We start from the raw sequence: 52,747 nt of genomic DNA on the forward strand, positions 1-52,747 counted from the left end.
ACAAAGCCTTTATGTGCTCTGGATCCCACTGAAAACTGGCAGCCTTCCAGTCACCCAGTATATGAGTCAGAGCAGTATTCTCAAGTTCTGGATTCCCACAAAGAAGGCTGGAGCTTGATGTGCATTCTTGGTGGCAGATTATTGATAAAATGAGTGAGATGCACAAATTTGTTCTTACTACGAAGGAGACATCTTGACATTCAAGCAGACCACTGGACCCTAAAAATTTCACTGATGTAAAAGGTTGCTTGTTCTTATTAGTGGTTATTTCCTATCCTTGGGAGCATAATATGCTAGCTACTTATTGTTTACCTGGCCCAAGGAGTAATGATGTCATGAATGTAATAGGTCAGTGTGACATTCTGTGGAAAGTTCAGATGGTCTAGATCTCTTCAGACTATATTATGATAGAGGGTGGGCAAGTACTGTTCTCTGTCCTACATGAATGCAAACTGCTTCCCATCCCACACCCTCAGCACCCAGTTCAACAGACTCTCATGGCTCCTGTTGGTACATGTAGGTTAGGTCCTGCATCTCCTTTGGCACATAGGCCCATGTGAAAGTGCTGAAAGTAGACACACAAAGTGAAGAGAAAGGAGCTGCAGGACAGCTGCTTCACCATGGGGCTGCAGAACTGCTTGGTTTTTTCCATAAAGTTTTGCTACTTTTCTTTGAATTTTGAAACTGTACGTTTAGCTTTGATCTTAAAATAAAATTCAATTACTAAAAGAAAAAAAGGAAAACTAGGACAGTCTATCCATCTGTATCTACCTACCTACCTAATATGTGTGTTATACCAAAATTCAGTTGTAGCCTCATATTCAATATTTTCTACTTACCTTGGATTCAACCTTGACCTTTAAAAACCCAAAGAGACAAATACCTATTTTCTCACTGTTTCTGGCCTCTCTGAAATTGTGTGTGATTGTTGGTCCGGAAATCTTGCCAGTTATTATCATATCTAATCAGAAAGATATCATTGCTAATATTTTAATAGTCATTTTATAATATAGGTAAGCATTCCAAACATAATTGTAGCAAGAAATTCTTATGTGCTTTACATGTTGAAACACTGTGTCAGCTGAAGTAGGTATATTATTGCTAGAGTGAATTTCATCAATAATGATTGTGAAAGCTAGTACATTTACGTCAAAACAATTATTATAAACTTCTAAATAGTTTTAAAAAATTGACAAAATTTATGAAACAATGGCCCTCAAGGCATCGGACATAGGCGATGAAGAGCAATGGTCCATGAGAGGTGGAAAACCAACCAGGTGAGCCATACAATTGCTCCAACTTACAGCCTGGAGAAGTTTTCCAGGCTGTCGCACGAGCATGGAGTGGAGGCCAGCAGTCTGACTCCCTGAGGTGAGGAGGTGAGTCCTGGGAGCCCAAGTAAGTAGAGTTCACAGGGTAGAATGCCAGAGAGGAGAAAGCCGCACACAAAGGGAACTCCAGAGATCTGCTGACCGTTGCCTTAAAAGTTTTCAGCTGAGTAATGATCGGCCCACATGATAGGAAACTACCAAAAGCCAACAAAAGACCCACCAGAAAGGATTATAGGAAAAAATACTCAGAGCTCACACCACACAGGGTGGTGGATAATTCCTGTTTCTACATACAGCAAGAGTGGAAAATCTCATAATTCACAAGGCGTCAGAGAACGAAGAAAGGTCTTGCTTCAATAATGGAAAAAAATTAATCCTAGACTATATGCTGCTCTAACAAATGCTTAAAAGCAAGACTCAAAAAGATCAAACTGTTTCCAAGTAACCTAACTGTATTCCAGAACAAAACTCAAAAATGCTTTTAAAAATATGAAAATAGTTTTAATCACTTAAAGTAATAGTTTAGTTTGAAAATGACTAGTTTTATGGCTTGCCCACGTGAAGTGGCTGCACCTTGAGGCTGTTCAGAGTGACATATACTGGGTTTCTTCTCACACGTGTGCCCAGGGTGGAAGAAACTGAATTAAAAATGCTTTTTCTATATATTTGTGTCTCATCGCTTTTAAATTTCTCCGTTTGTACATTTTAAATATATACATTATACTCGTGTATTAGTACATGCATGTAATTTATTAAGATTAAGGAGTGAATGAATAGAGCAGCTCATGGTTGAGGGAGTTTGATAAAATCATCATTATTGTTTTTTAATCACAACTTCTCCATCAAGTGGGTACATTAATCAGCAACTAATACTAATGCCCGCAAAGGAAGCCTTTAGAGCTTTTACAAATTCCTGGATTGAATTTGTAAGGACGCCATGAGCCTCCTGACCCCTTCAGTCTTGTTTCCTTGGTTCCACTAAATGTCTCTTCCAGGTCAGGCCATCCAGCAAGTGCTTGGAGAAAACTACTGTAAATGGATATACTCAGGTGGAGAAGAGGCTTAAAGGACCCGTATTCTCTCCCATCACACGTAACTGCGCACTCTCAGCTTAGGCATCCCTGCTCCCGCCTTCCAGAGCCCAGATCCTACGTGTGCCTGTAAAAACCCACTTGTTTCTATATGTGCACTTAGTACACAGTACTGACATTGCTTCATCTGTGTCCGTGTCACCAGATGGTGATTCCATTGTGGGCAGGACTCAGGTTTACTCACCTCTACGTCCCTGGCCCTCCGCACAGTGCCTGATGGGGAAATTCACAGAACATCCTAATAAACCACTGAATGGCTTTCAAAATAAAGTCATTCTGCTGTAAGTAAAGCAGATGCGCAGCAATCCCTCACAGCCAAATTGGGAAATGGTAGTTGCCCTCATACAAAGACTGAAATATTCACGATATACCAGTCACTGTGATGACAGTTAACGTATGTTAACTCATTTAAACCCAACAACTTCCCTTCAGGATATGTTCAGTTGTTAACTCCAGCATACAGACGAGCAAACGAAATCGTGAGAGATTCATGACTTGCCTCAGGTCACACAGAAGGCAGAGGAGCCAGGAGCTGAGTGAGTGGACCTAAAGGCCACGAAGGCAGAGCCCATGTCAATCTTCTTTCCCCACTGACACTCAGGGCCTGATACGTATAACAAGTTGAATGAATTCATTTGGGTGCACGTGACATCAGCTGCCTCTCCCACAGCTTATGGCAGGAAGCTAACTCCTCAGCCCCTGGACCTGCGGCTCCCTGACTCATCTTCCTCATTGCTTCTCCCCCTGGATTGGATCAAGCCCCGCCTGGCATCTTTAGCTTGAGGAGAGAATGCTGTAGGCACAGGTGTGAGAACAAACCCAGCGTGTGAAATGATGAAGGCAAACGCAGGAAGGCTGTTCTGTGGGATGGGAATGGAATCTAGCAGGCTCCCTCTGCGGGGTCACATGATAGCCAACATTTCCTGGGGGCCTACTCTGCACAAGACACTCTCCTTTTTAATCCTTACAGCGACCCCCATCTTCAGCACGTCTCTCACTGCTTCTTCTCTTCCCAACTGATCTAATGGCAACGCTCCAAACACCCTGAGTTTCCAAACTCTGGCACCTGTTAGTCTCTTCAACCAGCATCTGACTCCACTTAACAAAATCTCACCCAGTTTTTAAGAGCCAATTCAAACACTACCTCTCTGAAGACCTCCTCATTCAATTCTCAGAGCTTTTTTTTCCTTCCCCACCTTTACACTCCTACAACGAGCTGTCACTCATACGGCACTTTCTGCGTTCTGACTCTTGCAGCATTTGTGTTACGTCTGTTGCTGGCTTGGGAGCTCCTCAGAGACAGTATCTAATGCCGCTTCCTGTTTCCTGTGGCTCATGTTTATAGGAGGCATTTACTATTTTCAGAACACAAGCAGCACCTAATCCTGTCCTTACTGGCGCTGCTGCAAGAGAACAAGCAGCCCAGCCCAACCACAGCCAGACAAATGCCAGGTACAATCAAAATCCTGATAAAGCCACACTTCTCCTTCTTCTTTTTTTTGGCCTCGCCACACGGCTTGCGGGATCTCAGTTCCCCTACCGGGGACTGAACCCAGGCCACAGCAGTGAAAGCCTAGAATCCTAACCACTAGGCCACCAGGGAACTCCCAAACCACACTTTTCTGTATTTCCTTCATGAGGAAAACAAGCCCAGATGGCTTCAGAGTGCACCAAAACAACGCTCTGAAAATTGATTCTCGACAGTTAGTCATCCTAAAGGTAAACAGTGATTCCTTACATTTAGTCATTCCAACAGTAAACAATGGCACTGGCAGAGAGCCATAAGATAAGGGGAGGCTTGGAAAACTGCACAGTATCTCACATGCCTTAGAGCTCCTTATGTTGGCCCTGATGTTCTCAGCCAGGGAAGGAAGATGGAAAGGGAGTCTGAGCCCTGTAAAAATCTAAGATTTTAATTCAAACTTTAAAAATTAGCTAGCAGTTGGCAGCTACTGCACTAGCTAAGGCTGGAAGTCTAGTTTCCCTGCCCTGTCATTTAAAGCAGTCATTCTTAACACTTTCTCTACTATAATAAACCTAAGACACACCCTCCCCACACCCACTCATTTAGGAATGCTAAAGTAGACACGTGGAGGTCATACACTAGAGTAATTTTTGTTCTCTTCCCTCCGATTTAGTCAGTCATAATAACCAAGCAGCACCACTTGAATGCCTTGCTTTGGACTCCAATGCTCAGACCCATCGATTTTACTTCTCAAATCCATTCACCTCCCACTGCCACCACCCTAGTCCGAGCCACCATCATCTCATGCCTGAACCGCCACAGAAGCCTCCTCGCCCTTCTCCCTGCTTCCATCCTGGCCCCACTCAGGTGAGTTTCCATACTGTAGCTGCAGTGATTTTGGAAACAGCACTGCGTCCTTCACTCTAAAATAACCAATGCCCTGTGTGTGACTGTTTATTAGGTGACAGCCGTGTGAGACCTTGCCAAGAATCCCTCATTTTGCAAATGAGAAAATTCAAGGCCAAAGGAATACTGGAACCCTGTACCCCAGGTGAGATAGAACTAAGGTCGGAATTCAGAACTCATGATTGCACAGCCAGGCCTCATTTCAATGAGCCACACTACTTCTCCCAGATACGCAGCTCATTCTGTAGGGTGTTAATGGAAGACAAATGAAATAATATGTATTGATTAAGAGCCTGCTTTTAGGGCCACAAAATATTAAAATAGATTACCAGGAGACAAGAGAGGTGAGGCCCCAGCCTGAGTTGATGCTTTAAGGGTCACTCACACGTAGATCCTCCTGTCTCAGGATCCACCTTCTCTAGCCAACTAGAGGACAGGGGCGGCATTCCAGATCCAGGACTATGTGATCCACGTGGGGAGCATAGGATTTCACTGGTTGGATGTGCAGGATTTGTGTCTTCCACGGTTTCCCGTGCACCTGTTGAAGAAGAGTGGCAATTCGAGTTTCTGCAGCTTCCGCCCACCTTTGCCACTCTGGCTTGGTGGCGGCTGACAGCATTTTTTCCCTAGAATCACTGGCAGCTCCATTTTTCAACTGGTTGGTGATCATTTGCTGAGGAGAAGACCAATCCTCCTTTTCCATTTCACTGCTTCCAGGAGGCTGGAGAGTCTTCCCTGGGAAAGATTCCACATTTTGGTGAATATGCAAAATGCCTCCAGCATCCTGTCTTAGCGTTTGGCAGGCAATGGGCCAGCCTTCTTCAGAGCTGGGAATCAGCCCCAGGTTCACCCTGTCCGCAATGTTTGAGAGCTTCAGTTTTCTGTTATCCCCGAAGTGTATCTGGCATCGACCAGCTACTCCATTGAGCTCCAGGTTATTTCTCAGAGCAACTACAGCATGCGGGTTCCACTCGCAGGCATGGACGAAGGCAGCACCGGCATGAACTAGGAAAGGCAAGGTAAAATAACCAATCCCTGCGTAGAGGTCCACCAGCACCTCTCCAGCACAGGGCAGCGATGCCACACGAAGCTTCTCAGTGATGTTTCCGAAGGAGAACATGCACTGGGTGACGTCAAACTTATATCGGATCCCATTATCCACATGCTCTACCCAGCCATGGTCGCCCAGCAGCAGACTCACTGCTGGAGTTCGAGTGCCATCCGGTGACACCCGCCCTCGTTTGGCCAAACGCTGGACGCCAAGTGCCGAGGCAACCGTCTCCCAGAGTTCTGGTTCCAGATTTCTCCATTGCTTGGCTTGGAAACAGTCCTCACTCAGCAACAAGAGGTCACCATGTCGTTGCCAAGATCGGGGCAGCTCAGCCTCCAGCTGAGCTGACCACGTCACTCCGCGGCCCTCTACCCAGCGACTCACCTCAAGACACAGCCTTTGGGCAGGTGAACAAGCCTGGGCCTTCTTTGAAGGAACAGGACTCAGGAGCTGCGTTAGCACACAGGTGCTGCCTGGAGCCACACGATTCCTCAGCTCCCGCAGGTGCTGCTCAGTGAGGGCCTCTCCCAACACCGGTAGCGCCACGGAGCCATCCGGCATCTTTTCCGCACGGTGCTGTCTCTCCAGGAGTTTCTGCTTCTCGAGATATTCCCTGTATTGCTGGGTAAACCGCGGTTCAGTCACAACTGCGACAACAGCCGCGGACTTCCCGCCTGCCCTGTCCATGTTGCTGGCCCCGCATTCCCTGGGATTCCCTCGGCGAGACTCCGCGAGTCCACTCACCTCCGTCCGCACATCCAAACGCAAAGCCGGAAGACAGGCGCGCACCCGGCTGGCTGGGGCCGGAAGTGACGTCAAACCGGCAAGGCGGAACTATATGATATTATCGCGCTCGTTGATGAATGGCGTCGACGTTGCCGTTGCCGTGTGAGGCCGCTGCCGCCATCTTTGTTGTGGCCAACCGTTAGCTTGTTCCTGCCTAGGGGGAAATTAATAACAAGAAGGAATTCTGTGGTTGAGAGTCCGCCTGCCGATGCAGGGGACACAGGTTCGTGCCCCGGGCCGGGAAGATCCCAAATGCCGCGGAGCGGCTGGGCCCGTGAGCGATGGCCGCTGAGCCTGCGCGTCCGGAGCTTATGCTCCGCAACGGGAGAGGCCACAACAGTGAGAGGCCCGCGTACCGCAAAACAAACAAACAAACAAAAAAAAAACCAAAGGAATTCTGCCGGCTTAAAAACTTCAAATTAGTTGGTATCCTCCAGAACCTTCAGATACTCTCTGCAATGCTGCTCACAAATCGAAAGAAGTGAACCTGGAATGATGCAATGAATTTGGAGAAAGCCTTCCCTTAGTCCCGTGCTGCGCCTAAATCTGGCACCTAAATCTCAGCCTGAGATGGAACTGTTCCCTTGACTAAACACGTTCTAGGGACACCAGTCTCCTTTCGCTTCCTTTATAAAATTGGCCAAACCTTTTCTTGTGCTCTTGCCTTTGTACTTGCTGTCCTATTTGTCTGAAATGCCCTTCCCCTAGAAGATACAATGGCTGGTGATTTGTCTGAAGGTCATCTTCTTGTGAGGCCTTCATTAAACACTCTCTTCCCTCCACATTATGTCTATTTAACACTGCAATTTCTTCTTTAGCTCTTGTTTTGCTATTTATTTGTTTATACTTAAAAGCCTCTCTCCCCCGGTAGCAAATAATGTTCTCATGGATAAGGGATATTCTTTTTCTGTTTATTGCTATGGGCCCAGCATCTTGTATAGTTCCTGGCCATGAGTAATGGCTTGGCAAATACTATAGTTATTAAGAGAATGATTGCTTTGAGCACAAAGAGACTTGAACATGTTCATACTTATTTAACTGTTAACCCATTCCATAAATGTAGAAATGATCCCAAATTCAGACAAAGATTGTTACACTAAAATGGTCCTTGTTGTTTTAAACCTAAAGATGAAAGGTTAAAAGAATTATGGTACATCCTTTTGATGGAAATATTATACAATTATGATGATGATCATATGAAATTTTAATGACATGGGATGTTACTCTTATTGCAGTGCTAATTGCAAAATCTATAATTGTGCCTTAGATCATGGCATATTATTTATTTTTGCGCATAAATAAATTTATTAGGGCATGCTCTAATATGTGAACATCGACTCACTGAGATTCCCTGTATGTGATGTAATTACAGATGATTCCATTTTCTTTTATACATTTTCTCTAGTTATAAATTGTATATGATAAACAAATGTTATTTTTATTTACTAGAAAAATCTTCAGAAAATCTATGATGCAGTCAGGAAAAATTTTTTCTGGGTCTCAAACAAATCGAAACTCCCTTTAGTTTATTATTTATAGCAGGGGATGGGAGAAGTCATATCTTACAAAATGTTCTTTCTCTAGGTTTCTTTCTGTTCCAACATCAGTCTGACATCTTGCAACAATAATTAAAATAAGGTCATACAAACTTTGACCCACACTACACCTTACTTTTAACCTGAGATAAACAAAATATGGAGGGATATGATTGAAAGCCAGCAATGTCTGAGTGCTGGAAATGGTCCTTTTAAAATTGCAGATTTACAAATGAGCCACACTTGTAGATGGCCACTTTGATCCCCGTCACTCAAGCACATGACCTCACTTTCCCCACCAGTTCCATCACTTGAACTCATTAAAATCAGAACAAAGCAAAAGTAACCAGCAATGACCATAATAAACAAGCTTGTAGACAACCCATGAGTTCAAATACAGAAGAGGATAGTTACTTAGTAAAGGAGAAGTAGGCTAGGGAGATTAGCTGGAGAGGAGAGGGGAGGTTGGGCAAACTTTTTCACAAACTGACCCTCCCAGAGTGGCCAGAAAGATCTAATTCCACCTTAATCTCAGTCACAGAGACCCCACCTGGAGATGCGTTTGTATAACCATCTCTTCTTGATGAGACGCCAGCATACTGAAGACCAAGGGATCATATGCTTCACAAGAGGCTACATTCAATCCTTTAAGGGCTTTCCCCCCTGTAGGAATGAGGTTCTGAACTGTGTTGGGCTGGCTGTATATACAAGAGCTTTCGTTCTCAGCTTGAGATATCCTGGAGCCTGAAAATAAGGAGGAATAATTGCTTCCCTTTAATTATTTTTCTCTTCCTACCTTTCTTCACTCTGATGGATGCACCTGGAATGCCTTTCCCTTCCACTGGGTCCCTCTTCTTTTGTTCATTCATTTCAGCATCACTTTTGCATATTTTGAACACCAACTATTTGCTAATCTCCCCAAGTGCTAAGCTCGTTGAAGCACAGAGAATTGAATAAGATGCAGTTCTTGCCTTCACACAACTCAATTTTGTGTTATTGGTACATTCACAAATAAGTTTAAATGTTCCTGGAGTTTCAGTTTCTTCATGTTTTGTGAGTGTGGAGAAGAGATCAAGCCCTCCTTCTCTTACCTTTTGAAGAACACATCCTGTTGCTTTTCCTCCTCCCTCACTGAATGCTTCTTTTTATGGGTATAATGGTCTACCATTTCCTCCCTACGTGGTGTCTCCCAGGCACTTCAAACTCAACACTTCCAAAATGCACTCACTTCTCCCCACTTCTCTTTAGCTCGTGAAATGCCCCTGCCAGTCTCCTAGACACTCACGTCAGAAACCTGGGACTTTTACTTATGCCTTGTTCTTGCCCTCGGTGTTTAAAACAAAGCCATCTCCATTTTTGATGGACTTGACCCGCCTTGACATAGTTCCACAGGGAATCTCCATCTCTCTGTCCACGGTGACATTGCCATAGACCTTGTCTCACAGCTTCCTGAATGGACATCTGCCTGTATTTATTTCACCGATGACACACTATTACTTGACTCTATTTATGTTATGTCAATGTATTTTTTTCATAGACTTAAAAAATTTTTAATTGACTTATAATTAACATAAAATATTATATTATTTTCAGGTGTACAGCATAGTGATTTGATATTTTTATACATTATGAAATGATTACTGCAATAGGACCAGTGACCATCTGTCACCATACAAAGTTGTTACTATATTATTGACTATATTCTCTATGTGTACATTACATCCCTGTGACTTATTTTTCTTATAGATGGAACTTTGTACCTCTTAATCCCCTTCATCTATTTCATCCATCCTCCTTCCCCCTCTCCCCACTGGCAACCACCAGTTTGTCCTCTGTGTCTATGAGTCTGTTCTCTTTTGTTATGTTTCTTCATTTGTTTTGTTTTTTAGATTCCACTATAAGTAATATCATAGGATATTTGTTTTTCTCTCTGACTTATTTCACTTAGCATAATATTCTCCAGGTCCATCTATTTTGCTGTAAATGGCAAGATTTCATTCTCTTTTATGGCTGAGTAATATTCCATTGTATATATGTATAACATATCTTCTTTATCCATTCATCTATGAATGGACACTTAGGTTGCTTCCATAGCTATTGTAAATAGTGCTGCAATGAACATGTGGGTACATATATCTTTTCAAATTAGTGTTTTTGTTTTCTTCAGATAAATATCCAGAGGTGTAATTATTGGATCGTAGGGTAGTTCTATTTTTAATTTTTTGAGGAACCTCCACACTGTTTTCCATAGTGGCTGCACCAGTTTACACTCCCACCAAGTGTGCACAAGGGTTCTCTTTTCTTCACATCCTTGCCAATGCTTGTTTCTTGCCTTTTTGTTGATAGACATTCTGACAGGTGTGAGGTGATACCTCATGGTGGTTTTGATTTGCATTTCCCTGATGATTAGTGATGCTGATCATCTTTTCATGTGCTGTTGACCATATGTATATATTCTTTGGAAAAATGTCTATTAAGGCCCTCTGCCCATGTTTTAAATGGCCTGTTTGTCTTTTTGATATTGAGTTGTAGTTCTTTATATATTTTGGGTATCAATTCCTTGTTGAATATATCATTTGCAAATCTCTCTCCCCTTTCAGTAGGTTGCATTTTCATTTTGTTGATGGTTTACTTCGCTGTGCAAAGGCCTTTTTAGTTTAATGTGGTCCCATTTGTTTATTTTGTTGCCCTTTTTTTGCCCTGCCTGAGGAGACATATCCAAAAAAACATTGCTAAAGTCTGACGTCAAGGAGGTTATAGCTTGTTTTCTTCTAGGAGTTTTATGATTTCAGGTCTTACATTGTCTTTAATCCATTTTGAGTTTATTTTTGTACATGGTGTAAGAAAATAGTCCAGTTTCATTCTTCTGCAGGTAGCTGTCCAGTTTTCCCAATGCCATGTATTGAAGAGACTCTCTTTTCCCTAAGTATATGTCTTGCCTCCTTTGTTGTAGATTAATTGCTCATATTTTGGGACTCTCTATTCTGTTCCATTGATCTATTTATGTCTGTTTTTGTGCCAGTACCACACCATTTTGATTACAATAGCTTTGTAGTATACTTTCAAGTCTGGGCATGTGATATCTCGGGTTTTCTTCCTTTTTCTCAAGATGTCTTAGGCTGTTCGGGGTCTTTCATAAACTTTGTTTTATTATAAAAAGAGCTACATTGTCACATTATAAAGCATATTATGCCATAAATGAGTATTCCATTATTGTATGTTGGCTTTAAATAATTCATATTATGATACCTGGAGTTTGAGACTTTGTAATATTTAATTTATAAAAACTTAAAATAAAAATAACAAGTTTTAATAAAATATCTTATCTGAAAAGTTCTCACTTTAATTCATTAGTGGATAGGTTTAGTGAATTTTTAATGTTCTATAATAAAATCTCAATATGAATTATTTGTCTTTTAACTTATTGATTTGTAGTGGTTTAAATGTAAATGGTAAAATGAATATTCAAAATGCATGGGTCATAACCTGAAAGCACCTTTATTTTGCCTTACTACTCACTGGGGCAGTCCTTCCCCTGTTCATGCCTGAAGACACAGACCACCTGTAGCTTTCCTTCTTTGACCCATTGGTTATTTAGGAGTGCATTGTTTAATTTATAATGCTTGGAATTCCCCAAAATTCCTTGTCATTGATTTCTTTTTTTCTGATCAATCAATCAATTAATTAATTAATTTTTGGCTGCATTGGGTCTTTGTTGCTGCATGCAGGCTTTCTCTAGTTGCGTGAGCGGGTGCTACTCTTCGTTGTGGTGCACGGGTTTCTCATTGTGGTGGCTTCTCTTGTTGCAGAGCACGGGCTCTAGGCATGTGGGCTTCAGGATTTGTGGCTCGTGGGCTCTAGAGCACAGGCTCAGTTAGTTGTGGTGCACAGGCTTAGTTGCTCCGCCGCATGTGGGATCTTCCAGGACCAGGGCTCAAACCCAGGTCACCTGCATTGGCAGGCGGATTCTTAACCACTCTGCCACCAGGGAAGTCCCTCCCTTGTCACTGATTTCTAATTTCAGTCCACTGTGGTCAGAGAACATACTTTGGTATGATTTCAATCCTTTTAAATTTATCAAGGCTTGTTTTATGGCTTAGCATATGGTCTATCCTGGAGACTGTTCCATGTGCTCTTGAGAAGAAGAATATGTATTCTGCTGTTGTTGGGTGGAGTGGTCTATAGATCTGTTAGCTGATACCTTTACAGCTCATGCTCAGGTAAAATATTCTATTGTCACCACAATTCACAAACATAGTCTCAGTTCAGAAACCAGACTGTTCAGAGTATATCTAAATGCATGGCCTTTTATTCCCTTGTATTCAACATACTCTCTCTCTTCGTTGCAGCTCACTTTCATGACTGCTCTCACTGCAGTCTCACTTGGTTCCTCCTGAGATTTCAGGCCAATGGGCACATCCTCAGGAAAACCCTCTCTAACCTCCTACCCATCTGCCCTATAAGTCAAATCCTTATCAACGATTTTCATAGCACCATGCTCTTCTCTTATACCCTTCCCAACTTTTTCTTTTTTTTCTGTTTTAATATTACTTTTCCATTTTTAAGTTTGATTAGTGGCTATCTCCCCCCAAGTGTGTATGTTTGAAGTGGCAAGGAGCTGGATTTCCCCCTCATTATCATATTCCCTTACTGCATTTAGGAGGGTCCACCACACATAGTACATCCTCATAAAGTATCTGTAGAATGAACACATAAGTGAGTGAATGAATGAGGAAAGGAACGAAGAAAGATCTGCAGAGTTTATGGTCAGAAAGAATTTTAGTTCCAAAATACTGCCACTAGATGGCAGCAATAACCAGCAGCAAAGTAGTCGAAGCCTCTGAATTCTTGGGTTTCAGATGGTTTGGATTTTCCCGGCTTCTCAGGGGTCGTACCCTTTCCCATGGGCCTTTTTTCATCAGTCTCTATTAGACATCCCTTATTGACATGGTTAATCTGGATGTGTGAGTGTATTTGGCAACAAGTAACGGAAACCTCCAAAACAGCGGCTCCGCAGTGGGTGGAGAGGCAAATCTATTTTAATATAAACGTCCAGGGCTGCTGTAGCTGTTCAGGAAAATCCTCAGTAACCCAGGCTCCTTCTCAGCCTCAGTGTGACCCTTTTATCCTTGTGGTTTCAAGACAGGCACTGAACTTCTAGGCTCTGTGAGCTCACTGGGTCAGGAAGAATAGGGCAGAGCAAGAAGAAATAAGAAATGTCCACCACGTGGACTGCCGCCTACCCCTCTGGGACAGGAGGGTCTTATTGCCAACCCTCCCCCCACCACCGACTGCCGGGGAGGCTGGGAAGTGGGCTGGTTTTACTTTCCGATTATGGAAATAATCGAGATGCATAAGGGAGAGTGAGCGAAAGTCAGGCATTCCTGTAGGCAGTAGGTGAAAAAGCCCCTGGAAACAACAAACAGGTTCTGGAGAAGGATTCAGAATGAATGACAGGAAGGAGACATAAGGGCCAAGAACAGGATCTATGGAAAAAGTGTTAATAAAATGTATAGTTTACCTAAGAAAAGGCTGAACTGACTCTTGTTGCCTTCATCTTCACCCAGCAAACTCCTATGTGTTTCTCAAAATTCCAATTCAGATTGGGGGTCACCTTTTTCAGGAAGTCCTTCCAGGTTTCTCTCTCCTTTTCCTCCCACCTGGGTTTTTTTAAGGACAATGTAAAACCAAAGATTTTAAGCTATTTTTAATAGAGGCATTGAGGAAAATAATAATGTTTAACAAGTGCTTACCATGTGCCAAGCACGGATGTCAATGTTTTATACTAATTAGCCTTTCCAAGAACTCTATGAGGTGTGTACTATTATTGTTTGTGTTTCAAAGAAAGCAATATTGAGGTTGTCACACAGCTAGGAAGTGGTGGAGCCAGGATTCGCATAAAGGCCAGCTGACTCCTGAGTCTACATTTTTAACCACTGTCCCTATGCTGCTTTGAAGAACAATTTGACAACACTGATTTTCACAGGGCTCCAAAATGATGCAATGCACCCCATGAGTATACAAGATGGTCCTAGTGGGTGAGGAGGGGAAATACTAAATTTTTCTTATTTTGATTTATTTTTTATATCTCATATGTTTAATTTCTATATCTGCATATATTTAGTAAAGTACATAATACATTAGTACTATAACTCTTTCCAAAATTTATAAATAAAAATTTAGATACATAGTTTAGAGCTCTGGATTAGAGCTGCTGGCTTAAAAGCCTGGGACCAGTGAATAGAGTGGCGCCGCCTGAATGTACATGTATTACCAGGTGTCTCCACCAGGGGGTGCATTCATGGGAAAACAGACTGGTGCTTAGAGATTGCATCACTCTGTGTGGGTGTAGTGAGGGCTCTGAACATACTCCCCACCTTCCTTCTGCCCACTGGATGCTTCTTACCCACCTGGCCAGTCCATTCACCTTCAGGCTTTAGGAAATCACTAAAGAAGATGACCTATCACAGCCCAGGGAGAATGCTGAAGGGTATTCCTATCCCTCATCTCTCCCTACACCCTCCTCACCTACCTACACCCTCCTCACCTTGAAACTCAGCTCAGGCATCACCCCTCCTACTTTCTCAACCATGTTCCCTCCCTCCCTCCCTCTACCACACCCTCACGTCTGGAGGAACTCATGCCTCTGCTAGGGTGCCCTTAAAAGCTCTGTTCATTTCTCACATGTGGCACATGCCACTGAGTACAGAGATCTACCTGGCTGGACAGTGACCCCTTCAAGTTCAGGGGTCCATGTTTTCTCTCTGTCCTGACCCTCAGCACAGTGCCTGGGCGAGGAGGTGCACAGTAGATAACTATTCGTTGAGAAATGACTTTTCAGAGTCAGGTCATTCTCCTTTCAGGCGACTAGATGTGTAGCTGCCTCACCAGCTGAGTTAAGGTGTGAGTACACAAGGCTCACCCTCGGCATAGCAGCAGCTAGTGAGTTTCCTTTCCATCCTCAGAAGCAGATTTACTGCAACAGTAATGAATCTAAAGCTTCAGGTCCCCTCACTTGCACAGGCCCCTTCCAAAGGCCCTGCATGGGGCCCTTCACCATCGTTTCACAAGGTCATGTGTTTTTGTAAAATTTGCGAAAGTAAGATGTCTTCACCACAAATGGTTAAGATTGCTGTGTCACTCCATGCCACCTTCCCCTCTGGCCCACTTCCCTTCTTGTAGGGTGATCCTAGAGTGGCTGCAGGCGTTCTGGGAGCCAAGTAGGTTAAGTTGAAAATACATGTAGTTTGGGGTTAGTGGGATACATTTACGTGCTTGCAGTCACTTCTGTGTGTGGTTAGGTTCTAGCTAGCCATTCAAGTTTGGGAGTAGTTTCCAGGAATATTCCTATGTTTGGCTCCTGACTCAACAGGCATCTTGACACAGTGCAGGCCAGCTGTCCCATGATGACGTGAATGTGTTCTCTGGTGCTGGGCACTGGAAGGCTATGGGCCATGGAGGAGAAACCAGGCTTCAAAAGTAAGAGATCAGTAACTAGAGTGCAGAAAATTCTTTTAATCTTCAGACAGGTACAATTTTAAATGTAGGATTTGGTTCTTGACAATGTCTGGTTAAAATGGAATTTCTCTCCTGCTAGGAATATACTCAATAATGCAGCACATACAATCATACATACACCATACATTAAAGAAATTTTAAGAGTAGTGTATCTAGCCCAGACAAAACTGTAATTGGAAAAGATACATGCACCCCTATTTCACAGCAGCACTATTTACAATAGCCAAGATATGGAAACAACCTAAATGTCCATCAACAGATGACTGGATAAAGAAGATATGGCATATATATATATACACATACATACACACAGTGGAATACTACTCAGCCATTAAAAAGAATGAAATAATGCCATTTGCAACTACATGGATGGACCTAGAGATTATCATATGAAGCGAAGTAAGTCAGAAAGAGAAAGACAAATACCATATGATATCACTTATATGTGGAATCTAAAATACAACACAAATGAACATATCTACGAAACAAAAAACAGACTTACAGATATAAAGAACAGACTTGTGGTTGCCAAACTGGGAGTTTGGGATTAACAGATGCAAACTGCTATATATAGGACAGATAAACAACAAGGTCCTACTGTATAGCACAGGCAACTATATTAAATATTCTATGATGAACCATAATGGAAAAGAATATGAAAAAGAATACATATGTATAACTGAGTCACTTTGCTGTACAGAAGAAATTAAACACAACATTGTAAATCAACTATACTTCAATAAAATTTTAAAAAGAGTATGGTACCTAGTGAAAAATCACATTCAACACAAGGTCAGCTCACTAAGACACACTCTTCCAATTTAGAAACACACAGTACTCATTAAACTGCCTGAATGGGGGAGTACCTGGCTGTCCAGTGGTTAGGACTCGGTGCTTTCACTGATGTGGCCCAGGTTCAGTCCCTGGTAGGGGAACTAGGATCCCACAAGCCGCACAGTGAAGCCAACAAACAAACAAATGAACAAACAAAAAACTGCCTGAATGGAAGAGCAAAGCACAAAAGCACAAAGCTGCAGGCTCATGTTCCAGCCTCCCTGTCTTAGTCGTTCTACATTCACCCTCCAACCTCAGGAGTATTCAACTTTATTGGTTTAGATCTCATTTTGGTAGAATAGAGCAAAAGCATCAAGAAATATCCCACAAGAAGAAACTGGCTCTAGGACAAGAACACTGCCCTTGGTCATAAGAAGGGAAGGAATAAAAGGGCAGCCTGGCTATCAGATGGTGGCAGCACGGTCAGTAGCAGCAGGCAGCAGGCAAAGACACACACCCGACGGTTAGGGTTCACCTTAGCCCTCCTTTGAGTTTCCAAAAGAATCACCTGTCACTCAACCCATCTGTCTTAAGTAAGCCTAATAGGTAATCTCTCTGAAAAGGTGATTGGATCCTTTTTTTAAACCAAGTGGTTGCTGACTGAGGATTTTCCAAAATGTAACATTTCTTGTGTAAATCAAAATAAGAAAAGAAAAATCCAGCATTACCCTTCCCTAGGCCAACTACATCAGCACAGCTCAAGACAGAAAATTAAATAGGACAGGGCCAAAACACACTTTTCCCATAAAAACTCCTCTCTTGGCCATGCATGGCCCCGGACACTTACCCACTACATTTAGAACAAGTAGGGGCTGCTTTATTTTCTGTAATTCAACTTAATTTCTAACCTCAAGGTTCCCTTCCTCCCAACTGATAGAAAATTAAACTCACTCCTGGCGATCTTCCCACTGAGGATTGGGCCATAGTTTTGGAGACCCTCCTGACACCTGGAACTTTGACATGATTTCAAAATTATGATGATGCCAAAGTATTGGGTAACAAGGTTTCAGCTGCGACTAGGATTGTCTGCATCTGCCTGGCCTCCTGGGGCTCCCACTGCACTTGGGTGGGTCAGGGGACTTTGGGGGAGCCTCCCTGTCTTGGCATTTGCTCAGACAAACCCAGGGGCCATTCTGGAATGTGGGGCCTGTTTCCCTCTTCACCCAGGACCTACAGCACCTTTCTCCTCTCTCATTTCCCCAATCCCACACTTTGGCAGAATTTCCCTTTTTACATTTTGCCCCCAGGCTTCCTGCTGATGGAAGAAATTTTCACAGGCTGAGGTAAGAGGAAGTCATTCTGGCTTCTACATTATTTAAATTGAACTTTAACATGCTGACTAGAACAGCCTGTTTTGTGGCTTATCAAACATACATCATACATCTTCTTCGACGAATAAAGAAAAGGGTGCATTGGCCAGAAGTACAGCATGTTGATTTTAAAGATAAGGATTAAATGCCTCCCTTCCTGAGATGCCAGTGTTAGTCCTCCTTCAGTGATAAGCCTCCCTTCCCAGGTGCCAACGCCACAGGGACTCACTGTGTACGTGCTGATCTGACCTTTTGGAAACCTTGAAGGAACATACCCCTATCATGTTTGATGTTCTTTGTTCTGACAAGACATAAAACTGTGCTGAAAATCATGCTTCGCTGGAACAGTTCCTCAGGGCTATTTGAGAGGCTGGCTCCCGGGCTATTCAATTTAGCGTGAATAAAACTCTTTTCTATTCCTAGTATAGACTGTATATTGGTTATTTCCATCGACACTGCCAAGACTTTTAGTTTGTATCTGGGGTTCCTCCCTGATCCTGGGGAATTGGGCTTTTGGGGAAAAATTTCAGGAAGACGGACAGGCTATTTCTCCTCTCTCCTGTCACATCCCTGCCGAGATGGTGAGCAGTGAGCCTCATAAACATAAATGGAGACAAAGAAAAAAAGGATGGGGAAAAACAAAACCAAGTAAATGAATACTTCAAAATATAGCCAAATGCATAAGTTTATTCTGAGTGTTCTTGTTAGGACTTGTCCTATGAAAACCTTACATACTATTTCACATAGTCTGCATGACAGCTCTGTAAGTTGAGCTTTATACCTTCTCTATTGAGGAAACTGAGGCCTGGAGAGACTTGATAACTTGTGCAAGATGGCACGACTCACGTGTGGGTTTGAACGCAGCCTAAGCAACCCTCGAGGGGCTGCGGCCATGGATGGTGCTGTCAGGGCAGGGCTGTGGGCTCTCGCTGCGGACTCTAGGACAAGCCTGGTGTCAGGAAAGACAGAGCTGTGCCTGTGGATGTACCAGCTCTGCCAGTTTATAACTGTGTTGTTCTGGACACGCCACTTAAGTGATCTGGGCCTCAATGTCTGCATCAGCAAATTAATAAGGTATAGTTAGATTCTCTGGACCCCAGTTTCCTCACAAGAAAATTAATAACGCAGAGCTGGATGGCCTCAAATGTTTTTTCTAGTCCAGGCATTCTCTGGCTCCAAACCATCTTTTAAATTCCAGTCACCAGAGTGATTTCTCTGAAAGTGATCCCACAGTCCCCTGACACACACACACACACACCCCATCAGAATTATCTGGTGGAGCATGTATAAACAGCAAATCCATACAATCAACACTGAGCGGCTACACGACACCAGATGCTGTGTGAAACGATGGGAATACAGAGGTAAACAAGACAGACATGGATTTGGGTTTTTAAGGAGGTTCTTGTGGGGACTGGTTCATTCCTGGCTCCACCACCTTCTACTCTGTTACCTGAGGCAGGTCACTTAAGCTCTCTGTGCTTCAGTTTCTCCTTCACAGGGGTGACAATAATCTCACTTCTTACAGCGTTGTTGGAGAGTTCGGGAAGATTATGTGTAGGAAGCCCTCAGCACAGTGTCTGGTATAGAGTGAATTATTAAAATTTCTGGCTGTAACTGCTTCATCATCATTGCCCCAGGACAATGCTGAGTCATGGGAGATGTTCAGAGATGTGTTTCCAATAAGTGAATAAATAAATACAGTATTCTCCACGGCAAAAAAAGAAAAAAGACAGAAAAAGAATGATATCCACGCTAGTACCTCGTTGGTGTCGCTTACTTTCTTATTCTGTTTTTTGACTCGGGAATTAGGTATACTGGAACCCACTACACAGAGTTGTTGGGAGATTTACAGGAGAGGACAACGCCGAGATGGCCACAGGTGTTTAATATCAACGAGGGGAGGAGAGCACACCTGTGGAGAGGCATGCCCAGTCTGCACCTGATCAGTTCACAGGACCCTGGGGGGAGATCCCTGGGGCAGCCCCCAACCCTGCCCCCCGGGGGCTCCATCCCAGGAAATGGCACTGCCACCTGCCCAGCTTTTCAAGAACAAGCTGTAGGAGTTGTCCGTGCATCTTCCCTTTCCCAATCCTTACAACGATCCTTCAGCAGGTTCTATTTGTTCTAGGTCCAAAACATACATATCTTGTGTCCTCAACTCTCCATCCCCATTGTCTTCAGCCTAGTTCAAGTCACCAGCACCTCCTGCCCAGATTCCTCTGGCCTTAAACTGGAGTCCCCATTTGTACCTAGAATTCATTCTCTATGCAGCAACCATGGCTCTCATTTTAAAGCATAAGTCTGATCATGTCTCTCCCCCAACTTAAGACCCTCCAATGTCTTCTCATTGCTTTTAGGATAAAATCTAACTTACATGCTCCACAAAGCACAGCACGATCTGACTGCTGCCCAGCTGCACAAAATGGTCCCAGCCTCTGCTGTCTGTCAGCACTTGTATCAGCTTTTTCTCTTGGGGATGCTCTTCCTCAGATCTGCACATGGTTCCCTCCTTCTCATCCTTGAGTCTCAGCTCAAACATTACTTCCTCATTCAGAGCAGCCTTACTTGATTAAAGTGTCTTTTCCAAGTTGCATTCTCTCAAAATCATGCTAATTTCCTGAGTGCATTCTCATGATCTGTTATATTCTTCATTTGTTCATTACTTTTATATTGTGTATTTTCATTTCTTTCCACCAAGTCAGAGAGTTTGCCTGTCCTGTTCATCACTGTATCTCTCAGGGCTTAACAGTGATCAGTACATAGTAAATATTTAATACATGCTTCTTGAATGAATGAATACACAAATAAAGGAACCCATAAATGAATGAATGATTAAATAAAGAAGTTTACTCCTGCTAACTTCCCATTGTCCTAAATCCAGCCCTGGACAGGAATCTCTTGCTCTGTTCTGCTAACTGATGTATATTGGGATAGGGTGGCCTGTTCAGAGACTCAGCCCATGAAAGGGGGCACTCAGAAGGAATCCAAGGACACAACCTGAAAGCACCAGAGATTTACCTTAGAGTACTTCCTAACGGGTCTCTTGACCGGAAGAGTGCACTCTGGACAATAAGGGGCACTGGCAATGCTGGAGCATCAAAGCTCCATACAAATAAATCCACAAGTTGCAGGGTTGGGTGACTGAGGGAGGGGCTACAGTGTCTGGTACGTGCACCTGGAGGAGAACATTCAGGTGTTTTGATGGTGCTGCGTTCCTGGGCCAGCCTGAGGAAATCAGTGGAAGAGGTGGCAAGGGGCAGCCCAGTTCAGTGTGGTTGCCCACAGAAGCACTCTACTTGGTAGCTCAGAACTTCTAATGGAAAGACTTTCCATCTCTCCTTCTTACATAAAGGCAGCCAGAGCCAAGGAGCAACTAAGCAACCTATCCCAGCACCTGCAGGGCAGGGAAAGGTCTACAGGCCCCTGGTTTACTATCAAATGAGCGTTAAACATGATTCCTCTTATTATTATTATTTTTTTTTTTTTTTTTTTTTTTTTTTTTTTTCCGTACGCGGGCCTCTCACTGTTGTGGCCTCTCCCGTTGCGGAGCACAGGCTCCGGACGCGCAGGCTCAGCGGCCATGGCTCACGGGCCCAGCCGCTCCGCGGCATATGGGATCCTCCCAGACCGGGGCACGAACCCGTATCCCCTGCATCGGCAGGCGGACTCTCAACCACTGCGCCACCAGGGAGGCCCTATTCCTCTTATTATTTAAGCAACACTCTCCTTCTTTTACATGGAATGCATTAAGAAAACCTTACATCCACACATATATGGTCAACTAATTTTCAACAAAGACGTCAAGAATACACAATGGGAAAAAGATACTCTCTTCAATAAATGGTGTTGGGAAAACTGAATATCCACATGCAAACGAATAAAATTGGACCCTTACCTTACACCATATACAAAAATAAACTCAAAATGGATCATGACTTAAATGTAAGACCTGAAACCATAAAATTCCTAGGAGAAAACTCCTTGACATTGGTTCTTGGTAATGATTTCTTTGGATATGACATTAAAAGCATAGGTAACAGAAGCAAAATTAAACCAGTGAGATTACATCGAACTGTAACTGAGCAGGACCCTATGGAGCCTTCCTGGAACAGACTGCTCCCCGCCCCCCATGTCCTCTGCCTGCCTCTTGTCTGTACAAAAATCTTTAGCCAAAGAATAAATTTAATCAGAAAAATGAGAAAATACACAAACAAAGGAAAGCAGTCAAGCAAGACAAAATAATAATAGTTTAGCTATTAAACAAAGTCAAGGACCTTTAGTTTCTCCTCAAGGACGATAGATACTATTCTGACCCATATACTTTGAGCTGTTTTGCAGATACTGAAACCCCCCAGTAGAAGAAGTTAACTGTATGCTGACCACAAGCATGTAGACTCCAAACCAGTTAAAACCAGAAGGATTAGCTAACCAGAGATTTATGGCTCAGATAACATTCCAATCACAATCGAGACATGACAGCTACTTAGAACCATGTGATGGAAATACTCATCTATGAAAATAGAAGATTACCCCCTCCCTAGCACATAGCCCTTTCCTCTTTTCCCTATATAATCTCTGAACAAAATCTGGGGATTTGGGAGTATTAGTTTTTTGGGACATGAGTCCACCTTCTCCCTAGGATTGCCAGCTTCCTCAATAAAGCTGTCTTTCCTTTTACCCAACACTTGTCTGTCAGTGTTAGATTTATTGATTTATTGATTGATTTATTGGTTTATTTATTTTTGCCACACCATACTGCTTGTGGGATCCTAGTTCCCCAACCAGGGATTGAACCCAGGCCCTCAGTGGTGAAAGCGCAGAGTCCTAACCATTGGACCACCGGGGAAGTTCCACAGTGCTAGATTCTTGAGCGATGAGCAGCTGAACCTGAGTTCAGTAACAAAACTAAAAGTCTTCTGCACACCAAAGGAAACCATCAACAAAATGAAAAGGCAGTCTATGGAATGAGAGAAAGTATTTACAAACCATATATCTGATAAGGGGTTAATATCTAAAATATATAAGGAACTCTTACAACTCAATAGTAAAACAAAACAAAACAAAAAGCTAAATATCCCAATTAAAAAATTGGTAAAGGAAATGAAGAGACACTTTACCATAGAAGACATTCAAATTGTCAATAGGTTTATGAAGAGGTACTCAAGATCACAAATCATCAGAGAAATGAAAATCAAAACCATGATGAGATATCACCTCACACCTGGTAGGATGCCTATTATCAAAAAGACAAGAGACGGGCTTCCCAGGTGGTGCAGTAGTTAAGAATCCGCCTGCCAATGCAGGGGACACGGGTTCTAGCCCTGGTCTGGGAAGATCCCACATGCCGGGGAGCAACTAAGCCCGTGTGCTACAACTGAGCCTGTGCTCTAGAGCCCGAGAGCCACAACTACTGAAGCCCGCGTACCTAGAGCCTGTGCTCCACAACAAGAGGAGCCACTGCAATGAGAAGCCCGCACAACCCAATGAAGACCCAATGCAGCCAAAAGTAAAAAAAAAAAAAAAAAGACAAGAGACAACAAATGCTGATAAAGGTGTGGAGAAAAGGGAAACCTCGTACACTGTTGGTGGAAATGTAAACTGGTACAACCTCTATGGAAAACAGTATGGAGTTTCCTCAAGAAATTAAAAATAGAATTATCATATGATCCAGCAATCCCACTTCTGGGTATATACTGAAAGGAAAGGAAATTACTATCTGGAAGAGATACCTGCACCCCCACGTTCACTGCAGCATTATTCACAATACCCAAGATATGGAGACAACCTAACTGTCCATTGATGGATGAATGGATAAAGAAGATGTGACACACACACACACACACACACACACACACACAGGAATATTATTCAGCCATTAAAAAGAAAGAAAACCTGCTGTTTTGACAACATGAATGAAGCTGGAGGGCATTATGCTAAGGGGAATAAGCCAGACAGAGAAAGACAAATACATGATTTTACTTATAGGTGGAATCCAAACAAACAAACAAAGAAGGAGAACTCATAGAAACAGAGAATAGAATAATGGTTGTCAGGGGCTGGGAGGTGGGGGAAATGGGGAGATGTTGGTCAAAGCGTATAAACTTTCAGTTATAAGATGAATAAGTTCTGAGGACCTAATGTATGGCATGCTGACATAGTTAAGAGTATTGTATACTTGAAATTAGCTAAGAGTAGATCTTACGTGACGGCGGCAAAAAAAAAGTATATGAGGTGATGGATGTTTTAATTAATTTGTTTGTGTCAATCCTTTCACAATGTAGACATATATCAAATCATCATGTTGTACACTCTAAATATATTACAATTTTATTCATCTCTATTTCATACCTCAATGAAGGTGAAAAAAATCCTTAAACCCTCCAGGCTTCTATAATAGTTTAAACAATTAATGAAACAATGGTTCAGCCAGGAACTGCTAAATGTCAACAGTTTATTTTAATGACACCCCCAAAGGACCTCTCTCAGATCCTTATCTACTTAACACGTGCAAAGTGATACATTGTTCCTAACCCTTAATAAACAATTTATGTAAACTGCTGAGCCCCAAAGGCATTCTAAACACCTAGATTTTACCCTAGTCTCTCCAGGGAGGAGGGGAACCGCCTAGGAACTCCAGCCAGTTAGGTCCCAGCAATTTACAAACACATACCTGGCAGAAAACGTAGCAGTTCCTGGATTTCACCTTATTTTATGAAAAAATGGGTGTTTTCCTATTCCTTTCCCCAACACTTTTTGTTGCCTTTCACATTTCTAAGATGCTCCAACTATAATTTATATTGCTTACATGACCACATCCAAATTTTTTTTTAGTTCTCCAGGTTATACTTAATATATATTTGTTATACATGCCTCTCTACAACTTGTATGGCTTTATGTATCCTTTAAGGTTCCCAAGGCAAATACAATTAAGTTACAATTCATATGAACTGTTAAATATCTATCAGCAAATAATATTCTTGCCACATTCTGAAGAATGTTCTATAATTGTAGTGGGTGGAATAGTGTGCTGTCTCTCACTCATGTCCACTTGGAATCTCAGGATGTAACCTTATTTGGAAATAGGTATAATATATATATATATATATATATATATATATACATATATATATATATATATATATATAATAGGGAGCCAGATAAGTGCAAACTAAAGTCTCTTAGTCCCCTTTCCTGCCATCAGAGGGCTGATCATAGGCGTTCCCCATGCCTGCGGTCTCTCTCCTCTTCTCCCCCAATCCAGTCTCAGCATCCTGCTTGGGGATTTAAACAGTGGCTGTGTATCAAAGGTTTGTTTTGCAGGGAAACCTGGTCTAGTGATAACCCCTAAGAATCTTGTCATGTATTAAAATATATGTAATGATGTTGAAAATCAAGTAGCAGTCTGGTAGCTTTATTTATTATGGGCCCAATTGGAGTTTATGGGCTAGCTTGGAAACAATATATTATATATTTAATATGACATTTACTTATAAATATTATATAATTATAATAGCCATGAGTTTATATAGTATATTAATAATATATTTCAATGATCATTTCTATTTATATAGTTATTTCTAAAGAAACATACACACATATTTCTATAGAAAACTATGTTAAGAAAACAGAAACCTTTGTGAAATAACCTGTTTGCAAGTTGGGGTTTTCTTATCCTGCTTTAAAACTTTTGAAGACATGTCATTGAATTTAATACATTCTAGATGATTTGTCCAAATTATCCAAAAATGGGAGGAATGGAAAATACAAAATCCCTCCCTCGAGGAATTGATAGAAAAGTAGGAATCTGATAAATACTTATTGACTTATAATGCACGGACCTTTGAAACCTGGATAACCTGGCTGCTTAATATGTCACCCTTCCTGAAATGAATTAGACACCAAAGGGTAATGATTTCAAAGGTGCCTAATTAACAATGAAGGACTACTTCAGAATACGGGGTTCATTAAGTACAATTTAATCATTAAGACAATGTTTCTTGTACATGCTTTCCAGAAAAATACCTAATCATTTCATTCTATCTTAATCGCCATCTCAATTATAGATTATATTTGAACTTATGTACCAGTGTTAACTCAAAAGGAAGGCAGCAATGTTATAAATAGAAACAATAAATTATTTACCCAGAGCTATTCAGAAAATGGTAATCAAAACTGGAACTAGGCTTCTAAACACAGTTAGTATTTAAATATTTCAAGGTCAAAGTTAGAGTCAGCAACTGGTCTTAGATATTTTTAGCAGTAGCTGCAATTAAGATTTAACAGAACTGTTCAGGTCTGGAAAATGTCATAATGTCATAAACTGAGTATTAAAATTGATTAAGAAATCCATAATCATTAGGGTTTGGGGAGACAGGCAATGGAGAGAATGTTTTGTTGGGTCCCTACTGTGTGCCTGGTGCTCTATGATCTTTACATAAACTGTCACATTTAATTCTCACAACAACCCTGGGATGTGGACTTTTTTAATTCCCATGTTATAGATGAGGAGACAGAGGGGAAATAATTTGCTCTAGGTCACAACAGCTAGTAAGTGGCAGAACTAAATTTCTTTTAAATGCAAAAAATAAACTATGGAGAAAATTACAAAGGAAGACAATTATAATGAATGATAGTAAAATGTTGCATTGATTTCCTTTTGCTGTAAAAAATTACAAAAAACCTAATGGCTTAAAACAACACAAATTTATTATCTTACAGGTCTGGAGGTCAGATATCCAGAACTGGTCTTGTGACACTAAAATCAAGGTATTGACAGGCCTACATACCTTCTGGAGGCGCTCAGAGAGAATCTGTTTCCTTGTCTTTTGAGCTTCTAGATGCCGCCCACATTCTTTGACTTATGACATCCAGTGAGCAATTGCATCACTGATTCCATGGTCACAGCTCCTTCACTCTGATTCTCCTCTCTCCCTTTTTCCTTGTTAAGGACCTTTCTGACTTGATGGGGCCCACCTGGATAACCCAGGATAATCTAATCGTGTTAAGATCCTTAATTTAATCACATTGGCAAAGTTCCTTTTGTCGTGTAGGGTAACATTCACATTCTGAGGATTAGGATTAGGATATCTTTGTTATGTCCATAACATAACATAATATAACCATTATTATGTCTACTGAAAAGTTATAAAAACAAATTTGTGATATAGTAATGTATGTGATTCTTCAAGAATGTATTAAATAACATGGTCCATGTTGGGTCCAATAACTACTATAATGTTGAAGTAATGTTGAGTATAAATAATATTTTGAGATATCTGCAAAAATTATAATATGATATAAAACATCTATGATTACTACTGTGTGATCAATGTTAATGATACTGTGGTTTGTTGCCTCTATCCATAATTGAAGATACTGCTAAATTTCAGTTAGAAGTTTGTGACAATAAAGATGTAATTTTTTCCCATTCAGCTTTATGGACTTCTTGAATTCTATCCATGGACTCCAAGTGGGGAGGGGAATGGGCAGGAAAACCTCTGCACTGAACCAATAAGCAAAATTCATCAACAGTCAGTTTTGAGCCATGACGATATGTGTCTAGCTTAAGTTCAAAGACACAAATACTGTATTTTATGGATCAAAACAAGGCTAGAACTTGAAGGTAAGGGAGTCTCATTTATTCAACAAATGTTTATTGAGAAACGTAAAGCAGTTCCTTGGCTCCAAAGTGAGAAGAACATTGAAATGGGTTCTTCTGTCCTCTGCTGGAAAGAGCAGTCACTTGGAACCTTGGCTCTACCACTGTGTGACCTTGGAAATGTTATTTAATCTCTACATATCAGTGTTCTCTTGTGAGACATAAAAGGTTCGGCTTATATGATCTTCATCTTCACATCCAGCTCCAACCATCCATTCATGTACATAATATTTATTGGAAAATACTGTTCATTTTACTGTTTCTTGGAAGTTCTGATTGCAATTTATGAAGTCAGTTCTGCTCTCTGGGCTGAGATGTAGACTACTGCAATGTTGATGGGTCCACTGGAATATCTGGCAAAAATGTCATCAACTCCTTCACTGAAGTTGAATACAGAGGAGAAACCATAAAGCAGCCCAACTGAGTCATCCTCTTACCTTCTACTGGATTTACAGAAACCTTCTCCAGTTTATGTTGCCTAACATTGTGGCAAGGAAGAGAAGGCAAGAACCAAAAAACTTTGAAAACGAAATCCAAAAGCACTGGAGCCCAAGAGGATAGGGTAGGGTAAGGGAAGGGATGCTGCCCAGAAATCATTTTCTGGAAATCTATGGGTGATTTTTTTCTTTTTTACAGAAGCAGTGTGAGTCATGAGGACCTGATACATTAGTACAGTACTAAATTTGGGTCTTAAATTTAGTACTTTTTTTTTGCCTTGCTTGCCATATCAACACTGAGAAGAATAATTTTCTTGGATAAACACACCCCGGGTTATAAACAAACAATTTACCAAGCTAGTTTTTATGAGTTCCAGCCATTGACAAATTATAGATTGTAAAAAAAGTGAATGTTTACTGGAGAATAATTTCAGCAGTTCAATGTGAATTGATAGCACTCATCTAAGCCTTTTATTGCTTATTGATAAAGGTTACTATTTTGGATATCCAGTGAATACCATTGCTTCTCAATGATGTACTTGCAAGCCCCAATCCATTCATTTTAGTGATGTGTTCTTAAAGCGAAAATAATGTCTTCTTTTATTTTTTCTTCTTTCCAAGAATATTTTAATATTTGGGGACATAGCTTGATTATGCAAAAAAGATCTTGCATACCTTGATTATGCAAAAAATATCAATGGGGCTAACAAATAATGCTGATGCAGAGAGAAAAATTGAACTTGAAATTAGTAAATTAAGAATCTAATTTGGTGGCAGGCTCTGGGCTAGGTTACTGGGGCTGCAGTGGGGCATTAGACAGACGAGGTTCCTGCTTTCAGACAGCAGTAGGGGCTTACCTTGTTTTGGGCGCTTTGCTTTATTGCACTTCACAGACACTGCATCTTTTACAAATTGAGGGCTGGCAAACCTGCCTCAAGCAAGTCTATCAGTACCATTTTTCCAACAGGATCTGCTCACTTTGTGTTTCTGTGAGACACAGATGTTTTCGTTATGATATTTGTTATGGAGATCTATGATCAGCGATCTTTGATGTTATGATTGCACAAAGATGATGACTTGCTGAAGGCTCAGATGATGGTTAGCAGTTTTTAGCAATAAAGTATTCGTTAATTAAGGTATGTACATTTTTTTTTAGACATAATGCTATTGTACACTTAATAGGCTACTGTAGAGCGCAAACATAACTTTACATGCACTGGGAAAACCAAAAAAATTTGTGTGGCTCATTTTATTGTGGTGGACTGGAGCTGAACCTGCAGTACCTCCAGGTATGCCTGCACCTCCTAGTAGGGTGAATCTCTCAATTAGCAAAGAAACAAATAACTACAAAAGGTGATTTCAGATCATGATAAGTACAGTGGAGGAAATAAGGCAAGGATGAAGTGACAGATGGGCTTGGGGGGTGGGGTCTACTTCGCACTGAGTGTTCAGAGAAGACCTCTCCCACAAGGTAGCATTTGAGCTGAATTTGAATGATCAGTCGCCAGCAACGTAGAGAGCTGGGGGCAGACTATCCTAGCTAGTGGGAAAAGTACGTGCTCCATCCTGATGCAGGAACACACCTAGCACAGCCAAAAAAACAGCAATTGGTAGGAGTTGCGATCAGGAGAAGCAGGCAGGAGCCAGACCATACAAGAGATCTAGACCAGTATAAGGAATCTGGATTTTAAGTACAATGGGAGGCATGGGAATTTTATTTTTTTAATTTTTTATTATTATTATTTTGGCTGCGTTGGGTCTTTGTTGCTGTGCACGGGCTTTCTCTAGTTGCAGCGAGAGGGGGCTACTCTTCGTTGTGGTGCGTGGTCTTCTCATTGCAGTGGCTTCTCTAGTCCTGGAGCATAGGCTGTAGCTGCACAGGCTTCAGCAGTTGCAGCACGTGGGCCCCAGGGCACGCGGGCTTCAGTAGTTGTAGTGTGCGGGCTTAGTTGCTCCACAGCATGTAGGATCTTCCCGGACCAGGGATCGAACCTGTGTCCCCTGCATTGGCAGGCAGATTCTTAACCACTGCGCCACCAGGAAAGTCCCTTTTTATTATTTTTAAAAATTTTTATTTATTTATTTATTTATTTATTTATTTATTTTTGGTCATGTGGGATCTTAGTTCCCTGACCAGAGATCAAACCCGTGCCCCCTGTAGTGGAAGTGCGAAGCCCTAACCACTGCACTGCCCAGGAATTCCCAGCCCTGGGAATTTTAAAGCACAGGAATAACACATGCATGTTTATAAGCTTTTACAGTTTCTTAGAATCCTGAGTCTTCAGAACTTGAAGGGATTTTTAGAGATTACTTGGTAAAGTTTTACTTACATATGGAGAAAAATTAAATCTCACAGGAGGTAGATGATGGATCTAAGGCCATACAGATAGTGCAGGTAGAGAGCTAGGACTCGTCCCAATCCTGGCTCCAGAACCAGTGTTCTTTCTACTCTAGTACTTGGCCTTGTCATCATAAGCTGGTACTGATGAGGAAGAATTCAGGACTTTCTTTTGAGTCTCTTTGAAAAACTGTTCCTAAGCTACAAGATGATCTATTAACAGGAATGCTGTAGTCATCAAGCTTTAAAACCAATTAGTGCAAAGTCCTTGCTAATGTCCTGGGGAAAGTCAATGCTAAATTGGGGTGTCAATTGCACCACTGTCCCATGAACCCAATGACTTCTCAGTAAGCTCGTCTACCTACTATTCTAATCGCCTAACATCCTGGAATCAGAATTTTATAACGAAATGGACCTTTGTGTTCATTTAGCCTAATCTTTTTAACAAGTAAATTGATTTACCTGTGTTCCTCTCTGAGGACTCTCAGTGGTTTTTTCCTTGTTAATAAAATACCGTCTACTTATTTACATATTATTTACACCGGAAATCTGAGTTTGAGATGCTCAGGATACTTGTTGGTGGTGGTAGGAGTGCTTCGTTTGAACTGTCATTACACCTGGCTGAGTCATTTATTAGGAAACAATTTAATGAGCACCTAGTATGTGCTCACAGTCTAAATCTAAGGGATTCAGGGGTGAATGAGACAGAGGATGTCTCTGCCATCACGAAGCCTCTGCTATCTTCCATGGAGCTTATCAGTTAAAGAAACCTAGAGGATCAAGATAAGGGGAATAGAAGTGTCAGAAGTTTTCACAGCCATTTGGATTAGCATCAAATAGCCAGGAACCCAAATATGCCATAGCTGTAGCCAGCATGATGGTTGCTATAAGCTCAAAGCTAGATTCTTAATGTCCTAATTATGCGACTGCAAGAAGAATATTGCTATTTTTATAGTCCATTTACAGTTCACAATACACTTAGACATACTCTTTTCATTAATTTGACAAGCATTTTTTGTGCACCTATTACATACTGATAGGCACCAGAGGCCCAAAGCTAAACAAGATAGGCACAGTCTTTGCCTTCAGGAAGCATAGATAGAGCTGGGAATAGGATGCTAATCAAGTAACTGAAAGAGCCATGAGAGTGAGTGAGTGTGTGTGTGTGTGTGTGTGTGTGTGTGTGTGATGGAGGCACCTGATGGGGGACATACTCTGGTATGAGGGAAGTGAGAGTGAGAGAAATCTTCTTTGAGGAAGTAACAATGTTTCAGTTGAGACCTGAGGGATGGGTAGAAATGAACTGGGTAGAAGGAACAGAAAGGCAGAGAGAGAAGGAGGGCGCTCCAGGCAGAATGAAGAGTATATTAGGGTGTCTAAGCCAGGATGGAGCTTGGAGGGTTCCAGAAGGGACAAAATACCAGTATGTCTGAAGCTTAGCACAACAGGGGTCAAGGTAAAGCTGGAGAGGAAGCTCGTTCCTGGCAATGCAGGGTATATGGCAGCGGTTGTGTACCTCGTCCTGATAACAAAGGGAAGCCTTTGATAACTTTCAAGGAAGTGAGTGAGCTCCTGAAATTTGCACTTACTAAATAATTGTCATTGCTGTGAAGAATGGATCCAGTGTTGGAGACTGGTTAGAAGACTGCTGTTGCATTCCAGGTGGATGATTGTCTAGGCCAGAGAAATGGTGGTGAAATGGAAAAAAGTGGACCTGAGTGAAAGTTGTTTTGGCTTTGGAACAGCAAGAAGTAGATCTGGAGATACTGTAAAGAAGATCTCCCAGACTTGTGGCTTGAGCAGCTGGGTGAATGGTAATAATGCTGTTCAGTAAGACAGAAAACATTGTAAGAGGAAGTGACAGAGAAATAGGGGTAAAAAGAGGACTTTTCCTTATTTTTCATCTCAACAACCCTGTTACGTAAGTATTACTTTGGAGATTTAAAAAGGGATGAAAGGAAGACTCAAGGTCACACAACAGTAAGTGGTGGGGCTGTGATCTCAACTTTTCTTTTGACACCAAGTCTCATGCTTTTTTCTACTATACCACATCTTGGTTAATCTTGATATCGATTTCACAAATTCCTCTGTGGCAGAGAAAGATTTCAGGGGAAAAGAGGGATGTCTGGGAGACCAGAGTTAGGGAAGGGAATTTCTGGCTCCAGGATTCAAAGGACAGTCAGGGCTGTGCAGGGTGCTGGGCCAATAGAGGGACATTTCAAAATCCCACAAAGGTCAAGACTTTGGGGCCAGAAGCAGGCACTGAACTTACAGTGTAGAGACTGGAATCTGGAAGCCAAGAAGGGTAAGAACGAGGAACACATGTTGTAAAGAAAAAGGAACTGGTCCAGGGATACGGCCCGGGGAAGCCACAGCTCTCTGGACTTGCTTCTGCATCCTGGCAGAGGTCATCAAAAGTCATGAGCACCTGCACAACTCATGGGCCTCACTCTCCCTTTCAGTCACTCCAGCTGCCCAACCAGTGCAGGCTTGGGAAGGAATGTGTTCCCCAGGACCTCCTTACCACGGGATGGTCATCAGACTTGTTCTAGGAGAAGACTATTCTATTTACATATTGGCGGTGTTCCCTCTATCTTAAATTGTTGTTGAATCTTTTACGACAGTACAAGTATGTCTTGGACCTCCAATAGACTGTAAGTGTCTTCAGGGCAAAAGGCTGTGCATTATGAGTTGTATCCTTCATTTGTTCATGGCTGCAATATTTACTGAGCATCTCTTTTGTCAGGCACTGTGGTAGGAGCAGCGATTCGGCAAAGAACGAGACAGATGAAGTCCCTATCTCATAGAACTTATCTTTAATAAGAGGAAATAAGACTATAAAAAAGCATCAAACTAAACGGACAAGGTTATTTCAGATAACAAAAATTGCTAAATAATAAAACAAAGTGACATGAGTGAGAGTAAATTGGGGAGACGCAACTCTTTATAGGGTGGTCAGAATGGTTTTGACAAAGAAACAGCCATGGGGAAGCTGAGAAGCAAAGTGCTACATGCAGGAGAAACAGCAGGGGCAGAAGCCCTGAGGCAGGGACAAGATTGGTCTGTCCCAGGATGACAAGGGGGGTTTGTGTGGATAAAAGGCAGCATTTAAGGAGATGGGATCTCAGATGTGGACAGAGGCCAGATAGGTCATAGAAGGCTCAGTGGCACTCAGTGAAGAGTTTCGATTCCATTCCAAGTACAAAGGAAATCCATGGGGACAGGTAGAGAGGGGTTAAGCAAGAGAGTGACATGATCTATGTTCTAAGATAACCATTTTATCTGCTTTAAGGAGTATGGATTTAAATGAGTGGAAACAGGGAAACAGGCTATTGTGGTTATATAGACCAGAGATGACAGGGCAGGACTAAAAAGGTGGCCATGGAGATAAAGGGAAGTAGTCATATTTGAGATATATTTCGGAAGAGAGCCCAAAGTGTAAAGAAATCTTTATTATTATTATTTTTTATTTCAGGGTTAAAAGATAACTCCAAGACATTTTATTTTTACAGCATTATTGAGATATAATCTGTATACCAGAAAATTCATCCATTTAGTGTCTTCAAACTAATGTTTTTTTAGTATATTTATAGAGTTGTGCAACCATGATTATAATATAATTTTAGAGCATTTTCATCATTCCAGAAAGGAACCTCACACCTACTAGCAGTCATTCCTCGGTTCCCTCCACCCAGCAGCCCTAGTGTATTACCAGGAACTTGATAGCCTAAAACAACAGAAACTTATTTTCTCACAGTTCTGGAAGCCAGAAGTCAAAACTCAAGCTGTCAGCAGGACTGTGCTCCCTCTGAAAGCTCCAGTGGAGAATCCTTCCCTACCTCTCTGGCTTCTGGCAGCTTCGGGCATTCCTTGGCTTATGGCTGCATCACTCCAATCTTTGCCTCCATCTTCACATGGCCTTCTCCTCTCTTCCATGTCTTCTCTTCTTATCTTATAAAGACAACTGTCATTGGATTTAGGGCCCACCTGGGGAATCTTGGATGATTTCATCTCAAGATCCTTAATTACATCTGCAAAGACCCTTTTCCAATAACATCATATTCATAGATTCCAGGGACTAGAACACAGCTATATCTTTCTAGGGGCCATCATTCAACGCAGGACACCTAGGCAATCACTACTCTATTTTCTATCTCTATAGATTTGCCTATTACAGGCATTTCACATTTAGGATTTTGACCCAAGAATTTGGATGGATAGTAGTGCTGCTTACTTACCTAGGGCTAGATTGGGGATAAATGGTGTAGAATCATGAGTTCTTTGCTTTTGTCACATTTGAGATGCATATTGGACATCCAACTAAAGATGTCAAGTAAACAGTTAAATACATGAGTCTGGACATGTTAGTCTGAAGACAGAGATTTGGGAATATTTGGCCCATAGATGGCATTTATAGCTATGGGACTGAATGAGACCACCTAAGATGCAAGTGTAGGTAGAAAGAGAAATAAGCTGAGGAGCAATCCCTAGAACAAGCCAGGGTAATGCAGAGGAACTTTTAAAGAAGACTTAGAAGAAGGAACTGCCAGTGAGATGGTAGGAAAACCAGAAGAGTGTTTTCCCAGATGTCAAAAAAAAAAAAAAAAAAGGGAACTCCCTGGAGATTCAGTGGTCAGCACTCCACGCTTCCACTGCAGGGGACACAGGTTCGATCCCTGGTCAGGGAACTAAGATCCCTCATGTCACCCAGCGTGGCCAAAAAAGAAAAAAAAAAAAGAGCATTTCTAGAATAAGAGGGTAGTTCATTACTGCACATACCTTTGAGATTTGGAAGAAAATCAGTACAAAGAAGTGAACACTGGATTTGTCAACACTGCCCTTATTGTCAGATAAAAGCAGTTTTGGTGCTGTGGTGGCGGTGGAGGTCTAACCGAGAGGGTTAAAGAGTAAATGGGAAGTGAGGAAGTGGAAATGCTGACCACAAACACCGCTGTCAGAAGTTCTGCCCTGAAATGAAACAGAAAAATGGGGCAGTAGCTATAAATAAGTGTGTTCAAGAGATCTGTTTTGTTTAAAGATAGAAGATAATGGAAGGTGCTTTTATGCTTTTATCCAGTAGGGAGAACTTAAAGATGAAAGAGACTGGGGGTTAATTCTAGCAGTAGTCTACCGGAGTAGGAAAGCTCCATAGACCACACCTCTGATGAGAGCAGTAACCCCTCATCTATTGTAAAGGGAGAGAAGGCCCAGAAATGGGCACAGGTAGAGAAGGTTATGATGCTCCCCAGCCACATGTGGCTTCTTAGGAGCTGGCACGGATATCTGGCAAATATTTGAGTTTAGCCAGCTGACAATTTGCCAAATAAGGAGGATGGAGAGAGAGGGAGGCAAGCAAGTTAATAGTGTTTCAAAGGGAGTCATTATAACGCCATGTAATGTAAGATGGGCTCAAAGGGAAGGGAGGACACAAGGATTGGTGGATAATAAAAAAATAGTAGAGTCAATGGATTAAAGGACCCCATAGGGTCAAAGAACTATAGTGAGGAGGAATAAGAATAAGAGTATCTAAAACGGTAGAAAGTGTTGATCAGAGAGGGAAGTGCATTAATTGAACATTGAGGTATTGACATTATTTGTGATGTCCAAGCCAGGCATGACCATGGGGATTAGTGGCTGAAGAAAGGGGGAGCAAAGAATCATGGGAGGGAGACAAGGTCATGGATCTGCAAGGTCAGAATGTCTAATACAGTGCTAAGCAGAGAGAAGGATGCCAATAAATAGTTGCAAGTGGCAAAGACGGAAGTACATTAATCCTTTTTAACGTTTATTGTGTTACCGTTGGTCTGAATGGACCCTGTATTTAGTGTATTATCTTACATAACCTTTTCTCAAATGATATATTTTCCAGTGCCTCAGGGACAACATTACATGGAGAAATCATTTGGGATAGTTAAAAAGGGTAATGATAAGGGGAACTTCAAACTGGAGATTAATAAAGTCATTAAATGGGAAGCTAGTCAGTCAACAGATAATTTACTGAGGGAAATTGCTGCTGGAGCTATCAAGAAGAGAAATAGACTTTTTGATTTTGAGAGACTTTGAAACTTACACAAAGACACGTCTGTGCCTGAAGCTGGCTGGGCTTCTGAGGGGAAAAACCTTGAACTCTAGAATCACAGAGACCAGAGGTTTGAATCCTGTCCATCATTTATTAGCTGTATGACCTTGGGCAAGTTACTTAACCTGTCTGAACATCTGGTTTCTCATCTGAAAAATGAGGATTAAAAATAGTTCCTACCACATAGGATTTTTAATAAAGATAAAGAGAGGTAACCTATATTAAGGTTTAGCACAGTACCTGGACCATGGTAAGCACTCAAGAGCTATAATCGGCATCCGGTGGCAGGGTCCGGGGAAGGGGCGGCAGGCGCCATGTCGGGCCGTGAAGGTGGGAAGAAGCAGCCCCTGAAGCAGCCCAAGAAGCAAGCCAAGGAGATGGACGAGGAAGATAAAGCATTCAAGCAGAAACAGAAGGAGGAGCAAAGGAAACTTGAGGAGCTAAAAGCGAAGGCCGCGGGGAAAGGCCCCCTGGCCACAGGTGGAATTAAGAAATCTGGCAAAAAGTAAGCTGTTCCTTGTGCCTGAGGCAATGATGATCCTTAGTTCCATTCCTGTTTAAACATCTGGATTAAACATCTGGATTCCCTGCCATAACATCTGTTGCCACCTATAGCTAGAATGAAATGTTGTCTTGGAAACTATTGTGCATTTAAGAATAAACTTTTGTAAAAAAAAAATAATAAATAAAATAAATAAATAAACTTGTAAAAAAAAAGAGCTATAATCATCATGATTATTATTATCTATAAACTGGAGATAACAAAAGCTACTTTTTCGAGGCTGAGAGGATTAAATGAGGTGAGGTATGCAAAGTATGAAGCACATGTGGTGTCTTCCACGTGGTGAATACGAAATAATGATTACAGATTACTATGAAACTGATCAGCAGGCCTCATTATTTAACTTTACAGCAACCGGGAAGTGTGGAGGAAGAAATAACTTAAGTTTTGCTTACGTTCATCAAATAAGCTATATTGAGTTTTGCTTACATGGATTAAATGGTTTTCTCTACAGTCTCCATTTTATTTTATTTTAGCAATATACCGCGTTTTTAAACCAATTCATCTGTTCATGGATACTTTGGATGTTTTCATATCTTGGCTATTGTGAATGATACTGCAATGAACATGGGAGAGCAGATCTCTCTTCAAGATACTGATTTCATTTCCTTTGGATATATACCAAGGAGTGGGATTGCTAGATCATACGGTATTTGGTTTTATTTTTAACTTTTTGAGGAATATTCACACTGTTTTCATCATTGTTGTACCAGTTTACATGCCCATCAACAGTGTAGGAGGGTTCCCTTTTATGCAACCATTGCCAACACTTGTAACCTCTTGTCTGTTTGGTACTAGCCATGCTAACAGGTGTGAGGTGATATCTCACTGTGGTTTTGATTTGCATTTCCTTGATGATTAGTGATATTTAATGCCTTTTCATATAACTATTGGTCATTGGAATGTCTTCTTTGGGAAAATGTCTCTTCAGGCCCTTTACCCATTTTTCAATCTTTTTTATGTTTTTGCTATTACGTTGTAAGAGTTATTTATGTATTTTGGTTATTAACCCCGTATCAGATGTATAGTCTGCAAACAGTTTCTCACATTCTGCAAGCTGCCTTTTCCTTTTTTGGATTGTTTCCTATGCTGTACAGAAGCTTTTTGGTTTGGCATAATCCCACTTGTTTTCTTTTTGCGTTTGTTGCCAGTGCCTTTGGTGTCACATCCAGAAAATCATTACCAAGATCAGTGTCAAGGAACTTACTCCCTGTGTTTTCTTCTAGAAATTTTATGGTTTCAGGACTTACACTTAAGTTTTTAATTCATTTTTAGTTTATTTTTGTGTAATGGTTGAATTTCATTCTTTTGAATGTGGATATACAGTTTTCCCAACACCATTTATTGAAAGAGACTATTCTTTCCTCATTGTGTATTCTTGTCAAATATTATATGTACATGCATGGGCATATTTCTTGGCTCTCTATTATGTTCTTTTGGTTTATGTGTCTGTTTTTATGCCAGTACCATACTGTTTTGATTACTATAGCTTTGCAATATAGCTTGAAATCAGGAAGTGTAATGCCTCCAGATGTTTTTCTTGCTCAAGACTGCTCTGGCTATTCAAGGTCTTCTGTGGTTCCACATGCATTTTAGGATTTGCATTAAATCTAAAGATGGGGGGCTTCTCTGGTGGCGCAGTGGTTGAGAGTCTGCCTGCTGATGCATGCAGGGGACATGGGTTCGTGCCCCAGTCTGGGAAGATCCCACATGCCGCGCAGCGGCTGGGCCCGTGAGCCATGGCCGCTGAGCCTGCACATCTGGAGCCTGTGCTCCGCAACGGGAGAGGCTGCAACAGTGAGAGGCCCGTGTACCGCAAAAAAAAAAAAAAAAAAAATCTAAAGATGGCTTTGGGCAGTATGGACATTTTAACAATGTTAATTCTTCCAATTCATGAACATGGTATATTTTTCCATTTACTTGTGTCTTCTTCAGTTTATTTCATCAATGTCTTATGGTTTTCATTATATAGCTCTTTCAGCTAACTGGTTAAATTTATCCTAAGTATTTTATTGTTTTTTGGTACTACTGTAGATAAAACTGCTTTCTTAATTTATTTCCAGATAGTTTATTGTTAGTGTATAGAAAAGCAACTGATTTTTACATATTGATTTTTTATCCTGCAACTTTACTGAATTCATTTATTAGTTCTAACAATTTTTTGGTGGAGTCTCTAGGGTTTTCTTCTTTTTTTTTTAAATACATCTTTATAGGAGTATAATTGCTTCACAATGCTGTGTTAGTTTCTATTGTACAACAAAGTGAATCAGCCATATGCATACATATATCCTCATATCCCCTCCCTCTTGAGCCTCCCTCCCACCCTCCCCATCCCACCCCCCTAGGTCATAGCAAAGCACTGAGCTGATCTCCCTGTGCTATGCTGCTGCTTCCCACCAGCTATCTATTTTACATTTGGTGGTGTATATATGTCAATGCTACTCATATGAATCATGTCATCTGCAAACAGAGACAATTTAACTTCTTCCTTTTCAATTTGTTTTTTGTTTGGTTGGTTTTTGTTTTGTTTTATTTTTTGTTGTTATTCTTCCTTTCCAATTTGGATGCCATTTTTTTTCTTGCCTAATTACTCTAAGATTTCCAGTACTACATTGAATAGAAGTGGTAAGAATGGGCACCCTTGTCTTATTCCTGATCTTAAAGGAAAAGCTTTCAGCTCTTCACCATTGAGTATGATGTTGTGGTTTTGTCATATATGGCCTTTGTTATGGCACAGTCCTTCTATACCTAATTTGTTAAGAATTTTTATCACAAAAGGCTGTTGAATTTTGTGAAATGCTTTTTCTGAATCTATTTAGACTACCATATGGTTTTTATCCTTCATTCTATTAATGTGGCATATCACATTTATTGATTTGTGTATGTTGAACCGAACCATCCTTGCATCTCAGGGGTAAATCTCACTCGATTATGGTGTATGATCCTTTTAATGTGCTGTTAAATTTGGTCTGCTAGTATTTGTTGAGTATTTTTGCATCTAAGTGCATCAAGAACGTTGGCCTGTAATTTTCTTTTCTCGCAGTGTCCTTAACTTGCTTTGGTATGAGTTTAATGATTGCCTAGTAAAATGAGTTTGAGTGGTCTCTCATCATTTTTAATAAGCACTCCCAGCTCCATCTGATTCGAAAGCCAGTGAGTGCTCTTGGCAACTGCTTAACACAGTTCTCACTACTGATGATAAAAAAGAAGCTATCATTTACTGAGTGTATATGATGTATTCCAGGCATTCAGCAAAACTCTTCGTGTACATTACCAGCATACCTCAGAGATATTACGGGTTCGGTTCCAGACCATCAAAATAAAGCAAATATTGGGAATTCCCTGGTGGTCCAGTGGTTAGGACTCCATGGTTTCACTGTCAAGGGCCTGGACTCAATCCTTGGTCAGGGAACTAAGATCCCACAAGCCACGTCATGTGGCCAAATAAATAAATAAAGCAAATAGTGCAATAAACCAAGTCACACAAATGTTTTGGTTTCCCAGTACATATAAAGGTAATGTTTACACTATACTGTAGTTATTAAGTGTGCAGTAGCATTATGTCTATGAAAACAATGTACATACCTTAATTAAAAAATACTTTATTGCTAAAAGATGCTAACCATCATCTGAACCTTCAGTGAGTAGTAGAAACATCAAAGATGAGTGAGCACAGAACACCATAACAAATATAATAATAATGAAAAAGTTTGAAATATTGCAAGAATTACCAAAATATGACACAGAGACATGAAATGAGCAAATGCTGTTGGAAAAATGGTGCCGACAGACTTGCCTGATGCAGATTTGCCACAAACTTTCATTCGTAAAAAATGCAGTATCTGGGGCCTCCCTGGTGGCGCAGTGGTTGAGAGTCCGCCTGCCGATGCAGGGGACACGGGTTCGTGCCCCGGTCTGGGAGGATCCCATATGCCGCGGAGCGGCTGGGCCCGTGAGCCATGGCCGCTGGGCCTGCGCATCCGGAGCCTGTGCTCCGCAACGGGGGAGGCCACAACAGTGAGAGGCCCGCATACCGCAAAAAAAAAAAAAAAAAAAAAAAATGCAGTATCTGCAAAGCTCAATAAAGCAAAGCACAACAAAATGAGGTCTGCCTGTATCTCACTTAAGTATATGAACGGCTTTGGAGGGTAGGTAACATTATTGTCTGAATTTTGCCAAGAAGGAAATTGAGGAAAGAAGGCTCAAAGGGGCTAATTGGTCCAAGGGTATGCAGTCCTTAAGGGGCAGAGTCAAGATTCTGGCCAAAGGTAATCTGACTCCAATAACTCTGTTCTTAACCTTTATTTACATGGTGGCTATAATAACGGGTTATGGCTTCTGAATTTTAATAGGACTTCTCAGTTCCCCCACCCTCTATCTTTTCCTTAACGATAATATAATATTTTCCTATCTTTCTGGCACCTGAGGTTTGAAGTCAGATGGTCTAATTATGATAATAGTTCCTAAGATCACTGCTCTTTTTTGCCTTTCAAATGACAGTATATCGTAAAATCAAATGTTGATTGGCTGAATGGTGGTTACCAGGGAATGGGGGGAGAGGAATAGGGGAGTTTTTCAATGGGTATAAGGTTACAGTTACACAAGATGAGTAAGTTCCAGAGATCTTCTGTACAACATAGTGCCTGTGGTTAACAATGAGGTATCATGTGCTTAAAATCTGTTAAGAAGTTAGATCTCATGTTAGGTGCTCTTACCAAGAACCAAAACCAAAACCAAAACAAAGGGACACAAGGAAACTTTTGGAGGCGATGGATATGTTTATTACCTTGATTTTGGTGATGGCACCATGAGTGTATAAATTTGTCTAAACTTACCAAATGATATACATTAATTATGTGCAAATTTTTTGTATACCAGTTATACCTCAATAAAGCAGGAAAAATATTGATTGGCTACTTCTTTTAAAAGTTAACAAATGGGGACCTACCTGGAAGTCCAGTGGCTCCACACTCCCAATGCAGGGGGCCTGGGTTTGATCCCTGGTCAGGAAACTAGATCCCACACACATGCCACAACTAAAGAGCCCACATGCCACAACTAAGGATCCTGTGTGTCACAACTGAGAACCTGCACAGCCAAAATGAATGAATAAATAAATAAATATTTTTTTAAAAAATTCAGCAAATGTATTGAGTGTGTACAGGTGCAGGATACCATGCTTGCTGTTCAGGGTAAACAAAGATGAATTAGATAGGGAAGTTTCCTTCAAGTTGCTTGTAAGTGAGGCACCCCATGTACTAGAACACAAGGACTTCTTTCAGAGAAAGTGATGAGGGGCTTCAGAAAAGCAGCTCATGCCTTCCTGGAAAGCATCTCCAAGAGCACCTCAGGCATGGGAAGGCATTAGAGCTGGGCCTTGAAGACTGGGAAAGACTGGACACGTAGAGAAAATGAGCATGAAGGTGCTGCAAGCAGAGGTGACAACATGAACATAGGCATGGAGAGTGGAATTCTTGGCAAGCACCAAAGGAGTGTTTGGCTCAAGAAAGGGGAAGTAATGAGAGATGTGGCTGGAAAAGCAATTTCTAATAAGACCAGGAAGTCCATTAGTTAATAAGGGGATGTATTGGAGGTGGAGATTAGAGGCTTAGAGAGGGAGTTAGTCCCATAGTGACATAAACAAATCCTGATGGCTTAAACTCTGTCAGGGTCGGCTAGGGTGAAAATGAGGAGCTAAAAACATTTAATAGGTAGAATGTATAGCATTTGGCAAGGACATGCTAGAAGTGAAAGAGGAGGTCAAAGACGGTTCAGATTTTGAGTTTGAGTTGGGAAGGTATACAAAGGAGATACAGTAGGAGGAATGGGTGTCAAAGGCAAGATGATATTTTGGGCACAGGTTAAGAAATAATAGCCAGAAACCATTTTAATAATTAAAAGCACAAAAAAATGTTCTGAATCCTAAAACTGTACATGAATATCCTAGACACGTAGATTACACGTGGGCCCAAAGTAGCAGTGTGCAGGGTCATTAAAACACAAATCACAGGCAGCATACCTTTGACCTAGCTAAGCTAACAGACTAGCTGTTAAAGACATTAACTAAACATTTGATTAACAACATTTGACTGCCATTTAGAATTCATCTCCACTCATCTCAGCTTCTCTTCTTAACCCACTATAATCTGACCTCAGGTCCCAGCACTTAACTGAAATTGCATGGCAAAAGTTTATCAATGATTTTTTCATTGCAAATCCAAAAAGCACTTAAAACTATTTTTGTCAAAGTTGTATTTAGTTATAAAAGTCAAAGAGTTCTACACAGTTTATATTCTATTGATACATATTTTTAAAAAAAGCAGTTCCCAACCCTGCATCTCCCTATTTTCAATTTTTATTTCACAAAGGCAACCACTGGGCTTCCCTGGCAGTCCAGTGGTTAAGACCCTGTGCTTCTGGGACTTCCCTGGTGGTGCAGTGGTTAAGAATCTGCCTGCCAATGCAGGGGACACGGATTCGATCCCTGGTTTGGGAAGATCCCACATGCCGCGGAGCAACTAAGCCCGTGCACCAACAACTACTGAGCCTGCGCTCTAGAGCCTGCGAGCCACAACTACTGAGCCTGCGTGCCACAACTACTGAAGCCCACGTGCCTAGAGCCCATGCTCCGCAACAAGAGAAGCCACTACTGCAGTGAGAAGCCTGTGCACCGCAATGAAGAGTAGCCCCTGCTCACCGCAACTAGAGAGAGCCCGTGCGCAGCAAGGAAGACTCAACGTAGCCAAAAATGGAAAAAAAAAAAAAAAAAAAAAAAAGACTCCATGCTTCCAATGCAGGGGGCGCAGGTTCGATCTTTGGTCTGCCCCAAGGTATGGAAAAAAAAAAAAAAAAAAAAGGCAACTATTTTCAATTCTTGTAGAACTCTCTTCTGGGCACATATTAAGATTATGCCTATTATTTCTTCATTTTTTGGCTTTCTTACTGTGCTGGCTATCTCTCATTTGTCCTTTGGATCTACTCTGTACCCTTCTCCTTGCTCTCCATTCAGAGAAACTCACCTGTATGGACCACATCAATGGGTTGATGAATGGGCCCTTTGACTTCCAGACGAGTTTGTTTTTCCCCAGCTGGGAGAACCTGGAGAGGAGATCAGAGAGAGAGAGAAAAGACAGTGAGAGCAGAACCTTTATTCCCCTGTTTCCCTCCTTGACCATCTAATCTAGCTGGCTGTGTCCTCAACAGGAGGTCACTGCTTCTCTCAGGGAGGCATTTTCTACGTGACTCTCATTCTAGACTGTGGGCCCCATGCACTCCACTCATCCCTGTGAGCCTAGGGTTGGTGACAGTGCAATTTCTTCTAAGCCCTGGGTGACTGCACTATCTCTTGGGGCTCCCCTACACCCATACCTTTGCAAATAAACCCTCCTCAGTTGACCCTATTTAGAGTGGACTACCACCCGTGTCCTATGGTGATGCTAACTGGCATGTTTACTATGCAAGATAAGGATTTAGCTTTTCTACTCCCACCTCCTTGCCCTACAGCACCTATACAGATAAACACGCAAACACACTTCTTATTATGTTTGTGTCTCCCACAAATTCATATGCTTAGGCTCAACTCCAATGTGATAGTATTTGGAGATGGGGTTTGGGGGAGGTAAGTAGGATTAGATGAGATCACGAGGGTGGGGCCCTCATGATGGGATTAACACCCTTATAAGAAGAGACACCAGAGGGCTTTGTCTCTCCCACACCTGCAAAAAGAAGAGAGTATGTGGGGCTTCCTTGGTGGCGCAGTGGTTAAGAATCCGCCTGCCAATGCAGGGGACACGGGTTCGAGCCCTGGTCCGGGAAGATCCCACATGCCACGGAGCAACAAAGCCCGTGAGCCACAACTACTGAGCCCACGTGCTGCAACTACTGAAGCCTGTGCGCCTAGAGTCCGCACTCTGCAACAAGAAAAGCCACCGCGGTGAGAAGCCCACGCACTGCAACAAAGAGTAGCCCCTGCTCGCTGCAACTATAGAAAAGCCCACACGCAGCAAGGAAGAATCAACACAGCCAATAAATAAATAAATAAATTTATTTTATTTTTTTTAAAAAAGAAGAGGTTATGTGAGCACAGAGCTAGATGGTCGCTGTGTACAAGCCAAGAGAAGAGGCCTCAGAATGAAATCTACCTTGCTGACACCTTCATCTTGGACTTGCAGCTTCCAGAACTGTGGGAAATAAATTCCTATTATTTAAGCCATGCAATCTATGTATTTTGTTATGGCAGCCTGAATTGACTAAGACCTTTCTTTCCCCTGGCGCCCATCTGCCTAGTTTAGATATATCATCATTTTTGGTTAGATAAGTGTTTTGTATTATTATAATTCTGTAAATACTATTTACCTGTGACTTTTAAATTTATTATAATTTCTCCCTAATATAATTTATTACTAGAGTTAATAATTGCCTCAGTTTGCTTAGTTTTCAATCACTGGTCCATTCCCAGACTCCCTCCCATAAGCGTAACTCTCCTTTAATATTTCAAATACATCAGAAAAATTCATTAAGTCCACCTCTTTGTTAGAGGCCCACGTCCCAGAACCTTCCATCGCTTTGCTCCCACGCAGACTAGCTGCTCTCTAGACCTGCCGCCCTGTGACTTCCCATTTCCTAGATCTCTTGGTTTATCCCTTCAATTTGATGGAATGCATCTTCCAGTTTCTTCCTGATACGATGTATGGGACAGAAATATTTTGAGACGTTCATGTCTGAAAAGGTTATAATCTACCCTCACACTAGACTGCTGGATATAGAATTCTAGATTGGAAATAACTTCCCTCAGAATTTTGAAGTTATTTCTCTGTTGACTTCTAGTCTCCAGCATTGCTGTTGAGAGTCTGAAGCCATTCTAATGGGATTATTTTTATTGAACTTCCCTTGACAACCACTGACTTTGATGCTGGGAACTTTCAGAATCTGTTCTTGGTTCCTAGTGACCTGAAATGTCATGATGACAGGCTCTGGAGTGGGTCTTCTTTTTATCTAGTGTTCTGAGCCCTCAATGAACTCTCAATCTGGGAACAAATGACCTTCACTTAGGGGAAATTTCCTTCAGATGTTTTTTTTAAAATTAATTAATTAATTAATTTTTGGCTGTGTTGGGTCTTCATTGCTGCACACGGGCTTTCTCTAGTTGCGGTGAGTGGGGGCTACTCTCTGTTGTGATGCTTCGGCTTCTCATTGGGGTGGCTTCTCTTGTTGAGGAGCATGGGCTCTAGGCAGGCAGGCTTCAGTAGTTGTTGTTCATGGGCTCAGTAGTTGTGGCTCGCGGGCTCTAGGCACACAGGCTTCAGTAGCTGTGGCACGCAGGCTCAGTAGTTGTGGCTCACGGGCTCTAGAACGCAGGCTCAGTAGTTGTGGTGCACGGTCTTAGTTGCTCCGCAGCATGTGGGATCTTCCCGGACCACGGCTTGAACCTGTGTCCCCTGCATTGGCAGGCAGATTCTTAACCACTGTGCTACCAGGGAAGTCCCTCCTTCAGATATTACTTTGACAATTTTCTCCCTTACATTTTCAAAACTACTTTATCTTCTTTAACTCTCTTGCACCTCCTGATTCTATAATTTTGTCACTTGTCTTCTATTTTGTTATATTATCTATCATATAGATATGATAAAGTTTTTTCTTGGTGTTATCTTCCAATCTTTTTGCTACATTTATCACTTTGTCATACTTTAAATTTTCAAGTAAGATTTTTTGTTTTCTGTTTTTATTTTTAATTGTTTTCAATTTAAAAATTTTTTTGGCTGCACCATGTGGCATGTGGGATCTTAGTTCCCTGACCAGGGCTCAAACCTGCGCCCCCTGCATTGGAAGCTTGGAGTTTTAACCACTGGACTGCCAGGGAAATCCCTTTTGTTTTCTGAATGTTCCTACTTTTATAGACTCTTATCTTTCCAAAGATGCAGTATCATTTCTTATTTTGCAAAGATGTTAATGTTATACATTTTCAAAAGTTTTATTTTGCTCCCCATGTCCTGAGTTCCTTTTTTGTTTGTTTGTTTTTTTACTATTTTGGTCCTGTCTCTCCATCTCGAAGGCTTTCTTCAGCTGACTAGTGAATTTAGGTTCTTAGCTCATATTTTGTCTTTAAGAATGAGACAACAAAAAGCTAGAAACTGTGACTGGCAGAACTGGTTAATTGCTGGCCTGGTTAATTACAGGGTGGCCTGGCTGTGCTCTTTTATTGGGTTTTCAGAGAGGAATCCTCCAATACTATGGTTAACAGAACGTTGTTGAGGCAGAACAGGAGAGTGATGAGGGATCCATGAGTCAGTCTGTGGCATTCACTTAATCTCCTTGTTTGTGGTGTGCTTCCCTTGCCCTCAGGTGCTCCTGGAGCCCCCAAGCCTAGTGTCTCTCCACTAGTAAACTTCTAGATTTCTTCTGGGGTGAGGGAGTGGCAATCTCCCAGCTGCACGGGATCTGGGTTTATAACTGCTCCACTAAAATTTTTCACCTGGATCTTCCGTTTTCAGCTCAACTCTATCTCTACCTTCAGAGGTACCTGATGCCTCCAATTCCTATACTTTTTTTGAGGCTGTTACTAAAATGAAGCTTCTAGGTCGTTCCATTCCAGTTTAGTTTCCACCTCCCTCTGATCAGTCAGGTTAGTTACCACTCCTCTACCTGCTTCCCGTTTGTATTACTGTGTTGATGTCATCTATTCTCCCATTAACTGTGCTTTTTTCACCCACTTACAGTCAACACATCGTTTCTGATGAGTACTATCTTGTCCTTCATTTGCTTGATTTTGCTGCTGTATTTGAAACTGTAGACCACCCATTCTAGAAACTTTATCATCCTTTGGCTTCTGTGGCCACCTGTTTTTTGTTTTCCTTTTGCCACATCATCTTACCTTCTTCTCTTGGTTCTTGCTTATCCCTTAACTGTTGTTGTTTCCCAGGTCTTTGTCCTCTTACATTTTCATTTACACATTTTCTATCCAGTGCATGGATTTAACCACTTCCTTAATGCTGTTGACTCCTAAATCTATATCTGTGGCCCCAGACCCACATAAAGCTCAGAAACAAGACAAAGGAAACAAGGACCCTGTTTTCCTATATCTTAATCCCAAGGAAGAACAAACAACAGGCGTCCTTTTAGATAAAGAAAATAGAAGGAGTGAAGGGAATCATTCAATGTGAGAAACAAAGTAGGAACTGTACTAGTCATGATATGGGAGCTTTTGCCTAAATCACAGTGACTCAACACAAAAAGAGTTTACCTGTCACACAAAATCTGCTGTGGATTGGGGCAACTCTCCAGGGCATCTGTCCTCCTATATTGGCTCACTACTTCCCGCCTCTTCAATTTCATGGAACTTCCATTTCAATACATGTTGTGAATCTCACCGTGCTAGGAGAGGACAGAGCTGCACAGCTGAGCACAGGCAAGTAAGTGCCTGCATCTGGAGGTGAAAATGTGTCAGTCAGGTTTCCATTCATTGGCCAAAGCAAGTCACATGGCCACCCCCCCCACCACTTCAAGAGGACATGGAAGAGCAATCCTCTCACACCCTGAGAATCGATTCTATTGAACAGTAGTAACTGACAGCAGTGAAAATATTTGGTCTAAAATAGAAAATTTGGCCTTAAACAAAATATCTTTTTATTTTTATACTTCCAGTCCTAGCTTGGTGGCTGGTACAGAGCGGGGAGGGGTCAATATTATTTGAATTTAGGTATGTGTTAGAAGATGATTTAATAAGTCTATTTGAAAAGGTGTTCAGAAAAGTCTGAGTTGATGCCTTATTTTCCTTCAAAAACAGGAACATTCAAGAATCCTTCCGCTGATCTTGCTGCTGGGCTCAAAGTTGGAGTAATTTTTCAAAAATAGTTCTTGGGGCATCTAAACACTTGGAAGCTTCATTAAGAATTCAAGTTTAAAGTCTGAAGAGAAGGTATTTCATAGCCCTGTTGTTTACATTTACCTTGGTCAACATCCCTACCCAGCCTCAAACACAATGGGCAATCTGGAAGGGGGAAAAGTTACAAAATATTTTTTTTTTGCCCCGAGTCAGGCAGGGGTGTGTGCGTGTGCGTGTGTGTGTGTGTGTGTGTGTGTTGATATGAATGGGTATTATGTGTGCATATGCACTTCTCATGTTGTGTGGACAGAGATAGTCGTGCTGCCTATAGGTATACTTATGGACAGATAACTATGAACGTCTTGGAGTATGAAATTAACACATGAGTTCTGAGCTCCAGTTGATAGCCCCTCTCTTATATTTTCCATCCTGCTTCCATGAGATACTGCTTCTTGGACACTTTTCAACATAGAGATTAAATCGTTAAAGATGAAGTACCAAAATGAGGTGATGATGAGAGGCACTAAGAAATGACTGCTGTAGAGGAATGCAAAGGATCCAAAAGAGAGATTGTTCAGAATTCATTTAGGATTTTCCAGGTGTTTTTCATACCAAACGTGTTCTGTAGTTCCTCGCTTTAGAGTAAAGCTTTCTATTTGTTTAAATTATCAATATATACACTTACCATCAAAAATTCAAGCAACAGAGACAAGGGCAAAGAAGAAAGTTAACAAAAGCATCCCATATCCCAAGAATAATGATGACCAGTATCAGGCGAACATCATTCTGGGTGTTTCTAATGCTAGGAACAGAGAGGAGGACAATAGACCTCATTGTCCTCTGGTTTCCCTCCTACTTTGCTGGCTCCTCTGCCTCTCCAGTGTCTCAGTGGTGAAGGGCCCCAGGGTCAGCCCCACATTCTCATCTCCATCTTTACGTTACCCACTGGAAATCTGGCCAGGTCTACAGCTTTTCAATGATACCTGGATGCTGATGGCTCTCAAATTTATATCTCCAGCCTTGTCCTTTGGAAGCCAAACAGCTAAACTGCAGGGAGCTGGAGAGTGAAGAAACGTTGAGAAAACAGAGATCCAGTTGGATTCTCTTTCTTTCAGCTCTGAAGTTATATGAGCCTCCGATACTTGCAGATACACTGATACTGCTAACACTAATTTTTAAATCTTAATGCCTTCTAATACTACCTATCATTTTCAAACCACCTACTACATGTTAGGTATTGTGCCATGTGTTTCACATATATTAACTCATCTTATGCTCATGACTCTGTGAGGTGGTATTTTAAGAAATAACAAGAAACCCCCAAACCAAGACTTTGCATCATAGACAACTTGTCCAAACCGAATCAGCTGGTAGGTATTAGAGTTAGGATGTAAAGTCAGGGGACCCATGCTCTTTCTGGTATGCTACACTGCCTCCATTTGCATTGCAATATAAATTTTACTATCAGTTTGACCATTTCACACACACATATACAGAGACACAAACCAAGTTGGGATTTTGATTGGGATTGCACTGAATTTATAGATTAATTTGGGGAGAACCGTCATCTTATATCAATGCTATTGACTGTTCCAAACGTGAATTGATCTTTTCCTCCTTTTATTTAAGTCTTCTTTAATTTTCCTAGTAAGATTTTGTGGTTTTCACAGGGGACATGGGTTCATGCCCCGGTCCAGGAAGATCCCACATGCCGCAGAGCGGCTCGGCCCATGAGCCACGGCCGCTGAGCCTGCGTGTCTGGAGCCTATACTCCGCAACGGGAGAGGCCACAACAGTGAGAGGCCCGCGTACCACAAAAAAAAAAAAAAAAAGAAGAAGAAGCAGCAACAGTTTATCAACCAATTTAAAACAGAATGAGAAGCAAGGAGAAAGAAAAGGAGTAGATAAACAAGCTTAGGATAGGGTATAAGCAGGGTGGAAGGACCATAGCACTTAAAACCATAGATGGCATGGTTTTAAGGACCGGAGTGGAGGGTAAGCGAGGGGTTTTGGCAGAATGAAGGGGTCTGGAATCGACATACATCTGAGTGATTCAGAAGCAAGTGTGTCTGGTCATAACTGTAGCTGGCCATTAGCTGCCTGAGCAGCTAGGGATTTATCTGCTTTTCTTGTGCAGAGACTACATGAGGCCATAATGGGGCTATAATGGGTATCACTAGTTGGTGGCCAATTTAGGAAGGACACAGTTGTCAGTCGAGAGGTAGTATGATCATGCCTTACTAATATTTAAAGTTTACTTGGTCTATCTCCTTCTATCTGAAGTAGCACTTTCATTTGTTCCATCCTTTTTATCTATGTTCAACACATATTCATTTACTCTGCGTGTAACATGTCTCATAAGCAAATTGTCTACATTTTTGTTTCTCTTATTTTCTATAGCAGAACCGAATATTCATAAAGCATACAGCAAACACATTACAGCAAGCCCCAAGGAACAAGCAGTTAGAGCATGGCTTGTGATGTCCCACTTATTGGCTAAAGCAAGTCACGTGGCCGAGCCCACAGTCATGTGGGACAGGTCTACACAAGGGAGTGGATACCATAAGGCATGATTATTGAGACCACTACTGAAACTATCTAACACTAACACATAGCTAGGAAGTGGTTGATCCAGTTATCAAATTTTCAGCAATCTGTTTCTGGAGCCCAAACACAAAACTGGTGTCCTGGAGACTGCTGGGAATTCCTACTGAAGGGCTTTTTCAAATCTCTCTTCCCAAGTTCCAGCCCAAGCCCAGTGAGTCAGAATCTCTTGGGGGTGAAAGGGATATGGGGGGGGGTGGTAGAAATCCCAAGAATTTAAATAACTCTAGAAGATTACAACACACACTGGGAGGTGTAGGGGGTTTCAAAGACAAGAAAGTCTCTACACTCAAAGAGCTTCCATTTTCCACAGAGAAAATTCTTGTCATTATTACATTAGAGGCACTGCCCTGAAATTTAAAAATTTTAAAAATTGCTTTCCGTGTTTAAGTTAGAGCAGTGGTTCTCACATTTTGTGTGCATCAGTATTAACTGGAGTTTGTTAAAACGGGCTTGTTAAAAAGGGTTTGTTAAAACGCAGACAGGGCCCAAGCCCGTTTCAGATTCAGGAGGTCTCTGGTGGAGCACACAAATGTTCATGGCTCACAGGCTCTGCTGTCCAGGGACCACATTTTGAGAACCACTGGGTTACAGCAGTAGGAGGATTTAGTGATACCGTTCCTCCCTTGATGCGCATTTATATGTTGCACTTACATTCTTATAGCACATCGACTGCATACAAGGTGTCGGGCTGGGTGCAGCAGTGTATATGATAAGGATAGGATTTAGATCTTGATTACACTTGAGCAGATTTATTCTCTAAGTGGATCTATTATTCTCTAAGAAGACAGGAAGCCTAAGTGTCTTTAGACAGGTTCAGATAAAGCAGAGATCTCCTCCCTTAGCAAGAGATAAATTAAAGTTTGGAATAGCAGACCCTATGAACTGGGGCCTTGAAAGATGCCTAGGACACGTGGAAATGGTGGAGGATCGCAGAATTCTTTCCACCTTGGCACAGAGAAAAAAACCAACCAAACGAACCTGGACAACCACCTGGAAAAGGTCTGTGACATTCTTGCCTCAGGCTCCAGCGTCTCTAAGCTGCTTGCATCAGAACGGGGAAGGGTGTTCTCAGTGTCAAGGTCTCAGTCTCAGACTCTTCTTGGGAAGGGGGAGAACTGGCCTAGCCCTCCCTCTGGGGCTCCCAGAGCGGGTGCCTCGGAGACCCGGTTGTCTGGTCGAAGTCTGGGTGTGCGCGGACTTGGCGAAGGGCGCGGCCTGGGCGCTTCAATATTCCAAAGCCTGAGCAGGGCGCTGTGGCCGGGCCCGTGACGGGCGAGAGGGCCTACACGCTGGAGCATCGTTCAGAACCAGCCTCAGATTCAGGCACGGCGCTGGGGGGGCCGGGGGGCAGCTGTACTACTCAGCCAACCGGAGGCCGGCGCGAGGGGCAAGATCCCTCTCTTTCTCCACCTTCA

General features: G+C 41.8%; 2 protein-coding genes across 2 annotated transcripts; one reads left to right on the forward strand and one right to left on the reverse strand.

The window, feature by feature from the left end:
* Positions 1–976: 976 nt before the first annotated feature.
* Positions 977–48,302, reverse strand: TRMT12 (tRNA methyltransferase 12 homolog). The gene is given in 5 exon segments (XM_082600812.1): positions 977–5,229; positions 5,232–6,784; positions 41,853–41,992; positions 43,924–44,002; positions 48,144–48,302. Coding segments are annotated over 2 exon segments (1,359 nt in total). The 5' UTR covers positions 6,532–6,784; positions 41,853–41,992; positions 43,924–44,002; positions 48,144–48,302; the 3' UTR covers positions 977–5,170.
* Positions 36,620–37,010, forward strand: LOC309792103 (translation machinery-associated protein 7-like). The gene has a single exon (XM_082601378.1). The coding sequence runs from the start codon at positions 36,657–36,659 to the stop codon at positions 36,849–36,851; it is 195 nt and encodes a 64-aa protein (XP_082457504.1). The 5' UTR covers positions 36,620–36,656; the 3' UTR covers positions 36,852–37,010.
* Positions 48,303–52,747: the final 4,445 nt, after the last annotated feature.

The sequence above is a fragment of the Mesoplodon mirus genome (genome assembly GCF_964341445.2).
Source record: "Mesoplodon mirus genome assembly, chromosome: 16".
Taxonomy (NCBI): Eukaryota; Metazoa; Chordata; class Mammalia; order Artiodactyla; family Ziphiidae; genus Mesoplodon; species Mesoplodon mirus.

Excerpts from the sequence above, each read along its gene's own strand:
- LOC309792103 (XM_082601378.1), top strand. The coding sequence starts at position 36,657 with ATGTCGGGCCGTGAAGGTGGGAAGAAGCAGCCCCTGAAGCAGCCCAAG.